Source organism: Pelecanus crispus, chromosome 9, assembly GCF_030463565.1.
Source record: "Pelecanus crispus isolate bPelCri1 chromosome 9, bPelCri1.pri, whole genome shotgun sequence".
NCBI lineage: Eukaryota > Metazoa > Chordata > Aves > Pelecaniformes > Pelecanidae > Pelecanus > Pelecanus crispus.
This window is the reverse complement of record NC_134651.1, coordinates 33,513,751-33,584,372: the sequence shown is the minus strand read 5'-3', so window position 1 is coordinate 33,584,372 and position 70,622 is coordinate 33,513,751. Positions and strand designations below refer to the sequence as shown.

Below are 70,622 nucleotides of genomic sequence, written 5' to 3'. Positions count from 1 at the left end.
TAATGGGCCTGCTGTGCAGTCTTTGGGCACCACTATTATCTCCACTCACCTCAATTTGCTCAGTTCCCCAGTTCTCTGATGTTGGTTTTGAATGCGGTAGCCACAGCAAGCTCGTAACCATCTTCTGGGTCATATACCAGCCTAGCTGACCCAAGAAACTACAGTCACTTTGATTATTTTTAACCCTGTGTGCATAATTTTACATTTCCCTGTAACAAATGGGATAAGTCACTTATTTGGCTTTATTTTGAGTTTATCCATGTCAGCTCAGTTATCTTGTTCCGTATTTACCTCCTCCCCAGCTGCTCTACCTGCAAATTTCCTCCCTCACCCATGTACTGTCTCTGCAGGATGATTAGATGTATGTAAACAGAAGTGGACCTGAATTTTCTGCTCTACCAGTCCATCCCACTCACCATCTCCCTGTCCTAAACTAACACTGCTCACCACTGCCTCTGAGAGCTCTCCCTTGAGAAGGAGATATGACACTGAAAAGGATGGATTTAATATTTAATAGCCCACCTCCACCCCCAAGCCAGTCCCTTGTACACACAAGTAGCTCAGCCCTACACCGCGTTGGCTCACCTTGCTCAGCAGCTGTCTGCAGTTTATGTCAGGCAGCATGTTTGAACAGTCACTCCTCCATGGAGCCAAACTATCTTAAATGTAAACTCAGGCAAAACGAGCTGGTATGGAGGCAGACGGCATGACAATGGTGAGGATCAGGCTGGGCATTAAGGAAACAAAAATCCTCTTGGAAGAACATTTCCTACTTGAAAAGAAGATACGCTGGATGTCCTTGATACTTTGCCTATGATAGAAATTTTTAATTAAAAGCAGGAAAGCCTTTCTATTTTAGATGCATCGATACCAGCATCAAGCGCTTTTATAAGTACAGTTTATTCTGGGTTTATATGCATTTCACAGAGCCTGGCAGCCAAGCTAAGCCAGCAGGGCTACAGCAAACTCTTCCACTCCCCGTCAGACTTACTTTACCACTTCAACCAGTCACCAAACATCACCAACAGGACGTGCCTGCCCACGCACTGAGGGAGGACGGACTCACACAACTTCTCCCTGATCCACCTGAGACACAGACAGCTAGGTGAGCCTTTCAGTGGCAACCTTTGGCTTCCACGACAGTCAAGGGGGAAATCTCCAGCAAAATGGGTCTTGAAGCACTCGAACAGACCTCTTGAACCTTTCACAGTCCCGCACAAAACATAACCCCCTTTCACCTCCTCCTTTTCTGGGACCCAGTGACCCAAACCACAGGCACCAGCTGTGCTCTGCACCAAGCACTTTGCTAGGGAAAAGCAAGAGGAATACAGCCTGCTGTCATCCCCTCCACAGCCCCACTTCTGGAGCAGAAAGACCATGTAGGTGGCATTGCCCCAGCTTCAGGAGGGGAAGAGACAGATCACAAAATGCCAGGCAAGCTGATAAAGAGCAAGGCCCCAGACTAGCATTTCAGGTCAGTGGCAACGCCACAGTATCAGTCCCTAAGCATTTTGATATCAGCTGCTCTCATGCACATTTGGAAGCGTGATACCCCAGGGTACCGGTACATCACTCTCTGCTAGCAGCAACGAACCGCTAAGGTATGCTAATGCCTCCATCAGCTGGCACAGCTGTTTGCAAGGTGAGTGCCCACCCAGCTCTATCTGCCAGCACAGCTCGAATCAGTTCCCTCCACAAAAGAGCTGTTTGTTTGGTTTTCTTGTTGTTGTTGGGCTTTTTGCTGGCAATTGCATCTCTACCAGGACTTCTGACACAGCTGTAGTGGAGGGGAGAGCAATTTCTTTGCATTTGTGGACAGATAACTAAGTCGGCAAAACTTCTCAAATGTAGACCAAGCCACTGCTTTGGAAAGCAAAAAATAAGCTACCCTGGTCTAAAATCACCTCTAAACTAATACAGCTACATCCACAGCAAGGACTTTTATTAGTATGACTATTTCAGCAAGGAAAAATGAAAAATCATCCTCTCCAGCCAGCATAATTATATTGGAAGAGCTTTTTTTATATAAACCAGGCCTTTGATTCTGCCTTGACTGACAAAATGTTCTTCAGATGCTTTCTTCAGCCACGCTGGCTCAGCCACGTTAACTTAACACAACTGAAGGGTATTTTTAAGGCTTTCTTAAAACTTCAGAAGTCATATTTGCCCATTCTGTTATTATTTAAAGTTTGTCTACATGGAAGAAAAGGGTGATTTCCCAAACAGCCTTTGCTAGCCCATAGCTTGCTCAGCGTGAGAGAGTTCATGTTAGGAAAGTAAATGTTAGCATCCATTTGACACAGGGTAAAATTTTGTCACGGGCAAGGCAGTGTGCAATTTTAACAAGTTAATAAAGTAACCTTTGTGAGAAAGCCCCTAATTGATAAAGTTAGAAACTCTCCTTACTAGGTGTTTAGTATCAGAGAGGGAAAAAAAACTCCTTTCTATTTACAAAGATGCAGCTAAAATGTTGCAAACTATGTTAAGCCTGGTACCCCAAGAGATCTAACACAACAACTGGAAACATATCTTTTTCCTGTGTTCATGTCAACATAGTATCAACATACCTCACTGCAATAAGGAGACTGAGGAAAACAGCTGTCCTGCAGCCATCAAAACATGCAGGCTTCCAGACAGCTCACAAAGGAGGAAAGATGATGGGGTTTAAAATGCACCAACTTTTCCTCATGTAGCTTGCTGAAACAGACTCCATATTAAAAGCAACGGCCCTGGGAAAGCAAAGCCCTCTCCTCACTTGTGATACCAGCTGGCAGTAAATGAGAGAGGAGGAAGGGCAGGGCAGGCCTGAAAGAAGCACTGGATTTCACGTCACCTGCAAAACAGAAAGTGGGAAACTGAAGAAATCATCTACGTACTCACTGCTCAAAGGCACTGCTCATTAGGTCCTGGCTTTTCCTATTATCGCTCCTGCACTCGGTGGCCTATTACAGCAACCTCCTTCCAGCCAGGGACCCGTGAAGAGGAAGCACTTTGACATGAGTGAATGTTGCCCCTTAATCCAGTAGGGAGTTCATTGAACAGGCGGAGGGCTGCCTACAGAGCTCCCGGCACCAGCTGGCTGAGGGGATGAGAGCAAGGATCAAAGCCAGGGCAAAGCCGCAAGCCTGATTTGCGAAACTGCTCAGCCTGTTGAGTCCTCGCCTCTAAAACGCGGGGAGCTGCTGGGTGCTGAACTCATTGGAGATCTGGCCTCAGCTGAGGGTGCTGAGCAGTGGGGAAATCAGTCCTCTATGTGGCTTGCACGCCGTCTCTTCACTTTAAAGATCAAAGCTGCATCTCCAGAAAAAAAGATGTTACAGATCAGAACAGATAAGAGGAAAAAAAATGATGAAAAATGCTGTGTGACTTCTGAAGAGAACCACTTCATTCAAAGCCACACACATACCTTACTTCCTGCTTAGCATGCAGGCACCAGCCTTCCTAAGGTCAGCACGAGCCTGAGGAAAAACATCGTGGCTTGAAACCTCCCTTTTCAAGCTCACACCAAAAGATCATTTTAGGAAACACACAAACACAAGGTCAGCTGATTCTCTTCACTAAACTGATACAAACTGGAGTAGCAGCGTCAAATTCAATGAATCTGCACTATCATAAAACTGGCTGAGCAAGACACACTCAATTCCTTTAAAGTTTAATCTTTAGCGCTGCATTCATAGCAGGCCTGAAATAACTAAAAGCACCAAACCAGACTGGAAGAAACCTGCTAAAGAAAACCAACAGCAAAACCAGGCTTCTCTGCAGCAACGTGGTTATTGCACCTAAAGACTGCAGCACGGCTACTTACCTGGCAGCTCAAACGTTTCCCAAAGCACAACGTTTACTTGGGGCAGCCTCCAAATAAGGGCAGCCAAAAGAGAAGAACCACTGAAGTTTACAGCTCGGAAACATGAAGATCTTGCTGCTAAATATTCTCCCTCACCCATCAACACTAAGATTTGGCAAGGAGCTATTCTATACTGGAAACTTTTGTCTTGAGTTTGACTGCCAACAACTTTGCCTGCAGAGGCAGTGTGGACACTTCCCGGAGACACACAGACAGCACTCTTCCAACCCGCCCACTCCCACCCAGCTCTTTGCTTGGAGCAAGTGTCTCCTCCCAGAAACACACCTCTGCACCTCTCTTGACCAAGTGAAATAATCCCTCATTTCTGCTCCATCTTGCACGTGGCAGAACACCATGATTGTAGGTGTTAGTCCTTGCTCTCCCCCACAAGCACTGGGGAAGCAAAGAGCATCTCCTCTGGTCTCTAAATTGCAGACTGATTTATACCAACTTCCTCCCCTCTGGCCTCAGAGGGGTATAAGCAAAGGCAGATCTGGCCTCAAATTTAACTGAGTTTATGGGGGAAGGGAGGAATTAAACTCCAAACGAGCCACCCTTCCCTCCCCACAATCCACGGCAACATCTGTGGATATTAAGCCTGATTCTAAGAGCAATGTTTCTTAATGCTCTGCATAGAGAGCAGACCCAGCCAGGACTCCTGGTAGATGCTTCCCAAAATAAAAGGTGTGCATCTGTAGTGTTAAGACTAACCTGTGCATTAAGAGCTGATGAGTTACAAGCCAACTCCTGCCCAGGCTACAGCCATGCCGTTCTCCTGAAAGCAATCACACCGAGGTAGCCAAAGGCGAAACCAGACCATGGAGTCACAGAACCACCGAGGGCTGATTCTTCCATCACATGGCAAGATTAACACCTGATCCTCTTCAAAAGCACAAAGGAAGGGCAGTAGGATCAGGCTTTGCGATGCAGTTGTGATGGAACAGAAAGCATAAGGAAAGCCTTGGACAAAACTCAACACCAAAGATGACGGGAATCTTGCCTGAGTAATAAATTCAAGCTGTCTTTGCAGCACTTCACTAGGAACTGCTGTTGCCACCTGCATGGCCATGCCACAAACTACATCCCACACAGGGCAGAAATTCCTGGCTGCAGCACAACCCTCTGAAGACAGTATTTCAGACAGAAAGCTTGGAAAGGCTGCAGCACAGCCTGTCACACCTGAACAGCACGGTGTAACCCGGCTGTCGGGAGATGCTGATCAGTAACTGCATCTGGCTACAGTTATGGAGCATCCACTCACCTTCAGCTCTTATTTCTGTAGTTTGTGTATGAATGTACGCTGTACTATTATCTCGTTGCTCTCTTTGTGCATGTGAAGGCTCAGCAGCCAGCGTGCTGCAATCTAGTGTTTACCTGAGGGCAAACGGACTTATAAAAAGAGTTTATATTATCTAACAAAACTGGGGGAAAAGTTTCAGTCTGGCATAAAGGAACACAGCAAGTGTGATAGGTACTTCAGCTCCCTGTGCCACTCACATAATTTATGGGGTAGTTGAGCTGTGTGTGGTACTCTTTGGGGGCGTTTACAAATCTGGCTAATTTTGGCTAATTGTCATTGCACACCAAACTTCATTTTCTTTGGGGATTTTGAAGGCGATTCTGGTATTTTCTCAAACCTTGTGCTCAGTGCATTTCAAGCTGTTGTAGCGGGAATAAAACCTCTGTGGAGGCTGGCACCTTCGCAGCCCAGGCTCAGCTGGCTGCTGAGAAGCTGCTGCACGCCTGCACGCCCCGGAGCACAGCGCTGCCTCCGCTCCAACACCCCCTCGGCTCTGCAACAAGGGCGACTTCTGCTCGACTTTGGACGGCAGGGCAGCTTCTGGGCCTACTTCAGCCCGCCGCCCCGAGGGGAAGCCAGAGGAGAGCCAGCCCGGGCGCAGCGAAGGGGAACTGAGCTGCCGTCCCGGGCCGCTCGGCCTCTGAGAGAACTCGCAGAGTTTTCTGAGGAAAAACTCGGAGTTCTCCTCTCCAAAGGCAACGCCTCCGCCTCCCCGCAGCCCCCCCGCGCCCCCCGTTTCCTAGAAAGCCGGAGGCCGCGGCCGCCCCCCGGGAGGTGGCCGTAGGCACAGCTCGCCCGAGGGCACGCTCCCGCGCTTCCCGCCCGCCGGGCCGCCAGGCCAGCGCCGCGGGGGCGCAGGGCACCGGCCGCCCCTCCGGGCGGCGGGCGGCGGGGCCGGGCGGGGCGGCCGCCGGCTCCTCCCGCCGCGCCGGGGCCAGGCTGCCGGGGGCGGGCCGGGGGCCGGGCCGGGGCCGCCCCGCCGCCGCCGCGCGGGCCCGGGGCCCTGCATGCCTCATGCCTGCCCCCGCACGGGCGCGTGCCCGCCGCCCGGGACCCTGCATGGCTCATAGCGGCGGCCCGGCCGCCGCCGCCGCGCCCGGCCGGCCCTGGACTCTGGATGGATCCGCGCCAGCGCCGCCCGGCGCCCCGCCGCACGCGGGGCCCCGAAACATGGATGGCGCCCTCGGCGCTCCCCCCGCCTCCGCCACACGCACTCGCTCCCATTGGGGGGGAACCCCGGAACCTGTATGGTCCATACCACTGACTCACCGCGGAGGGGTGTTACTTATACAGAGTCCCGGGCCCCCCTACACACAATGGCAGCAGCTCCCACATTCTTCCCCTCAGAGGAGTTGGACTGAACCATGGGGCGGCGGGGGCACGGCCCCCCTCCCGGCCTCCGACAGAACCCGCCTGGCCCTGGGCGATACCACTCCACGCTCCCCCATCTTCCTTCCCCCCGCCCGGGTAGATGGACGCCGCCGCTCTCACTCACCTCGGCATCCACTGTGGCCATGGCCGGAGCCCCGGAGCGTAGCCCCGCCCCCTCGGCGGCTCCTCACGCCTTGGCTCCGCCCCTTTCCCCTCATTCTTCTCAATGGAGACGCTCCGCCGGCCACCGCGCATGCGTGCGGCAGCATGGCGGCCCCCACGGGGCTCGTCTGGGCCGTACGGCGTCATGGCGGCGCCCAGCAGGAGGCTGCCGTACAGCTGGAGCGGAGCTGGGGGTGGGATGAGGATGGGGTGAGACGGGGACAAGGGAGGGATGAGAGTGGGGACGGGGTCCCTCGCTCGCCACGCACAGCCTCACCGGCACCCCCCAAACCACAAACTCTTCACTATTTGTACCGAGAGCCCCCGAGGCGGCGGCGCGGGCCCCTCACACCGTGGGTTTTATCCCACTGCCCAGGGCAGCAGCCCGGCACCCCGTCTGGTGCTGTGCGAGGGCAAGGGCAGCAGCCGTTCCTAACTGAGTAGATCATGAGTTTCCCAAACTTTCAGGAATACCCCGCCATCGCAGTACCCAGCGACAGCACTTGCCCAAAAACCTAAACAAAATCTGTGCAAGAAGATCCCAGAAAGAGTCAGAGTCCCTCCATCCTTCTGCCAAAAAATTACCCTTTGAAAACCTCCTCCTGGTGTAACTTCTCCCACTTTTGTGTTATTTTTATGCATGCAAGCTTATTAGGAGTCCATCTTAGCTACTAAGACAGGGATGGACGTGCCAGGGAGGAGCTCGCCCCGGTCCTGCCCCAGGGGGTCCCGCGGCGGTGTCCTTTCCAGCCGCGTCGCTCCCTTTCCCACCCCCCCAGCACCCACAATAGCTGCTTTCACCCTCCCCAATCCCACAGGGCCTCTCCTAATGCCCAGGCCTGTAAACCCATGATTGCAAAACAATTAGCTCTTTTACAGCTCTCCAGTAAAGCGGAAGATACCGCAAGGGGGGAGATAAACACCTCCAAGGGCTCCCTGACCCCACAACTGCTTCAGCTGCTACCCAGGGAAATCACGCTAGCACCGGGCAGACACCGCTGCACCAGCCTCCCCAGACAGCTTGCTTCTCGAAGGGAAATGGGAGCCTTTGAGCACCCTGACATCAACGTACACGTTTATTATCAGCTATCCCAAGGGACAACGTTCCCTCCCTTTGCCCACGGGCTGATTTCCTGCAGCCCCACGCCAACACCTCGCTCCTCTCGGCGGGCAGGCGGAACGCGCGGTTCCGTTTGCTTCGCGGGGAGACGCTCGCCCTCCCGTGCTGCCAGTCACGGGCAGCGGCGGCGAGGGGCCATGGCCACCACCTGCTTCTGGAGACCTTCTCCAGAAACCCAGCTCTGGTGCCAGGGTTTCATCAGGAGCTACCGCCGCTCTCGTCCTGACACCTTTGCGGCACGGGGGCTTCTCCTCGTCCAGCACAGCTTTGTTAGCACCCACGGGGCGGGAGGCCATCACTGCATCAAAAGATGCGTTTAGTGAAACCAGGAGGATTTGGGATGGCGGAGCACAAGAGGAAGCAGCGGTGCCCACTGGTGCCCGCACAAACCTGCATCGCTCGGGATTCGGCACAAGTTTGGACAATAAAGTGACCTTGGCACTGCCAGACAACCCACAGCGGGGAGGCCACGCGCTCCCCTAACTCCTCCATGGAGCCTTCAGCCGCCCCGCCGGGCTGACCCCAGAGCCCCAGCCCGCGGCCGATCCCTGCTGCCACGGCCACTCCTGCCCCGCAGCCAACCACGGGTGTCGGGGTGTGGAGGTTTTCAGGGAGTGGGGACCCCAAAAGACCCCTCGGTGCCTCAGGCGAGGCCCCAAAACACAGCAAGAGGCGAAAGCCGGCGGCCCCGCTCCGCGCGGCGCGGCGGGACACGCCGAGGCCGGCCCGCGGCCTGGCGGAACCCGGGCGCTGCCGCCCTCGGGCGGGGAAGGGGCAGGGGAAAGGGAAGGGGCAGGGGAAAGGGAAGGGGCCGGCGGTGGCCGGAGGGGCCGGCGGCCCCCGCGGCCTCCCGGTGGCCCCGCCCAGCCGGGGCGGCCCCGCCCGGCCCCAGAGCGCGGCCCGGCGGCGGCGGCTGCTGCCCCCGCCCGGCCGCGCCGCGGTCAAAATAAGAGTCCCCGGGCCTGAGGCGGGACCCGGCGGGGGAGCGCTCTGCCCCGCCCCGCCCCCCGCTTCGCCCCCCCCGCCCCGCTGCATCCCATCAGAGCAGCCCCTACCCCAATTTAGCGTCAGCTAATTCATTAAGTCCCCAGAGAAACCCCCGTGGACTGGCAGCTCTGGCAGGGCCAAGGCCACCTCCCCCCGGAGCCCCCATCATGGCCCCTGCGGGACCTCCTGCTGTCTGGGGACCCAGAGGGGCCCCCGGGGGTCCCCTCGCTCCCTGCCTCAGGCAGCGGGAAGGAGCTGAGCCGGCTGAGGACGGTGGTGGCGGGGTGGGTGTCCTTCCCCCTCCACTCCCCCCAGGACGGAGTGACGGTTCCCCACACAAAGAAAAACCACCGGCACCTCAAAACGGCACGTCAGGAAAGCCTGGGCTCCAGCGAGGGCCGGCATCACCTGGAACATCAGCACCATCCTGCGCTGGGGATGCTCAGCTTGACATGGGAGGTGGCCATGGAGGGAATCACCCCCCTTCAGCCCTGCTCCTACAAACCAACACGCACGCAGGACCCAGCACCCGCAGGGGCCCTCATGCCTTCGGGACGGGGGCGAGAGGGAGGTCCGTGAGGCAGGATGGCCGATCAGGCCAGGGGTCCGGTGGCACCTCTCCCCTGGCATTTGCTGGGGCTCCGTCTTCCTGAGCTGGAGCCAGGGATGCTGCAATCACCGGGACAAACCTCCCTGGGCCATCCGGAAGGGAAGAGGCTCCCACAAGAAGCAGAAATAACTGGGAAAGCACAGACCCCTTGCAGCCCACTGCTGCTTGCCACGGCTCTCGTTCCTCCTCGAGCCCTGCAGCTCCACCATGCTTAGCCTCATGTGCTAATTAATGCAAGCAGAGCGAGGATGAGGTCTGTTTTGCCAACAACTCCCCATTTTCCTGAAGCAGCTGCTGCGAGCCCCGAGAGGAGACGCAGAGCCCAGGGCAGGGGCTCAGCCCCAGGCAGCATGGAGCCAGCGCACAGCTTCGCCATGGCGGCCCCGGCCCTCCAGCCAGGCTGACATCGCCCTCTCCCGCACCAAGCAGGGCGAGCAGGGACGGACCTCCACATCCTGGGATTCCTGCCAGCAGGAAGGGAACAACCCAAGCGCCCCAGTGCTTCCTCCGGCTGGGAGCCCGGCTCCTTCCAGCTGGACCTGTCTCCATCGTGGGAGCAAGGGGCCGCTTAGATCACCCCACCGGTGTCTTCCCACCCCAGCGGTTCCCCCACTAAGTTGGAGGAGACGTAGCTTTGCTTTAGCGTTGGCTATAAATTGGCTTTTGAGCCTCAGCTGCAGGCGTGGATGCCTCCTCTGAAGGCCAGGAGCCACTTCTCGCCTGCTGTGCCAGGCCCTCCCGGCGCGTCTCAGCATACAGGCAGTGTTCATCACACATCTACCCCGAGCAAAAGCACCCATGGTCTTAAAAAAGGAGATATTTATTTACATTTTTTCAGTTCTTTACATTTGGTGGTTTAAAACCCAGGACAAAAATACTCCCCAGAAGCCGTGGTAAACATGTAAAACTGCTAGTTTACTTTTTAAAACCCAGTAATAAATTGCGCAGAAGTCTTAGGTTGTACAGAGCCATCACAAATACTGTTGTATAAAACCCCCAAAACCTGTAAAGAGAACCACAGGAATAAAGAATTACAGCCACGAGTACTGGTACAAGAAAGGGCACGAGTTTTGAGGGTTTTACCCCACCAGTCTCTCTTGGGGAGGAGGGATGGGACATTCCTGTTGCAGATAGTTGGAAATATTTAAAAATACTGAATAAAAACAAAACATACCCCAGAACACCCTTTATCTCCTCTCTTGTACTGGCTCAACAGGAAAACTTCCTAGCAGAAAATACTTGCTTTTACAAAACTACTGAAAGTTCAGTGGAAAGCTAAAAAAGAATCACTGTTCAACAAACAGAAGAGCCTTCGTGTCCCTCGTCTCCCCGTTCCCCATCTCCTGCAGGCAATGGGATGACAGGTGCCAAAGTGGAGTTTAGGACACTGAAAAAGCCAAAAATATGGAGGTGGCACATGTGGAGAGCAGGACAAGAACAAAACCATGAAGGACAAAAAAGAAGCAGCAGAACAAAAAAGGACAGAAGATATTTTCGGTATTTTCCATTGAATGCTGAGTTTGGAAACAATTAGTTCACAAGCTTCACTCACGCCCCACCACTTCCCCACCCCATTTGAAACAAAACCAAAAAACAATTGCTTAAAAGATTTGAGCCAGGAATTTGAATGAATTCCTGTGCGCTGAAGTTTTTTACCCAGAGCTGGGTTTGGAAAAATGGACATTTTTCCTCCTTATTCCAGAGTTCAGAAAGAGGAGAGAGAGATGACCTGGGGTCTACAGGAGCTCCCCAGGACTTAGAGGTTGAAGCCAGAGAGGCTGCAGAGAAGAGAGGCGGCAGCGAGGCAGAGGACAGAGGGATTGCCCACTTGCCCTCTCCAGAGAGGATCATACTCAACCCAAACATTGGTTTTAGCCCCATCGTGCTCATCCAAAGTATTCATATACCCCAAGGACCTGGCTGCCGTAGCACCCTGAGGCCACAACTGTGGGTAGGCTTAAGGAGAGCTGGACTAACTCCTCCATCCTGCAGTCCTGGACTGTTTCAAAGGGGTCTGTGAAACATGAACAAGGCTCTTTGTATCAGGCTTCGATTCCCTGCCACAGTGGTGGAGGACAGGCAAGGCTGGGCAGGAACGTTGAAAACCACAGCGCTTTGGCAGTTATTTCTGTCTGCTTGCACAACAGCGAAGTTGCTCAGAGACAAACTTAAGGTGATAACCTGCTGCATCCTGGCCAGAGCCGTCTCGCAGGTCTGAGAGAGGCCTCTCTCTGCAGGAGCTGTGCGTGCCCAGTCCTAGCATCCAAAATAACGAGGACCAGCAAAAGGTCTAGCTCCAACTCCTTCCTGCTCCCTCCACAGCAGCCAGCAGAGATGGACACTCCTCACCAGTGAAGAGAGTGCCCACTTGCTCTTTGCTTTGCAAAGGGGACTCCATATACAGCAAGAGGTGCTGAAGGACCAATTTGTAGCAAATATAATTTGGGAGAAAAAGCTCAGGTGCACAGGAGCACTGCAGAGACACAGGGAACAACACAAGAGCTGTGTGAGATACAGCTGGCCTTTCCTCTCCTCAGTCTCCACCATGAACGGTGCATTCCCAACTGTAAAGGTTAAACAAGGATGACAGACACTGGCTGGGGGTCTAGAAGGGCATCCCAGTGGCTCTGGCCACAGTAACCAAACAGCATTCAAGTTTTCCAGCCAAGGAAATTGGGCTGGACACATCACCAGCAGCTCAGCTTCAGGGATGGAGAACGAGGAACCAGGAATCCAGTCCCAACCCAGGCTGCCTCTCACAGACCCCGACTGGGTCAGGAGCCTGTAGCCCAACCCAACCCAGCACATCCAGAAGCATTGACAGCTCATAGAAATTTTTCCAGAGGTGTGGAAGGGATTTTGGGTTGAGGCCTGAAAGGAGGGATACATACTGCTGACAGCAAGGAAGGCCACAGGAGCTATGGGCTAAGCCAGGTAAAACAGGTTCAACTAACTGGGAGGAAGAACACTGGGGAAGAGATGTACCATTACGAACAAACAAGCACCTGCCTTTGGCCCTCTGTGTATCAAGAATGCTTTTCATGGCAGGCACAGACCACCAGACAAAGGAGAGAGTCTTAAATGATAAAAGCTGGGCAGAAGCACAAGTTGAGCAGAGGGTGAAGAAGGATCCTCATGTCTGAGACACAGATCACACCTCAGGCTACTTGCAATGACAACATTTAGGCAACAGTTACATGCTTCAGACATGGTATCACCAAACTGTGGGTGCAGGGAGGAGCATTATTCCATTTGTAATGTTTATTCCAGATGGCTCTTTAAGAGAGGGCATGGGCTGGTGGTCTCCAGCCCTTCCAGCCAGACCTTGGCTGTTCCATCTCCACCCTCCTGAAGGTAGGGTCCATTCTCCCCTTCCTTCCCACCAGCCCACCTCTCCAGTCAGACAGCAGAAAGCACTGCCCAAAACCCGTGGGCCACTTGGATAAACCATGGGTTTGGGACACAAGGCCAGGGAAGCAGCAGTGCAGTGGCTGCTCTCTCCAGAGCCGAGCCCATATGGTGCCAAAGTCTCTCCAACTATCTGGAACTATGAGCCCAGCACTGCGGTCAGGCTGCACCGTGCTTATTTTCCCCAGGCTGCCTTGGCAGAAGTCATCATCCTTACTGGTGAGAGCAAAAAAAGTTGCTTCATTTCGTAAGAAATCAGCAACACACATTCCTGGATTTGGCAAGAACAGGCACATGGATAAGCATCAGAAATGGATGAAAAAGCACAGCATTTCTCTTAGAATAATTTATTAAATACAGCATTAAAATTTATATTTATGAATTCAATCATTAAAAACAAAACTTCATCTTATATATATATATATATATTCAGGGACAATGACAATCATTCTATGAACATTGGTGCATGTTGTGCCAGCACTGCCCAGAACAGCACCTTCTCTACACTAGCCTTAAAGCAGTTCAACGCTTAAAAAAAAAAAAAAAAATAAAATAAAAAGCATTTGCAAAGAAAGAGTGCAAAGCAGGGCTTGTCCCCAGCTGCCTGCCAGGGGTGTGCAGAGGCGGGCTAAAATGAGGAGGCAGAGGCTGCAGTGCTCCTAACAGGTCTGTTAGATATTGCCCGCCCAGCGTGAGGCCGTGTGGAGACCAATTCTCAAAGGTGCCAAAGGTCTGCAGTCCACAATTTTAGCCGTGGCTGGATGCCTGTGGCTCTTAAGGATCTGGTTTGAAAGCTTGGGCAGTCAATACTAAAAAAGCTAAACAAGGGGCGGGGGGCAAAGCGCAAAAGAAAAATGTTGGTTTACATCCACCAGCTTCTTCCCCTGACCTGCCAGGTCCAGCGGAGGCTGTAAATGAGATGTAGCAGTTTGTGCTCCCACTCACTCATTTTCACATCCTGCTGTGGCTTGAGAGGCGGCTCAGGAGACAAGCGGTAAACCAGTACCGGCTCGCAGAGAGAACAGTCCCCAGGCCAAGCACCCTCGTGCACTGGCTTGGCAGCGTTGACCGCTCCTGCAAGACGCCAGGCTGAGCCTTGAGGGAGGGTCGTCCCAGAGGCAAGGGCTTCCACGGACAGGGCCCTTGGGCAGACTCAGAGGTAGCATCAGACAGACTTTTGTAACTTGATTGTCATGTAATTCTGGCCTGCCAAAGGCAGCGGGGATGGAGAGGGCACCCTGCAGGGGTGGGAGATGGGACATGGGGGATCTGGTCCCCCTGCTTCCAGACTGCCTAGAGCTGTTCATCCTGGTGCTGTGGTCTAGCAGCGAGCAAGGATGGACTGTATCCTACAGGGCTTTTCAGAGGAAAGCTGCCCTTGCCGAAAAAGGCCAGAAGCTGGCTGGTGGGCCCCCCATGGTAACAACAGGCTCTCCCTCCACAGCTCACCAGGGCCTCTTGAGTTATGAGCAAGTGCCCCAGCAAGCTCCTCGCTGCCAGAGCCTGCTCTCCTCTCACTGCATGCAGGCAGTGGCGCAGCCCACCGTGAGAGGACCAAAGGCTGCTGGTCACTCACCCCACAACACGGGTAAAGCGAGGGCTTGTGCTTTTGGCTTTTTAAGAGTCCCTGACCTTCTGAACCTGCTTACTCCAAGAAACCTCCTGTTTCAGCTACCCTTAGGACCTACGAGGACAAGGAGGAAGGGCTGTCAAAACCATTGACTCATGGCCCCTAAAAGAGAAGAGAAAGTCCACACAGCCCAGCCTTCACCTACAGTGGAGACATGCCAAGTCATGAGCATTTCAGATAAGGCATCGCAGGTGCTTTGATAGTAAAGCAGTTAGTGTTGACTACAGTACTTTAAACACAGGCTGCTGCAGAGGGCATCCCTAGGGCAAAACCAGTTCTCCAGCACTTGGTGCAGCAGAAGGAGATGGTTCAGTTTCCCAGACCTCTCCTATACACACACGCAGGCTGCTCTGGCTGCCCTTTTTGGTTTTTTTTCCCCCTTGCTAGAAAGAGACTTAAAAAGCCCAGGCCGGGATGTGCCATTTACCCCACCAAACAGCCAGAGAGCCAAAAAGACGCCTTGTGCTGTACCGGACTTTGCAGTAGGCAGGTCAACCGTGGCGCCTGGGGGTGGGCAGCGCCAGCGGGACTCAAAGCAGGGGAGGCTAGTTGCCGTTGCTGATGCTGGAGTTGGCACTGCTGCAGCTCTGCTCATAGGATGGAGGTGCCTCTGCGGTGGAAAGAAAGAATAAGAGCGGTTATGGTGGGTGTTCGGGAGGTTGCCTTTACCCCAGTCTATGTAACTCGGTGCCAAGTAAAGCAACTTGCTAACATGTACATGTGTCATGCATGCAGGCACTCTCTCTCCAGGACCCTACATCCTGCCCCACTGAAATACACGGGGTTTGTGTGTGCACACGCAGAATTTTAGCCAGCTAGTCCCATCCCTGTCCTGATGCCTATAGGGGTTAAAATCAGCACCTCGAAGTCCTGTTCTGTTCCTCCCCTTCTTTCACAAGCATCCTCATGTATTCCAACACCTCCGGATCACAGATGACCCGTGGTCCATGTCCCCCAAGCCAAGGCCAAAGTGACACATTGAGTGTCTTGTTACCTCGGTGCTAAGACAGGTTTAGTTGGGTACGACTGTGTTAACAGTCTGTCTGTGCTAACAGGCACTGCTGATCCCTGCCACCCCAGCCACCTGGGACGAGCATGGCTCCAGGAATCCAGCATGCTGGGATTTCCCCAAGCTTTTCCAGCCTGGACAGTCTCTCAGCTCCCGCCCCCACAGCTTGTATCTTCAGACCAGCTGCAGGCCTACTCCAAGTCAGACAGAAGATTTCAGTTACATCATTTTCCTGGCTCTGCTCCCACCAGCCTCACCACAAGCCAAGAAGTTTTTCTATCAGTGGGAGGCTGAAAGCTCATTTAAGAACAGGGAGATCCTCTCACGACAAGCCTAGGGCAGGCATGGGTGTAGACGTGGGAACCGACAGCCGGCTTTTACAGCTGTAAGAGGGGACTCCTCCAAAGGCTAAAGCAGGCAGAGAGATCTCATGAACCCCTCTGACATCAGCCCCGAGTGGGCTGACATCCCTATATTCCCACCCAGTTCGCAGATATCAAAGAGACTCTTGAGGTAGAAGATGTTTACTATCACACTGCCAGCCCATTTAGGTCTCAGGAGCAGCCTGCTCACCATATGGGTAGCCCCACGTGCTGTACTCTGGAGGCAAAATGAGAGAGCTGGCTGTGGGGACAGGCACCACATTCCCCTCAGCATAGTAAGGGACCGTGGCTCCCGTCGACAGGCAGAGAGTGGGATGGTTTGGGGAGCCCGTCTGCTCCGAGTCCACCCTTATCTCCTGGAAGCTCAGTCCTGGGGCATAGCTAAACGGCTGCTGCTGGGAATGGCTTTTGGTAGGGATCGAAACGTTGTCCATTGGGTGATAACCGCTGGCAGCCTCCTCTTCCTCCGGGGGGGCACTGGGTACCACTGCAGATGGTATGTGTTGGATGGACCGGGAGGGGCTCAGAGGCACCCTGTTCACAGCAATGTTACCAATATAAATGGGGAGAGTGACTGAAACCTCTGGTGACTTGAGGGAAACCTGGAAGAGAAGGAAAAACAGTGGCATCCTCTTCATTATACATTGCACTGGGAAGGTTCACCTGATGCAAGGGCCACCCACACCACACAGCTATGGAGTTCAGCGATTGAGCTCAACCCAGAAGGGAGCACAGAAGTTGCAGCACAGCCCACTGGAGCTCTCCAAGAGCACTGATGTACTCACTTGGATGTAGTAGTCGATATGTATGAGGCTACAGCCCTGCAGAATGGACTGGGGCAGTGCCGGAACGAGTATCTGCTCCTTCCATTCTGCATGTTTCCAGGCTTTCACTCCTGAGCCTTCCACCTCCGCGATGGTCCTCAGGTCGTAAATCCAGCGCTTGGATTTATAAGCCACCTTCTGTACGGACAGGAGAAAATACAGCTAGCAGAAAGATTGCAGATGGTCTTCTGTCTCCCACAAACGTTAAGTCAGGACACAAAACCACCTGACTGCTTTGTCAAATAAGCACGAGCACAAACCTAATGTGCATATTACAGAGCAGAAATACCCATCATTATACGATAGACTGAGTTGGTACAAACAAGACAAGTTCTACCATTTATTTCCCCAGGAAGGCAGAGAGAAACAGAGTTAGCCAGAGGCCTGGACTCCTTGCTGCCACCTCTCAGCCACTCGCAGCAGAGATGCACGCCGGTGAGAACTGCCCCAGTTTCATAGAGGCCTCAGGAGTGTGGAGTACCAGCACAAGCCAAAGAACCACCCTTTCAGATGCTTACCTGGAGCAGACTGGCTACCACAGCCCCGGTGTCCCGGCCCGATTTGTTCTCTATGTCCGTGCGGAGCTGGATTGCTTGCCCCACAATGTACCCTTTCAGATCCGAGGTGGCGGTCAAGATAATGTTGCCACTTTTCACAAGCTTGTAGTTGAACTTCTTGGTGATTGACATAGTGTTGGGCTGCTGCAGGACAGCAGAGAGACAGAGATGTTGGCTCAAGAGAGTCAGAGAGTCTCCAGGAAAACACTCAGAGATTCAAAACAAGCAAGCAGAAATATCTGGTCTAAGAGGACACAAAGAACGAGCAACACAGCACGGCCACAGACAACAGGTCTCACTTCTCCATCTCCCCAGTTTTGCTGTCCTATTAGTCACTCTTCCCTCCAAAGCAAGTTCCCCAAACCCAAGTCTCTAGAAGCACCTGATGCTATTGGCCATATTGGCCAACACCTCTCTCTGTGTGCTGAAAATTCACCCAAATCTTTCAAAGCAACATGCAGAACAGTCAAAAATCACTGGGAGCACAGACTGATGGCAAGGCAGGACAGATCAGGAGTCTTGCACAGTCAGGGCATGCAGTCAGAGAGTTGTCCAACCACACAATTATTCCTCAGACAGCACGCAGGACAAGTGCTGAAGCCTTGGCACTTCCCAGACACACTCCTCCTTGTTCTTACCTCAATGTCAGGGATGTCGTTCAAGTTGAGAGGGCAGAGAACGTAGAAGATCTTGTTGCACTTGTAGTCCTTGGAGAAGCGAGGTGTGTCTATCACAGCTTTCACCTGATGGAGGACCTTGCCAAAAGGGCCTTCAAATGATGTAGGAGCAGAGGCTGGAGTCAAGAGAGAAATAAAAGGATCATAAGGCTGAGTCAGGCCAAGCATTTCTGAACTGGAAGTACAGTCCCTTTAAACAGCTTTACTCTTCACCTGAGGAGTTCTGCAAGTACCTGAGAGACAGAGCACACGGGGATTCCCCCAAAAAAGAGCCGGGGCTGAACACTTCAGTCACTCAGAGACTTTGCTGCAACCTCCTTACAGAAGGGATCCTCTACAACCACAGGTGCAAGAGCAGAGATCCTCTCTCTGAGCACACTGTGTGCAGGATGGTTGGCTAGCCACAGGCCAGGACCCCTGCGCACACCCAGAGAGCTCACAGGGTCACGCCTGGAGAGGCATCAGTGACAGCTCAGACCCAGCTTTACACCATCGCAGAAGGTACCCGCTTGTCTAAGCACCTCGACTGTCTGTGGCTGACCTTATGCTCCCTCTAGCGTCTCCAGGCCAAGCTGCCAGCCTGCCTCTGCCATCCAGCCCAAGTCCTGCTCAGCACAGCTCACGAGGCTGCAAAAACCAAGGCTTACATGGAAATGCCTTCAGCCATTTATCTGCGTCATACCTGGCAGCAGAAACTGGAAGGGAAAGTTGTGCTCTCCAGCTGTCAGGACCCCTGTGGGAAACAAGAGTAAACGGTAAGTGGGACAGGCTGTTGCCTTGGAATGGTGTGATCTTCTGGAGAGCGTGATCTTCTGGAGAGAGAGAGAGGCCACCACCTGGGGAAAAACACACAACTTGTTCAGCTGCTTACAGCCCACTGGACAACTCCAGATCCAATAAGCAGTGCTTGAGTCAACAGGAGCATCTGCTGCCACCCACGTCTCCTTGGGACAGGACATGTCTCCATTCCCAATGACTGGTTCTGCGTTAAGATATCCTGGAAATAAGGTAGTTTGGGGCAGGATTTAAGGGATCCCAGTGCCATAGCAAGTGGTCAGCCCCAGACTACTGACATAGGGCATGGAGAAGGGATGCTATGTGTTTATCTTCCCTCAAGTAGGCTACAGCCAGTCAGGGGGAAGGCGAGAAAGCGCAGGCACTGCCTGAGGGCAGTAAGGAGGTCTGGTGGGCCTCAAACTGCTGTAGCCTTAGCCGCACACCAAGCCCCACGCGGACTGCACAGTGTTCAGGAGCTGGAACGAGAGGTCCATCTTCCAGGCCTAAATCCACCCCTGGTCCCAAGAAGGAACCTGCAGTATCTCAGCGTGGCTGCTTAGACAACAGGAGCCAAGGAAAAGATTTCCACATTAAAATCTCAACACTGGTTTTCTTCAACCATATCCCACTCTGCAACGGTGGCCTTGAGGGTACAGATCAGAGCCAAGACTCAGTGCACGGCTAAAACAACAGCTACAGACTCAGACTGCCCAACCCCATCCACCCTCTGGCACTCCCATCCAGATTCCCTCCCAGGGCAGTGTGACAGCTGAACTGGACCCGCAGTGTGATCCGGTAACATCAGGCAGCTCCCAAAGTTGCCTTCAGTAAGAAAAGCACTAAGGTTTATCCACATTTGTTAAATACGTGTAAACATGAGAAGTTTTGTTTTTAAAGTGGCAGTGCTAAGAGAAGACCTGGATACCTATTAAATCAAGCTGCATTTATTCTGCTTTGTAGGATCACTGCTGGAGGTACCAAGACTAGATTTGGCTAGCTCTTTCGTTGATGCAAGACAGAGGAGACAGCTTGCCCGTTAGCAATATTGGCTCCGCAGAGCTGACAGTAATAGAGTCCTATCGTCAGGGATTAAGTGGATTACATGACAGGGGGAGGTGGGGAAGAGAGAAGCGTAAATCTGCCCCACTGACACTGCGATCCAGGTAGGAGGCAGGGGAGGTGGTATTTGACTCCGTGCGTCCTTCACGTTATGAAAAGCTGCACCTCTGCCCCTCTACTCACTGTCCTGGTTTCGGCTGGGATAGAGTTAATTTTCTTCCTAGTAGCTGGCATAGTGCTGTGTTTTGGATTTAGTAGGAGAAGAATGTTGATAACACGCTGATGTTTTTAGTTGTTGCTGAGTACTGCTTATGCTAGTCAAGGACTTTTCAGCTTCCCATGCTCTGCCAGGTACACAAGAAACTGGGAGGGGGCACAGCCAGAATAGTTGATCCAAACTGACCAAAGGGCTATTCCATACCATATGACGTCATGCTCAGTATATAAACTGGGGGTTTGGCCTGGGGGCAGCGATCGCTGCTCAGGAACTGTCTGGGTATCGGTCGGCGGGTGGTGAGCAATTGCATTGTGCATCACTTGCTTTGTATATTGTTATTATTACTATCATTATTATATTATTATCATTTTACCTTATTTCAATTATTAAATTGTTCTTATCTCAACCCAGGAGTGGGTTTTTTTCCACTCTTACTCCTCCGATTCTCTCCCCCATCCCATCGGGGTAGGGGGAGTGAGCGAGCGGCTACGTGGTGCTTAGTTGCTGGCTGAGGCTAAACCACGACACTCACTCAGCCACTCCACGGGGACCTAAGGACACCCCAGTTGGTGTGCATCCTGCCTGCAGCGCAAAGGCATGCAGAATAAATAATATGACAAGCATCCCATCGTGTATCACTACAAAGGCACGTCAGGAGAAAACTAAGAGATGCCTCTTTATACACTTTGTCCTTCCAGAGAGGAGCAAGATTTGCTCATTCCCATCACCTCACCTAGAACACCTCCCTGGTGATTCCCCTCCCCATCCCCCAGATAAAACCTAATTATGTGGGCTACAATGCAACACCCGGTCTTGTCACCAGGTGGAGGCAAAAAGCCAGTCACTGCCTTCGCTGCCAGGCCTGATGCCTTGCAGAGCTGGGACAGGCACAGATGTGTGGGGCATCTTCTCCTATTCCCTTCTGGGGAAGCCTCGCCCAGTTAAAGGCAGGAGCTTGAGATGTAGCAGGTGTGTAGCAGGTGCTTGTTGGTTATGGGGTAAAGCCTGGCTAATATTAATGACTCAACTAACCCAGTGCTTGTTTGCTGCTCCATGGGTTTCTGCCTTTTATTGGGCACCATTCAACATTGATCTTCTACCCGTTATCCTTACTTTTGGAAAACAAATTGATAAACTGGAATACATCAACTCTCTCGTGCAGCTTCTGCATTGCAGTAAGGGGACTTGCTCCATCTGAAAGGGAGAGGGAGCAAGCCCTATTCCTGCAATGAAAAGGAAGGGAGATGGGAGTCCCAGAGGGTAGTGACCACTGAGTGGCCACCAAGACCTGGAGACTTTCCAGCTGTCTGACCTGCAGAGCCCCAGACAAACATGCAGGCAGTGATTTCAAGTCTCCTGCTAGGAGCATGAAACTTCACAGCCTTTCCAGGACCCTTAGGAAGAGCTCACAGACGCCACAAGGTGAAAGTCCCCCTTCTACATTACAGGCAGCATGACCTAACAAGTCATTTCAGTCAAGCTCCTGCCCAGCTCATGTGCACCAACAGAACACCAGGCTGGAAGTGAACCTGCGAGTACTTCATGTTCACAGTTTCCAACCCCCTGCAGAAAACCAGGGGTCCTGAAGGTTGCCCCCAATGGCAGCACCGAGCAAGGCAATATGCTCTCCCAGCAATGCACATCGCCAGCATCACTTGCAGAGGATGCAGTCGAGCTCTCGGAGCCTATGTGTGACTTGGTAGCACTGATACAGTTTCCACATGGTTAGCCTGGCCTCCAAGTAAGTCACCAGACAAGAACTGCCCATAGGTCAGGGCTGACCACCCCGATAGCTCAGACCAAGCCCGAGCGCCCAGAGACCTGTTGGTTCACAGCATACTCAGACTTGCTGTGACCCCCTGGGGCAAGGGAGCAGCCTACAAATCCTTCCTGCAGTTCCTGCCTGCAACAAGTTGCCCACGACAGCTGGAAAAGGCCGTTCCTGCTCTTCACGGCCAGTGATGAGTTCCAAGACCAGCTACCCCAGACTGAAGTCATGCCCCGTCGCAGCTCACACAGACTGAGGCCATCACAGCAGTGCTTGGCTCACGGCCATGAGAGCCCAGACCTCAGCCCCACACCAAGCAGGGAGCCAGGGAAACGCAGTGAGCTCTATTCTCCACTCCATTAAGCAGAGAGATGCTGCAGGCAATTAGCAGTAGCTCTTGTTTTCAGACCTGCTCCTTCCAGCCCACACTCTCCTCCCCCCAAAGAGAGAGAAGCATCTTTATGCCAGCTCTGAGACCCTCCACATACAGGGAATTTTCCAGCAGGCTGGACCAAACACCCAGGTCATACCCACAGGAGCAGATGCCACCACACGCACCTTCATTTGCTAGCATGGCTAACAAACAACTGGGTGCTTGCAGAGTGCCAACTTCCAGCTGAATGCCTGCATTTCTTGGCCTTATTGCAAGCATGGAGGCTCTTTGGGCAGGTCACTGGTGGAGGGGCTACGAGGGGCAGCAGCACCCTCAGCCCTCATCCTGTCTCTCTGGCTAAGAACCCCCAATCCCAGCTGTAGGAGCCCTCAGCAGCCTGGAGCAGGCATTCCAAGAAGCCCACTGGCAAGGAAAGTGGAAGGCGTGTGGGAGTTCAGTGCCAGAGCTATTTTAGAGACAAAGAGTTAATAAAAATAGATGAAGAAAAACAGACGATCCTGACCAAGACAGGAGACTCCCATGAAGGCATGGGCACAATCCAGAGTGCCTGGCAGAGTGACAAGGCAGCAGAGACCACAGGCAAGCTCAGGTCCTGCCTGCCTCCTGCTGCAAGTGGGAGGAGAGGCAAATGTTTAGCAGTAACCCCACACTGAGTTGCTCCCTGGGCTCCTGCTTGCCCCTTCTTGGCAGGAGCTCCTCCGGCACGGACACAGTAGAGGCTCCATGTCCAACCTGCCTAGGATTACAAAGCCATGTCAGTCTTTTGCCACGTGTCTGACGCCTTTGGCAGGTGGAAATTTAGCAAGTCCCGAGCCGAGTCCCCCCCTTACAGTGGGAAGGGAGGTGGCAACTACTTTTAAACTCTCCAGCTGGCAACTCTGCTCCTAAAGGCTGAGCTTCCATTTCCGAATGCTGACTAGTCTTGACATAGTCAGGAAAACCTACAATTTCCCTTGTCCCAGCCATCCCATGAGCATGGGCAGGGCACAGGCTGACCTTGCCCCAACACCCAGGTACCTCTCACATGGAAAACAGCAGCAAAAGCCACCTCCGGCACCCTGCGAGGGACACTTGCAGTGCTTGCCCATCCCATGCAGCCATCGCGACAGCAGGACAGGGCAACACACGTCCTGCTAGCCACACACATGCCTTGGAGAGATCCCTGGACCATGGGAGGGGAGATGCGGCATCGTGCACAGCACGCAGAGACATTCTGCCTGCCTGGCTGCATCTGCTGTAGAACACCAGCATCCAAGCAGTGAGGGGGGCACAAAGCACTCACTGCCCCTGTCCCTCCAGCCCCGAGAGCTTCAAGTAAAGATCCAGGACATCTAAGGTGCTAATTCCACCTGCAAGTTGACTTTGCAAGAGAGACAGTTGTTGGCAGCAGGCAGAGGTGAGAAGGTTTCCTCTGATGGCCACCGTGACATGCAGATACGCAGGAGAAGCAGCCTTTTCTGAAAGCTCCTTTCTGAGCTGCTCCTGAACCAGAAGCTTTGCCAAAGCAAGCCGCAGACTGTGCACAGGCGAGAGCAGGTCAGCAGGAGTTCAGCATCGCTCGAGGGGTCTCCGACAGCCCCACACAGCAGGCTGCAATGCTCCCGAGCAGCTTGCAAATGCACTGCGAGGGGAAAGGGCTGTGCAAGCCACCGCAGCTGCACTGAGCCGTTACCTCCCCATTCCCAGAAGCCAGAACAAAGGCCACAGTGTGCTCAGCCACAAGAAAGCTTTTCCTGAAGTTTACATGCAGCTAAAAATACCTTGAGAAAGTCATTAGGCAGCAGAGGCAGCTGGATTAGCAGGGTTCTGCTATGGGGCTATACCTGCAGCAGCCTTTCCCCCTGATAGGAGACGAGCCAGCAGAGATAGGCCACCCCCGCATGGCTTTTGGAAACATCCTCCCTAAAAATTCCTGGAGGGAAAGGAACCGCTGCCCCAGACAGCCTGGAAAAAACCAAACCCAGACAGCAGGAGCAGGAACAACAAGCTAACAGTGCGGAAGAGCTGTCTTACAGTGCAGAGAGTGACCTTGGAAGTTTCCCTGAATCCAGCAGAGATTTGGTTGGAAGCAAACAGATGCTCCCATTGACAGCTCAGCCGCTCCCCTCTGCTCCATGTTGGGACAGGGGCGTGTTTGCTTGTACCGGCGGACGTGGAAGAGGCCTGGGAGGACTCATCATGTGCAGAAAGGAAACGCCTTGATCCAGAGGGCTGACACCAAGTCCTCTGCCGGGTCCCAGGAGGTAATCTGGTGACGCAGCCAGGCCCAGCTTGGGCTCCCCTGAGCGATCAGAGCCTGCAAAACATCACCAGCGACAGGGAGCGCAACCCTGAGCCCAGCCCTGCATGACACAACAGATCTCTGTGCTGCAGCACCATCCCACAGCACTCAGGGCATCTGCAGTCACACTGATGTGCAGTGGAAGGACAGAAATTAATGGGTTTCCCATGCAAAGCTCAAGCTGACCATGCCCCTGAGCCCACCCAGCCGCTGCACGCACCATTCTCTCCCCGCAGACAGCTCTGCTTTGATCCATGGTTTCCCCACACTCACCGCAAACCAGCACGCCACTGCACAACCACATGGGAAAACACAACACCGTTGTAACCATGTGTGGGTGAAATGACAACACGTCTGTATTTACACTGCTAAACAAATGATCCAAGTCAAGCTTACTCCACCACAGCACAGGTGTTGAAAGGGTCTGGACTCTTTTCTGAGCAATCCAGCTTCCCTGGCCGGTGCTGCCAGGCCCCTGTCCAGGCAGAGCCAGCAGCCAGAGGAAGTCACCAGCCCTTCAAAGCCATCATCCCTCCGAGACTGAGGGGAAGCTGCCTGCCCACACCCTGCCTGCCGACAGCCAGCCGAGGGCTGGGAAAGGTCCTTTAGCAGCCTCTGCCCCAGCACGAGGGCAGGGCAAGGCTGGGCTGGGGTTCAGGAAGCACCAACCGCACACAAACAAGGACACTGAGCCCTACCTGCTGCATCCCACCTGGGCTTCCCAGTGCTGTTCTGCAACTTCTCGGTTAGTGGCCCATGCAAACAGGCCAGTCTTACAGTACTGGTGGGGCCAGATCTGCCTGAGCTGCATGTTCAAACCAGTTCAAACTGCAGGGACATCTGCCAAACGCCTCCTCCCACATTGGCTCCCCCAGCCCCAGCATCTCCATCCCTGGGGAGCTGGAAGCCACAGGCAGTCACAGCCGTCTCTCCGCGAGGCTGACTGCCACCACGACAAAGCCAGGACCTCCACGTTGGTGCCAGTGGGGGAAATCATTGGAGAGAAGCCAGAAGAGGGTTGGGGGATGCCTTGGTCACTGATGTGGTCACCGATGCACAAACATGACAGACTCAGACGAGCCTTATTACTCACCCCTGTGATATCTCACGCTCTGGTGTGCTGGGAGAGACAGCCCAGACATCTGAGCACACAGCAAGCTGCAGGGCCAGGCAACTGCAGTGCACGGTATGACACACACCTCTGCCTCACCAGGTTTCATCCATGGCTAGACTAGGGTGAAAAAGATGAATATTCTGTGTATCGTTCCCTCCATCCCCTGAAGAGAAGGATGCTATTTGCTCCACAGCCACAACTAGGAGCCTGGAAGGTGTCCCTGCACCCCAGGCACAGGAGCCAGGGAGCAGCCGAAATGGGGCTCCTGCTCCAACCTCCAGCTCTCCCAGCTGGTACCTGCCAAGCAGACAGCAGTGGCTCTGCTCCCTCCTGCTGCACATGCGGATGCTAGAGCGGGAACAAGCTGCGCCTTTGGAGTACACATATTTTTTTTAGTTCTTTTAGTAGAGGAACAGCAGGCCAGGCCATATGGCAATTTCCCTCTGGCTACTTAGCGAGTGATGCATTAACTGTGCTGGCCAAATCATGTACTACGGAAAGGTACCTGGTGCCTGCTGGTGCCCCAGCCATCACTTGTAGCAATATAGTCTTCCTGCTGCCTAAAATCAGCCCTCCCATTTCCCTGGGGAAGGCAAGCTCCTCCGAAGGTGCTGAGTTAGAATGATACCAGTGTTGCTGATGTATAGCTCAGGTATACTCTCCTCTCGAGGCTCTCCAGGCAGAGAGCAGGAAAGCAGCAGGTTTGTGTTTTCCACTTCTGGGTGGAGAAATAGGCAGCCCTGCCTCTGTGCTGTGCTACAGGATACCGATTCCCCAGCTACTGGAAGAACCGTCACTCTCGCTGCAGTACTGACGGCCAGCACCCTGCTCACCCCTGCCCTCCTGTCTCTCCCCCATCCACGTTTGCAGCCCAGAAAATTGAATATTAGACATAAGTGAGAAGGTCAGAGCTCTTCTAGCTCGCAGGAGGCTGCATCAGAGATGTCAGATAGGAAGCATTAATTTTGTCTGTACCAGGGCACTTCAGGTGATGCTGGGCCATTGCAGCTTTAGTGTGAAGACTCCAACTCAGTCTCTGGTGGATTAAGCTAATACACAGGATTACAAACGGCAACAAATGAGGGTAAACACACACATTTGCTCATGCCATCCCTGCAGCAGACACAGGTGCCTCAGGGGGAGCAGCTGACAGCCAGAAGAGCAACCTGCCAGCAAGCATAGCCAGACCTGCTGGGGAAAGACTCGGCGTTTAGCTCAGCTTAGTTTTGCTCAAATGAGAGCTCTCCTGCTACCGACAGCACTTCAGCCAAGCAGAGCTGCCATACCAGCAGGATAGGAGCGCAGTCCCCAGCAGGCTCCAAGCTCCCGTTCAAAGCAGCAACTCGCCCACGTCAGATCTGCATGCATGCAAACACACAGTAGGAACAACCTCCAGCACCCCAATATGGTTAACGCTGCCGAGATAAACCTTTCTTTAACACAGGAGGCACAGACTGAGGAAGAAAACACACCAGAAAGCTCAGCACTGAGGCTAGGGCTCCACTGCTTACAAATCTCTGGGTCAGCAGTTCTCGGTGACATTTTCAATGAATTAGCAGGATCTGGCGGTATGGTAATGCTGAAAAAGAACTCCAAGGATTAACAGTGATCTATTGAGGCAAGAAACTGGGAAGTGCTGAGGAAGCTTTGTGACCCAAGGCAATTGTAGCTCCTTCCACATGGTTTTCCTGGGCTGAACCTGCAGTTACTGCTCCAGAACCTGGCAGCACAGTGTGGCCAGGAGCTGGCACCAGCACATCCTTAAAGGCTCACTGCTGCCCACAGGCACCCTTCTGCTCTCACCTGGCCAGGGGCTGTCCAGGAGCATCGCCCACTGCTTTGCTACCCCCTGCTCAGAGAGTGATTCCTGAGCACAGAACAAGAGACCTAAGTCTCTCAATGCCTGCTTAGTCAGGTCACTAAGCTTTTTAAATTCAGATGGAAGACAGAATTGTCGCCCTGTGCTGACTGTTGGCTATGAAGGTGTTGTGCCAGGCCGGCAGAGAACCACCCCAGGGAAGAGGCAATTCACAGCTGCCCCTTTTTAGCTCTTTGTGCAAGAAATCTGCCAGCAAAGGAAGCACATGGGGCAGCCAGGAATTCCCTGCAGCGCCTTCTAGCTAACTAACAAGCTGCCAAATGTAAGGTCAGCTGGAAATTACAGCCAGCTCCCTGCACGGGTTCAACTCAGGTACAAGTAGGATTTAAAGGGAATTAAAAGAGGAAAAAAAAAAAGTCTACCTTCGCATGCACAACCCATCCACAGGGCAAGAGCTCTGTGTGCAGTCAGAGATACAGGGTGTCCAAAGATAACAGCCCTGTGTGGGTACAGGCGCACGATGGACCGGCTCCTCTCTGGCTGAATACGGCCAGAGCTGCAGCAGGGGAGGGGGAGTGGAGTGGGAGGCCTCCGCAGAGCTGAATTACTCCATTATATTGGATCAAGAGAAGCATCTCTCTGTCCGAGAGCAGTGGGTACAAGCAGTGCTATTTTGTACCCACTGCAACTGGTGTACTTGATCTGACACCTACAGAAACCCAACACCCCTCACTCCTATTGCATTTCTTCGCAAAAAGAGGACCCAAGAAAAAACAGTACCAGGGAGCAGTCAAAGTCCAAGACAAACTCAGGCCAACTGGGAAACGCAAATCCCCACTCGGCCTCCCCTCCAGGAGGCAAATAATGAGCCTCCCCCCGAGAGCCACCCATGGCTGAGCGACCTCCTCGGCGCTGCACTGTGTCCTCCAGCAAACAGCAGCGAGGCAGCGAGCAGCTCTAGACCACCTGGTATGCTCAAGCGCTTTCTAGTGACTTTTATGTAATGAGCCCAAGTTCATTAAACCGCTGGCCTGGGCGTTACTGCCAAAGCCACAGCACAGACCCTGTGCAATCCCCCAGCTCCCCCGGCACCTTGCAGATGCCCGCTGCCTCCAGCTCTTGCTCAGCCCTGGCCAGCCCCAGCAATAGGCTTTCCTGGCACACTGCTTGAAGCGGGACAAGCACCATGCCAGCACAGACGTTAGCAGGGTCCTCTGCAGCAAAAACACCGGTGACCAACCTGCAGATGCTCCAGTGGCATGACTGAGCCATCCACACCCTGGATGCTGCTCCAAGGAGGGGGTGAGAAGGGAAATTAAGGATGAGGCCAGTGCCTTAAATAAGTGCTTGCATTGCAAAGTAGGCATCTGGGTTATTTCAGGGCCTGCCTCCTTTCTCATACAATGTACACCCTCAAGAAAAAAAAAAAAAACAAACCCACAACTGTGTAATACAAGCAACAGCTGATGCTACAGAGGATGAGCTGCCCCCTCACTTACTTCACTGCGAAGGTGTGTGGGTAGAGAAGTGCAGAGTTGCTCTTAGATACTTAAAGAGCAATCCAAGCCTCCATAGTTTTGCAAACCTCCTCTCCCCTTCCCCCTATGTGTCCTCAAAGAGCACAGATCACTGTTTTGTAAAGTTACTGCTCAGGATGTGGGAACGGAGAGAGCGAGGCGGTTTGTTTTTCAGGCTGAGCGTGCCGCCCTGCACAGTCCTCCCAGGTGCCAGCACTGCTGTGGCCCTGCTGGAGCACGAGCCACTTGCCAGGGACAGGCAAGATGGAGATGCACTGGCTGCATGGCCTTGGGGACACCTGGGATCCTCCCTCAACCAGAGCTGACGCTACCAGGCTGGATGAGCCCTCTGCAAGAGAGCTGGGGATGGTGCCAGCGGGGAGCCTGGCATCACCCTCTGCCCCAGGGCACAGCCTGGCTGCCAGCTCCCCCCCGAGCAGGAACATACTGCTCCTCCTTGCTTTTGTTCAAAAATGAGAGTTAACAGCATTGCTGTGTAAGGTGGGGGAACACAGGAACAGGAGAGTCCTCTGAGGCAGAAGCAAATTCCCCCCATTCTTCTACTCATTTTCCATTTGTGCTGCTGGAAGGTAACATCCCCCTTTGTGGACAAGATGCTCTTGCAGCACTGCAGAAAGGCAGCCCCTCCACCTGACACACAGGCCTCCCGCGGTCTCTGCCATCCCTCCTGCTGTTTGCTTTTCAGGGCATGAGAAAGACGGGTGGACACAGCTAGCCCTCACCTGAGGGAATTGGCGTGTATTCACCCTGGGGGGTTTCTGCATGTTTTTATGCACGTGGCAGGACCATCCCATACGCCACTGCAGTATTTGTCCACAACCGCAGTAACCTCTGCTCGTGGTGCTTGCTGCTCTTTGCCTGCAGCTGTCCCGTGCTGGCCAGGGAAGGAGTTGCACACTAGCGGTGTGGGCCATCGGCCGGGCTGGCACCGTGTTCCTTTGGGGGTCCTTGCTTGGGAATGCTTCCAACTCCCTTAACTCACCCATACCCTGGGCTCCTGCCATCACCCATCAGAGAGCACGGCCCCAGCTCAGCACCCCATGCCCCAAGAGTACATGACTGCCTCAGTTTCCCCTCCCAGCTGGGTGTCAGACCCGCATGGAGGCACTCCGAGGAGCACCCACAAGTGCTGAGTGTGCCTCCCCAGCAGCAGCTGCACCTCAGACTGCTTTGCTGCCAGACACTGGAGCAGCCTGTCCCTGCCAAATGCTCTTGTCCAGAGTCACAGGGAAAGGGACAGCTCTGCTTTGACAGTCCATCTGTCTGTCTGAAGCTCCTTCACACTCTGTTCAGGAAAGGCCAGGGCAGCTGAGAGCTATTCCTGGGGAGCCTAAAAATGCTGTGGCTGAGTCAGCGCCAAGGCCCTGCCCTGCTGCTCATGCCCACGAGGCCAATGCATTGACTCCCCTAGCAAACTCCTGCCACTGCCTCACTGCAGGGCTGTGCCGTGCCAGGATGCTGTGCTGCCAGCAGCCCCCTCGGAGGAGGCAGGCAGGCAGACAGACAGACAGGCACACACGGAGGCAGAGTCACAGAGAAGCAGCCAGGCTTCCCTGCTGCTCCGCTGGCCTGGACATGCATCAATGTCACGGTGAGGGCTATGACAGCAGACAGTTATCTTGCTTCCCAGCACCACAGGCTGGAGCGGTGCCAGCCCCCAGGGCTTTTGTTTCCGTATCTTCACAGGCCAGCGCCACAATTGCAAGTGACAGTTTCAAAGCTGTCTCTGGTGGAGGACTCAGGTCCAAAGGCAGCATCAACACTGCCCTCTCCCACACACATCCCATCGCTCGCTCCCTTGCGTCCTTGGGGTATGGGAAGAAGGGCATGGGACAAACATGGCAAGTCCAGGACAATAACTCCTGAGCTTGTACCAGTTGCACAAAGAGCAAATGCCCCATAAGCGCTGCCCTTGGCTGCGATCCCATGCACAGGGACTGCCTGCCCTCTCCGTGTCTGCTTCCCTGCAGCTGGGAGCCAGAGGCTGAGAGCTGCCAGTGGTTGCATCCACTTTGACACAAAAAGCAGAAGATCACAGGTCAGTGACTAAGTACCTGGCATGCTGCTCCAGATTGATTGCTGGTAGCTGGGACCAGGCTTTTCCCTGTAATTGCACTGTAGCTTTGCAAGACAGGACAGTAATGACACTACAACGCACCTCAGCTTTCCAGTGCAGGACTCTACAGTCCTACGGAACAGATTTTCCCTTCAATTCATTACATCTCTCATAAGTCATGCACTACAATTTCTTGCCTCACTTGCCTGGAGCTGCAGTAGTTCTGGAAGACTTCAGCTGGCCGGTTTTGTCCTGATCACACCCCAGGCACGCAGGTGGGCAGCTGCCCGCTCCACAATCGGCTCCAGTGCAGACCGAGCAGCCCAGCCCTGCCACCCCAGCCCCAAGCACCCACTCAAAGTCTCAGGCTGGCAGAGTCTACAATACTAGCAGTTGACAGATAGCAGCACTGCACTGGGCGATACACAAGAGTCTGGGTCCCAGAAAATTAAGAGCCAAAAGACTAGGGCTTTCCATGAATGGTTTAAGAGCTGGGAATACCAAATTTTGGCCATCTTTGGAATTCAGACCTTCAAAGAGGACACTTCAGAGCCATGAAAGCGTGTATCCATCAATGCATTTTCCTTCCATCCTTCCCAGTCCACACTGGTCCTAGTTGTCAAGGGGATGGCTCCCAAGGGGAACCTCACAAGAACCGACCACCGAAGCGGCTATAAAAATCTCCCAGGGGCTGTAAAACCAACAAACAGCACACCCACGTCTTCCCACTCCTACCTCCTGGTTGGCTTTTGCCACTGCTCAGATTTACCAGGACAGAACTGACCACAATATCGCAGCTCTCCCTTGCATCATTAAATATTAGAAAGAAAAGCTGGAAGGTGCATTTTTCAGTGCAGTTGCAGGTTTAAACCTCTCCAGAAGTCCACAAATGTTCACAGCCTTCAGCTCCCAAATCTTCTAAGCTCAATGGCCTGCAGCACCTTATAAATCCTCTAGGATTTTGCTACCCCAACATTCACAGCTAGGCTCTCTGGCTGTGCTCAGCACCGCATCCAAAATCAAGCAGGAACATTTCTCATCACCCTCCCAGGCAGTTTACCTCCAACTGCAGCCCCTGGCCTATGAGCCAAACCAAGGGGCAAACCAGCCAGCTGTCTCCCATCTCCAGGACCTGAGAGCAAGCAGCACCCACTCCAGTTGCTACGGGGATGAGGTCAGTCTCCCCTTGATGCTAAAAGCTCTGCTTGAAAAATTGCTGAGCTAGCAGAAACTGCCACTTCAGTTTTACCCATTTCCTGTTATTAGATAAAACAGCACCAGAGAGCTGAGCTCCTGCTAGCCTGGGCTTTTGCCACATTACAGTTACCACTACAGCCACTGCCTTCAGCAGGTGAATACTGGCACGTCTTGATTTCAACAGGAGCCAGGGCACAGCATAAATTATTTGTGGTAAGGCTGACCTATTTAAGAGCAGAAAGACAGCATTCATTCGAGCCCAGAGTCCCCAGAGGCTGCTGGTGTCACTTTACCCCACAGGATAATACAACCCTGTCGCTATCTCTGGGCATCTCTGCTTGCAGGGTGGGGTGTGGTGGTAACTGCATGGCTGTTCCTGCCATGCTCTCTACGTTTCTCTTGGAGTACAAGTGACACCTCCACATCCCTTTCAATGCAAACTACTCCTGGCCTGCAACTCACTTCTGTTGATCAGCTTTGATCAGTGTTTTGTGACCACCACAGACAACACACACAGGAAGCGGAGCAGGGTGAACCCAAAGGGCCTTGAAATAGCAGAGAAGTCACTGCTGGCAGCCCTGTTTCAGGCAGACCAAGGCCAGAGGGTGCAAGTAGTGTTTGCAGAGTGGCTGTCAAGTTCTGCAGCTATTCAGGATGCCTCTCTGCACAGCTCCTTCTAAGCTCTTGTAGTCTCTAACATTGGTTCCCATCCTCTGTGCACAGAACAAAGCAGCCTGTGAAGGGATATTTCACAATGAGAAGATGCTGCAGTCTTGGTGATACATTTGTGCAGACCATCTCAGAATCACAGATCTCCACTATGTCTTTGTGGACCTTACCTTTGTCTGCCAGAGACAGCGTGCTGTTAAAGTACTGCTCCTCCACGGTCCATGCTGTGTCATTGATCTTATTGGACACTCCACAGGATCCAACGCAGCTCACCTTGATGGCTGTTGAGAGAAAGCATACACATAAGCACTGGGAGAAAGCAAAAACTCAGGTTCAGACTTGCTTCTGGTACTGTACAGAATCACAGAATCATTTAGGTTGGAAAAGACCTTCAAGATCATCTAGTTCAACCATCAACCTACCACTACCAAGTCCACCAATAAACTAATTAAGGGTCAAGCAATAATTGATTTCACGTTCCTGGCTTGGTGGCTGGATTATTTTTTAACGAAGTAAAACTAGGAATCATTAAGATTGGAAAGGACCTCTATGATCATCAGTCCAACCATCAACCCGACACCACCATGCCTACTAAACCGTGTCCCCAAGTGCCACGTCTACCCGGTTTTTGAACACTTCCAGGGATGGTGACTCCACCGCCTCTCTGGGCAGCCTGTTCCAGCGCTTGACTACCCTTTCCGGGAAGAAATTTTTCCTAATAGCCAATCTAAACCTCCCCTGGCGCAGCTTGAGCCCATTTCCTCTCGTCCTATCACTAACTACTTGGGAGAAGAGACCAACACCCACTTCACTACCACCTCCTTTCAGGGAGTTGTAGAGAGCGATAAGGTCTCCCCTCAGCCTCCTCTTCTCCAGGCTAAACAACCCCAGCTCCCTCAGCCGCTCCTCGTAAGACCTGTGCTCCAGACCCTTCACCAGCTTCGTTGCCCTTCTCTGGACACGCTCCACCACCTCAATGTCCTTGTTCTAGTGAGGGGCCCAAAACTGGACACAGTATTCCAGGTGGGGCCTCACCAGCGCCGAGTACAGGGGCACAATCGCCTCCCTGCTCCTGCTGGCCACACTATTCCTGATACAAGCCAGGATGCTGTTGGCCGCCTTGGCCACCTGGGCACACTGCCGGCTCATGTTCAGCCCGCTGTCAGCCAACACCCCCAGGACCTTTTCGGCTAGGCAGCTTTCCAGCCCCTCTTCCCCAAGCCTGTAGCGTTGCATGGGGTTGTTGTGACTCAGGTGCAGGACCCGGCACTTGGCCTTGTTGAACCTCATACAGCTGGCCTCGGCCCATCGGTCCAGCCTGTCCAGGTCCCTCCCTCGGCAGGGCCATCCTACCCTCCAGCAGATCGACACTCCCACCCAGCTTGGTGTCGTCTGCAAACTTACTGAGGGCGCACTCAATCCCCTCGTCCAGATCGTTGATAAAGATATTAAACAAGACCGGCCCCAAAACGGAGCCCTGGGGAACACTGCTCGTGACCGGCCGCCAACTGGACTTATCTCCATTCACCACAACTCTCTGGGCTTGGCCATCCAGCCTGTTTTTTACCCAGCAAAGAGTACGCCTGCCTAGGCCATGAGCCGCCAGCTTCCTTAGGAGAATGCTGTGGGAGATGGTGTCAAAGGCTTTACTAAAGTCCAGGTAGATGACATCCACAGCCTTTCCCTCATCCACAAGTACGTGGACTTGTGCAGGAGCAGTGCCTCAGGAAAACACACACACGGTGGAAAAATGGAGCAAAGGAGTCGGGTTACATTTTGATTTCAGAAGCACATTTTCCCATTACTCTCAGCACTGTCGCACAGTCCCTGCTATCCCAATGCTATTCCCAGCTGTTATCACCATTGAAGTCCTCGTGCTGGCCTCCTTGGACTGTGAAAGCCCTTAACAGCAGTGATTTCAGCACCCCGAGAGGTAACCCTCTCTCTAGTTTTCTCCCAAATGAACCAACATCCCCTCCCAATACGTGCATCAGCCCCTGCACTCAGGCTGACAGCAGAGACCTTTGTGGCAGCAATGCTCTCCTATATACTTGGGTGTCCCTGTCCGGACAGGTATGAGCAGCAGAAAGCTCTGTTGCCTCCCACCCCACAAGGAGACAGGCATCCCACCAGCCATCCCACCAGCCCTGGGAGGAGAGAAATGTTCAGCAGGAAATGTGTTTGGCATGAGCCCATTAGCCAGCTAAACAAGGTGTATAGCCCTGTCTGCAGCACCCTCCAGTGCAGTATGAACAAGCCCAGCTGCTGCTCGAGTTCACAGCCCACCTACCCTCACGGACATCCCCAGTCCCTTGGAGCCTGCCTCTGTGTCCCGGGGTTGGTCTCTACTTCAACAGAGTACAGCAGAAGCACTTTGCCCATTAACACTGGTCCTGCATCAGGACTTCTGATCACATTTGATAAGTACGCTGCTTCTCAGCAGCCAGAGACCACTTTGAATGGCTTCTGACTCTTGTTAGAGACACAGCAAACCCAGACAGAAAAGTCTGGAAGCATTTGAGATGCTGCTTGACCTTCCCAAAGCAAGAAGGGGAATTTGAGCCATGTTTGTGCCTTGCCTTGGGAAAGTCACCCCAGAGCTTGCCCTGCACCATGGATTTCAGAAGCGCTACCTACAAGACATTTTCAGTTAGTCTTGGCCAATTCACAAGCAGGTTGAAACCAAGCTCTGATGTCAACACTGGACCACGGAGACAGACAAATGTGACAGACTGGCCTTGTCACACAGCAGGAGATGATCTGTGGTGCTACCGCCACACAGGGAGGATGCAGGCAGACCCATCATGGCACAAACTGGGCCTTCAGGGCTGTCCCAGCCTGAACATCTCCTGTCCTATCACCAGGTTTTGCAACAGCTTTAATGGATCCCATAGAACTCCCTCACAGAATTCATCAGGTGAATAGTTCTACCGGCAAGAAGGTGGCAGGAACTACCAGACAGACTCTTTTCCCATTTCACCCATCCGCTCCCCTGTATTCAAGCTGTGTCTCACAGGAAGCATCTCCCTAGGAGGCAGGTGGCCAATTTGCGTTGGCTTAAGAGCTCTCCCCCTCCCCGCTCCACAAGCCTTCTCAGCCATGCTGATCTCACCACCTCCACCCACCTACCCAAACACTGAGGGGTGCAAATGATGCTGTTTGCAACCACCTCAAACACCTCTCCTCAAACACCTCTCCAGAGCACCTGCCTGGCCAGTGTGACCATGTCCTCTACGCTGACTCAAGACAGGGTGGAAAGAAACCCCAAACCTAGCCCTCTCTGCAGGTGGAATGCATAGTTCTTACCCCAGCTGTGCTTTGCTACATGCATTCAGGTGGAATGGGCTCCTCAGGGCTTAAAGTCTCTAATCCCACAACAAAGAACAGCATCTCCCCATCAGATCTGCTGCAATACCTTCACAGACCAATCATGACTTTGAACACCAGGGCCCATCCAAGTGCTGTTTTATACTCAAGGGCAAGGGATAAGCAGCTCCAGATGACAACTCTCATTAACCAAACATCAATATAGCAGCAATGTGCATCAGCACTTCCAAGGCAGCGGATGAACAGGAGAGCATGGCCTGCAATGGGAGCTGCCTGCACCATGGCACACAGCACACCTGGTCTGAGCTGACACAGGTCCCCTCCTGAAGCAAACCATGACACTGAACCCCGCTGCACACCCCCGGATGACATCCAGTCCTCTCTTTCACCAGATAGAGAGCTAAATCCACATAGGGGTTTCGGCATCAGAAGAAGCAGGGAGCTGTTTTAGCAGGGTGGCATCCTGTGTTACCCAGGCATTGGTACCAGCTCTCATGCTCCCACCTTGGACATACTGCCATGTCTCTGGGTCCACAACAAGCCTGCCCTGCTCCAAGTTAGCCCAGATAACTCGGATGGATCAAGTCAAATCAAGCCTAGGCTCAAATGCTCCACTCCCACATTTTCCCATGGGAGATGCAAGCAAGAAAAGCCCAACCAAGAACTGGAGAACATTCACATCCTTCAGGAGCAACAGCCCCTGAACAGGCTCCCCCTCAGCCTCCCTTCGCCACAGAAGTTTATAGATCACCACCATCTGTTGCAACGCCTCGATAAGGGGATGATGGTCTTTAATTCAAGCCCGCTTGCTGCATTGCAGTGCTGAGGCACTCCTGTTCCTGGGAGGCAGGTGGGTGGGCACGTTCAAGCTATGGCCCATCTCCCTTCCCACAGGAGACAGAGACACAGCAACCAAAGGCAGTGGGTTTGCAGCCTGACACTCAGAGCCAACCCTTGGCTGGTGGTCCCTGCTGTGATGGTGGACCCCCCTGTAACCCACCATTATGGCTAAAGTCAGACCATGTCTAAAAGTCTCACTGCAGCTAGCTAACAAGTTCTCTATCGCAGGCACAGGAGCTATCAGCTCCAAGGCTTCTCAATTAACCACCAACATCCCAAGCTGGTGTGACTGCAGCCAGCCTGTGCCTACAGAGGAGGGACGGTTCCTGGAGGGAGAGCTCTGGGGCTCTTGGGCATCCCAGTCCTGCGTCCCCACTGAGGGCAGGCCTCTCCAGCCATGTTCCTGACCGTCATGCACCCTGGGGCTGCCATTCCAGGTGTGTGAGGGCAACCAAAGGGGCAGAAAGCAACATCTCAAGCTGAAAAGCTTGAGGGCAATTTCACAGCAATGGAGAAACTCTCCCCTTTCCCCTACACTCTCCAAAGTTGCCAGTATTACCAGGCACACCAAGTCGCTAGAAGTAGGACAAGCCTCAGAGCAGTTCAGGTGGCAGAGGATTCGTTATGGAGCATCTTCTCCAACCTAGTCCAGAAACATGAGCTCCCCCTGCCTCACTGGGGCAGAAATGGGGTGGATGACAGCTCTGAGCATATGCATTGCCCCGTGGCTGAGAGTGGGGCTGTGGCTGGATATGGGGATCACATGTCCCAGCTTGCTCACCAGGCTCCTGGAGGAGCCAGCAGATCCCCAGGCCCCCACAGGGTGGGCAACGCTGGGGGCAGCAGGTCCAAGGCAGCCAGAGAGCCCCCCCATTTCATCCCCACAGCCACAGAGCAAGCTCAAACAGGAAAGCCTGGTGGCTGCAGGGCTCTTATTCCCCCCAGGTTATCCAGGAGGTTTCAGAGGCGCCCGGTTCAACAGGTCAAACCATTTATGTTACTCCTAAACAGGTTTTAGAGCAGCAACCATGAAATCAGCCTCTCCATGAGCACCCCATGGGCAGAGGAAGATACTGGGGTCTTGCCTGGCTATTGCGTCCAGGCTCCTGCCCACAAGTAGGAGGAGGGACATGGGGCAGCTGACAGGCACAATTTGGGCACATGGCGCTGGGGGCAGCTGCAAGCTAAAAACGGCATCGGCGGGACAGGTCTGGCAAACCGGCACCATCAGAGCTGCTGCAACTGGAGCCACCTGAGGTGCAAAGCTTGTCAGCCTGACTGTCAGGAAGCAAAATGCACAGTCTGAGCCTTTCCAAGGAAATCTCTGTGCCAAGCTGCAGATAGAGCAAATAAGAAAAGTTTCTACATCAGAACAGGCCAGTTCCGGTTATTAGAAATCCATTAAAAATGCCTCTGGAATCCAGTGCTACCAGTGGTCCCAGTTACCACGCTCCTGCTCCCTGTTTACTGAGGCTGCTTTGAATAAATACAGGAAAAAAAAAAAGTCCAAAAACTGTAAGGGAAGTGGAAGGGGGAGGCAAAGAGCAGCAAGCAGAGAAGAAATGAATTATGAAGCCATGCAGAAGACAAGAGCCCTTCACCCCTGCAGTCCCCCAGGGCTTCAGGGAAGCAGGCAGCTTTGCATCCAGCCAGACACATCTTCAGCAATGCGCTACAGCACGCGCCAAATGCTGGAAATAAAAGGAGACAGCTCAGCCATATCCATCTCTGCACAAAGTAAAAATAGAGATGCCAGGAGCTGGGTGCGTCTGCCTTCTTCCAAGGTGATTTAAGGAGAGCAGCCGTAGACTTCAAATTACTTTTTCTGGTGACCTAGTGAGATGCTCTCCTCAGGGGAGCTGGCATTGCACCTCGGGCAACAGGAAAGCAGAGGACACTGATCCCCCTCCCCTGCCAGCAGCAGGTTGTACGTGCACATCCCTGCTTCCAAAATCCAGTCATGTCCTGAGCGAGCAGAGAATCACCAGCCACCCTGCACTTAGCAACAGGGCCAGCCCCAGTCCAAAGTGAGCCCCTCTGGCTTCAAGTCCCATCTATGTCGCACACCCACTGCAGCAGGTATGGGCAACAGACAGCGGTGGGGGGCAGGAGATGCCAACAGCTTGCTTGGTTTAGGTTTTCTGAGGTGGGGAGGAGAAGCAGCAAAACGCTACAACAGTCTGGGGTAGTGGCTGTTGCATTTGGCAGCAGCTTATGCAGGACAAATGGACTGCCCCATCATTCCCCTTCCTCCTCAAGGACAGCCAAAGAGTTGGCGACTGAGGTCTGAACTGTCACTTATGAACAGCCCTGGGTTTTTGCCAGCTGAAGCCTACTCGAGTCAGCACATGGGCTCGGCCATGTCTGTTGGACCCGGAGGCTCCGGCCATCCCTGCTGTAGGAAAGGAGGTGCCCGGCCCTGTGAGCAGGATGAGATGGATGGCAAAGGCACCCCATGTGTCTGCACTAACCGCACACAGCGCAAGAGACCTGGGCATGCATTTGTAACAGGCTCAGAGGGTACCCAGGGACTGCAATACCCTTTGGAAGACTTGTGCACACCTGGATGCAGACAACAGGGGAGCAGAGGGGGAGAAAGTGCTGTGGGACGTGAGCGAGTCTGCATCAGATAAGTCTTCATTTCATGGAAACCAGCCATGGGAAGGCAGAGACCCCTTTCCTCATCCCTCTCCATCACAGCTGCAGCAGGCAGCTATCACCATGTTTTAATTAGATTCCCTCAAGTTGCCATCTGTATGCACAGAGCTGCAGGAACCAAGAGCCTCCCATGAGCTGGGAACAAGCCACCTTTCCCCCAAAGCCCCACAAGCCACAGGGGCCAGAAACAGCCCCAGGAGAAGGGGGCGATGGATCACCCTGAGCCCCAGCCAATTGCCAACTGATGGCAGCAGGGAGCTGCTCTTGGCTGTTGCAGCAGCAGCAGAAGGCCACCTCGACACACAGCACCACAGCTGTGGAGTGAAACCTCTGGGTTCAAGAGACAAAGATCACAAGTTCTGGTATGTCCTGAGATCTTCTGGCCCTGTAAAGCCCCTGCCCTGGATCTGCATGAAGAAGATGGGTTTGGGGTTACCCACACTCCCAGCAAAGCAGGACCAGATGGTGCTGGGAAGATGGAAAACCTAGGAGTCAGCAAGACCTGCAGACAGAGCAAGTTACTCTTAACCAGTTTGTAGAGACTGGGTAATTCCTAGAAAAGATCCATGAAAAGTGGACACCAAGAAAGGTGAGATGCCAAAGAGGAGCAGGACAAGGCCTTCGTACTTCTTTACGTAGAAATGCACCAGTACAACCTCAGACACAAAGGGCTTGTCCTCTAAGCAGGAAGGCTGGAAGCTCCTAAGATATGCTACTTCCCTGGCACCCAGCCCTCATGCACGAATATACTGACATGCTGCTAATTAAACCAACAGCTCCTAATTAATTCTCAGCTGTCCCCATCCTTCTGGGTCCATCCTGTCAGTTCTTGAGACACAAATAGTCCTGGGCATTTCATAAGCCAGTGAGGCAAGAGCAGAGCTTACACTGAATGCTGGAGGCAGCGGTGGGTTTGGCACGAGGTTAAGGATTGTCTTTTAGGTTTTTATCTTCTTCCTTCCCAAGAGCCCAGCACAGGGGCAGGACCGGGATTTGGCCTCTAATGTGGAAGGAGAGAAGTTGTTTACAAGAGTAGTTCATGCTTTCCATCTCAACCCAAACCCAAGCTGGTAGCCAGGCCCCAGAAGGTGACTTGTCTGGAGCTGACACATGTCAAGCAGCATCTCCCACACCACCAGCAGCCTCCAGCACACAGAGGACTCGGCTGCTGCTCCCCGTGACCCAGGGGGACTTCCCACCTCCTGCAGCCTGCCAGCCTATCACACAAGTCACACCCAATACAGCTCTTTTCTCTGAGACTGCGGACAGGCTCCCAGCAAAATATTGAGTCGTTGCTACAGTTTGACCTGTCTTTGTCCCTGCCTGCAATGCTCCTGCCACACGCAAGCCCAGCTGGGGCTCAGAACCATCCTGCAGCCCCCTCTGCAGTGGTATGAGCTTTAGCACCATTTAGCCTCCGGAAGCAAGATCTGCTGCTCAGCCATTCCTCCCCCAGGTTGGCACTTGCCCTCTGTGCCCTGCAAGAGACTGACCCAGCCAAATCACTCACAACAGTGGAAGGGACAGTCCCTCCCTTCCTGGCTCTGACCTTTCAGTGAGCTGATTTCCAGGGCAGCAGAGACAGCCCTGCAAGCCCAAGCTCAGCAAAACCCATCCTAAGGGCCAGAAGTGCCTGTTCCCCCCAGCTGTAGCAACAGGGCTGTATTTACCTCCTGTCAGGCTGTGGCAGGAGGGCCCAGCTAGGTCTCCCACACAACCTGCAGGAAGCCCAGACCAACCCAACACAGCCCCATGCTGCAGGAAGGCAGGACCAGCTCCCAAACACAGCCTGTAAAGGCTCCACCTGTAGCAACAAAAGGGGAGTGACAGCTCTGCTACACGGGCAAAGCGACCCAGAGCCATTATTTTGGCTACACATGAGCTAATTTAGCCAGAGTCCAGCCCAGCACGAGGAGGGGCACGTCTGTGCAGGTAGTATTGACATACAGAGGATGTCCTCATTCCAGCAAATGCAGAAGTCTCCAAAGGGAGACTGGGCAGGTGTGTGCCTGTAGAAAAGCAGAGCAGCAAATCTTCTCTGAGTCCTCTCCCAGGCAGGTCAATCCTCTCCCCTCTGCAGGCACTTTCTTCCATCAGGTTGAGAGCAACAGGGAAACCTACACTTTCCAGCTCCTCCCCAAAATCAGGGGTCACCATACATCCTAAGGGAAGAAAGCAAACTCTTGGGCTCCTGTTTAGAACAAAGTCCTGTTCAAACCGAAGGCTTTTGTCCCTTGCAGAGCTGACAGGTTTATTTATAGCATCACAGTATTTTATCAGCACGCCGTCTGCCCTCAGAGGAAGGGGGTCATCTTGAACATCTGGAACAAAATCCCTGGCTGAGCACATTTAACAAACCTATCTTTGCACACATTGGGCTGCGGGTGGAAAACTCACTGGCAAACAAGGCCACACAGGCTGTGGGAGGGGGACAGCCACATGCCACAAAGTTCGTGTGTTGGATCTGCCAGTCTTGCTGTCAGGCAACCGCAGCTCCCTAACAACAGGCATGAAACGCCGCAGCATCAGCATGCGGGGCCCAACGGATGGGCTGCACCCTGTCCAGCTCTCAACCCCAAAACAAACCCTGCCATGCTGCTGCTGCCACAACCACCTCACTGCTCACCAAGCACGCTCCAGAAAGGATTCCCCCAGTATCCCCTTCCTCCAAAACTGCCTCTTGCAAAAAAAGGACAAGTGGTTTTGTTTTGAAGCTTCAGACTGATGTAGGTCCCAGTGCTGTGTCACCCAAACAGCTTCGGAAGAGAGGTGGGGAGGAATGGGGTTACTCTGCCTTGAGAGCCCACAAGGGCAGAGGTGGTTGCACCATAGCAGCCAGGCAGCACAGTCTGTGCATGCAGTCTGGCAGGGGTGTACAGCCGCACAACTATCACTCCCCTCACCATGCCACCTACCCCAGCCTCCCCGCTGGAGGCACCCAAGCCAGGCTGCCAACCAACACACACACACAGGCTTCCTGCAGGAACAGCCCAGGCTGGGCCTGGGACAGGCAATACCCCCTCGATGGTGGCTACAGAGGAAGTGGAGAAGGAGAAAGTTGTACCTCGGACCAGGTTTTGGGAGCCCAAACTCGTGCCCTATCCTAAACAGCTGGCCTGACCCAGCGAACTGCTCCACGCAACGGCTGCTGCCACACACAGGGCAGGGGTCTGCAATGCCAGCCGTCAGGTGCTCGTGGCAAGGAGAGTGACCGAGCACCACCATAGCATGCTGAGGGACCGGCCTCTTCCTCCCAAGCCAGGATGGCAGATGCAGACACCCCTGAGCGCTGGGAACAGCGAGATCAGACAGCAGTACAGGAGGCACTGAGGGAAACTAAGTATTTGGCAGGGAAAGGCAGATCTCACAGCTCACTATGACAATCCCCATGCCACCCACCCACCTCAGCTGCACTGCCAGCATTCACAGCCTCCTCTCCTAATATCCATCTCTCTGAGTATCAGAGGGGAAATGCAAAGAGGCTGCAGAGGAGCAGAAGGCTGGAGGAGACAGTGGCAGCGTTTCATATGGATCTTCAACCGCTCTGGTGTGTGAAGCCAACTTTCAGTCTCAAGAAACTTCCTTTCCAATTCTCTGGACAGAAATTCAGAGAGGGACAGACTGATCTGTTTGGAGACTAGCGTGCCTGCCCTCCTTCTAGAGCTATGCTCAAGACTCGCTTCTGTTCATCCCATCCACAGGAGAGCAGGCTACGCTTTTACAGGATGGAACTGAGCTCCAGGCAGGGCTTGCAGCAAATCTTGTGCTGGCTAAGAGCAGCTCAGCTTGTTACCCAGCAGGTCTTAGCAAATAACACAGCCTCTGTCACCGCCTGTGCTCCCTCTTCCTCATCCTCCTTTCTGCACAGAGCTCACTACGGCCTGGTATAGCCCAGCTCCTCACCTCACCCTTGTCCCACTGCCCAGAGCAGTTACACCCAGCTCTGCAGGGCTGCAGGATGCCTGCGAGCACCAGCACCTCCGAGCAGCAGACGCTGCCAGCTTGGTGCAGAAACAGCTCATATTTAGGATCTCGGTGAGGTCCAGGCAAGGCTTACTTATGATCCTCTGAACAAGGTAGGTCCTAATTTACTGTCATCCTTCTCAGGGGACCTGGGCAACTTAAACTTGCTTTTGCAAGCCTTGGACAACCTCAATTAAAGCAAGCTATGCTCTTCAAAGCAAAACAAGGCTGTACATACATAAGCAGTCAGAGCATCTTCATCTTCAGTGTTTGGCCCCTAGAACAGCCCTATGGGAGGGGAATGCAAGTCCCCGATGCCCAACATGCAGCCAGACAAGTGGAACAGAGCCAGCAGCTCACCCTGGCTCGCAGGAATGCTGACGGATGCCAGGACCTGCCAGCTCTCAGCACTTCAGCCAGCCAGGGACCACAGCCACCCTTCCTCAGGCTGAGCAGCACTGAAACAGAAGAGAGGAACCTCTTTTTTAATAGCTTGCCCAAACTGAAATAGGTTTCCACCCAGCACTTAGCACTACTTTAGGCCAAAGCAGTTAAGATATTCTGGTACACTTGACTTGGCTGTCTAAAAAAGGAAGAACCAGGCAAGAAACCCCACCTCAGTCTACCACACAGCACTGCAGGTCCCAGGAGGCATTTGCTGGGTGCTTTAAGACCAGTCAGGTCCACGCTGTAACAAACTGCCCCTTTAAATTCATTAACAAACTCAATTGTTCTTCCCCAGCAAGTGTGAAGCCAGGCACCTTCTCCATCTCTGGCAGAACAAGATGGCGATTCACCTGACACAAGGAGCAGCCAGGGAAGCTGAGCTCTCTGATGTCCTGAGAACACACACTTCTGCTTGCGACCACTGCCAGCTCCGCTCTGTTCTTCCCACGCCCAGGAGCAGGTTTAACAAGCTCTCCCCCCCAAGACAGCCCCTCTGCCCCCACCACAGGAGCATCACCCCTCTGCGCTGGGTGCAAAAGCCACTGCAGGCAGATAAACAGCTGACTGATCAGGTTTCTCTACTTACCACAAAGAGGTTGATTCACCAGAGCCTACTCCCTTTTCAGGCTCTGTCTAAATAAAGGCTTCAAAGAGTTCTGGAAATTCATGCTTAACAGGCTTACTGTAATGCCAGAGCACAAGGGCTCCTGTGGACCAGACTCTGCTGTGGGACTGAGTCACGCTCATTTTCTTCCGAGACTCTCACATACACTCATCTAAGAGTTAAGGCTAGGCTAAGTCCTGTTGGCTAATGTTCATTTTGGCAAATCCTCACTGCCATCCAAAACATGGCCTAACACAGGTCGCCTGGTCTTCTCAGCAACAGCCAGTGCTGCAGATGCAATGCAAATGCTCAGCAGAGGAGGTGACACTCCTCCATCCCCTCCTGGGGCTCCAGGGATGCTCCTGGGCACGAACTCCCCAGCACTTGCTCCCTCAGAGAGGGGCACTCGCAAAGTCAGCTCAGCACCTAGGCGGCCAGAATAAAGTCTGTTTCAGGCTGGACACCCCCCACCACACGCACCTTATTGCCAAAACCAGGTGTCCTGAGCAAGCCTCTGTCTCCAAGGCACTGAGAAGGACTAAAGCAGCAAGTTCAGGACTGCTCAGCCATCCTGGAAACAACAGTTTTGGCGTGAGGGGTTGAAGCCTGCATACCAGGAGAGAAGAGCACGGGGGACAAGCAACCATGCGTAACTCTGCACTAAGGCTCATCCACCCTGCCACTCTGCTCCAGGTGCTGAACTTGCAAGTCAGCAGCTAGAATTTGCTGAGACACCTCAAAGTGATTTAGCACTGCTGCAGCTCCCAGGCACAAGCCCCGAGCCAGCTCACCTCCTCCTAGCAGGGGAGGTTTCAGCACCTTTTCCTCAAAAGTCTTATTTATAAGCAGTAAAGCAGCCCTGTGCTTAGTGGCTCCTCGTTCTGCCAGGGTACCGGCACAGGCAGGTTCTCTGGTGGGGAGGGAAGAAGGCGCAGCGTGGGACGCTGTGATGGGAGATCCCAGCCCCCTCGCCCTCACCTGCTCCCTGCTGAAGATTTCACACACCACAGCGAGCTGTCGAGCATTGCTTTTGCACGTCTTGGTTGTCAAGAAATCCCCCTCCCCCAGCCCCAGTGTCTTCGGAGAAAGCAGCCAGAATCCACTTCATTCTGCATAAGAGCTGCTCCTATGATTTTCTTTGATGCCATTCAATGCAAGCAGCTGGATTCTCTATTTATAGCAAGACCATCAGTTTGGAAAAACTACTCATGTTCTTGTTATTATCAGAGCATAAGATACATAACAAATCCCCGCTATGCTAGGAGTGCTACAAGTTGGTAAGACAGTCCTCACAGTCAGGATGGACACCTGCAGGGGTCCAAGCAGACAGAAAATGGAGCATTCAGGACCGAGAGCAAAATCCCTGTACCTGACATTCAGTCCCACACTGACACTCCCTGTCAAGAAGGCACCAACTCATACCCGCACATTAAGCTTTCCTCCCTGGAGATGTTGCCTTCCGAGCCAGTTCCATTCAAGTCTTATTGCAGGGAGCATTTGGGATTAAGGTGGGTGCATTTGGGAGGCATGGACAGCAAGCTGCTACAACAGAGTTACCTCTGGCCTGAGCTGCTGGAGCCAGAACAACAGAGAGCAGGGTTCCATCATGTGCTGGTTTTGACTAGGGTAGAGTTAATTTTCTTCACAGTAGCTAGTATGGGGCTATGTTTTGGATTTGTGCTGGAAACAGTGTTGATAATTCAGGGATGTTTTAGTTAATGCTGAGCAGAGCTTACACAGAGTCAAGGCCTCTGCTCCTTGCACCACCCCACCAGTGAGAAGGCTGGGGGTGCACAAGAAGTTGGGAGGGGGCACAGCTGGGACAACTGACCAAAGGGATATCCCATACCATACAACATCATGCTCAGCAAGTAAAGCTGGGGGAAGAAGGAAGGGGGTACATTTGAGTTAAGGCATTTTGTCTTCCCAAGTAACCATTACGCGTGATGGAGCCCTGCTTTCCTGGAGATGGCTGAACACCTGCCTGCTAATGGGAAGTAGTGAATGAATTCCTTGTTTTGCTTTGCTCATGGGTGGGGCTTTTGCTTTACATATTAAACTGTCTTTATCTCAACTCAAAAGTTTTCTCACTTTTACTCTTCTGATTCTCCCCCCCATTCCTGTGGGATGGGGGGGAAAGGGAGGGTGAGTGAGCGGATGTGTGGTGCTTAGTTGCTAGCTGGGTTAAACCACGACACATCAGCAAGAACAAAGGGTTGGAAGTTATAAGCATTAGTGCTCCAGAAATGATTCATGCTTCTTGAAAACAGCCTTTTTGCTACGGATATCTGATAAGCTCCGGTTTTCAACCAAGATTAAGGTGCTCAAAGGTCAGGGTGTTTTTTACACTAGGTCTCTGAATAATTCCAGACTGGCACTAGCTTGCCACCCTCACCTTGTGGAGGGGGTCAAAAGCAGCATCCATCCTTACCTCAGGACACCCCATATCCTCTCCACTGCTATCATCCAGCATCTCAGGGTCCCCATACACCTGCGGGAGTTTGCTGAAGCCATTCAATTTAACCACATGGCATTGCCACCCTTCTGAATGCAGTACCTGATGCTGGACAAAGCAGCACCCAGCCACAGCTAAGCACTTTCTGGTGAAAAGCCTCTGTCCACAAGCTTATTCACAGCAAAACACCCAGCTCATACTTGACACTGGCACCCCAACAGCTAGCTTTAATTGGCCAAAGAGAGTTGGGAGATGTGGAGTTGCTGTTTAAAAGCCATCACAAGGAGGCAGAAGCCTGCACATCTTTGTGGTCTGAAGCCATTTCACCTCCCATTACAGACCCTAAACGTGACCCAGGGACTTGGAGCACAGGCAGGCACAACTGTGCACAAGACAAAAATCCGCTGACTGGCAGCAGCCTGGTCCTTTGCTCAATTTCTCCTCTCCTAAGCACTCTGTGCTTCCACACGAGAGATTTGAAGAGTGACAGATTTTAAGAGCAGCACAAAGAGGTAATTAACTTCCACAGCAATCCCTGTTGCCAGACTTCAGAGGTCACAACAGTAGCCTAAAGGCTGTACATTGGATACCTCGGCATCAGCCCTCAAGAGGCACCAAACAAAACCCAGCCCCTGCTGTGCTTGCCAGGCCATTTCAGGAGCATCAGCCCTAAGCAGGAGGAGGAAAGACTTGCCCCAACGCCCGGCAGAGCACCCTTCTCCATGCTTTTGCACAGGTCAAGTCTGCAGCAGCCTTGCAGCACAACCCAACCACCCCATTACCCTTCTTCTCATGGAAGAGCCCGAGTATCCCCTTCTCCAGATGGCAGAGGATGGTCTGCATGTTCATCCTACTCTTCCTGGCCATGACAGCCTCTAGCAAGACTTCACCAAGTCAAGTGGTAGCTAGGTGGCTTCTACAGACGTACTTCCTCCTCAAGGATGACTTTCAGCAAAAGGTATTCCACAACACACTACGAGCGGAGCATACCCATCCATGCACCCACACCTCCCTTGGCAGAGGGGCTGGCCCAAGCCACTGCCCTCCCTGGCTGCTCCCCCTCGCCCGACCCTTCCTGTGGGGCCATGCTAGGGATGGGGAGCTGCCTCCAGAGGAGAGGGATGTAAACCCATGGACTCCTTCCTTCCAGCCAGGGAGCCTCCCTGCTGCCCACCTGACTCCAGCCCTGAAAGACAAGCTACATCTCTGCCAGCTCTGTGCTGCTCCAGGGAAGGAATAAGCACTCACACCCTGTTTGTCACACTTGGAAGCAAATCAGACAGACAGAACTCCACTCCACTTGTTCTCCCATTTTGTTAAACAAGAGAGGGGAGGCCACAGCATGTCTCCTCACCAAGGAAAGTGGCAGAGTTTTTCAGATGAGGTCAAGTGGTGTGCAGGCGGGGGGAGCAGCGGAGACTGCCACACACTGCAGCGACGAGACACAAAACAATCTCATGATTAGTTATTGACTCCAGAAGAGTTGGAGCTCTAGCAGCAAGCCAGCCAGGAGAGCAAAAATCCCTCTTTTGTTCCACAGCCTCAGACAGACTTGGCCACGCAGCTCCCTGCTGTCTCGCTCCAGACAATGAGAAAAGAAAGTTAATCCACTTCCCCTACAGCAGGAGCCATCCAGCCTGCCGGAGCGATGCTGCAGAACAATCTATGAGCATTCCTGCGCATCAGTGCCAGCCACGCCTTGTCCTGGCACCCACTGCTGCTAGCGGATGCCAGACGGCTCGAGGACACCTCACCAGGCACTGCTGGTATCGCCAGGGACAGTGACAGCTTTGGATCCACTCCTGCCTTCCAAACCCACCAGCCCCTTGCTCAGCTCTGCCCTGCAAGCACCACACTCCCTTGCCACACTGCATCCCAAACGAGAGACCAGCCGTGGGGTCTCTCCCACCCCAGCGATTTATAGGTGATGTATGCTGCCAAGCACAGAACTTTCAAATGCACCGTTACAGAAGACAGACCTCCATCTGAGGATAGAGCAAGCTTCAGACTGCTAACCAGGGACAGAATCCATCCTTTCAACATCACTTTCCTAAGCAGCCCACAGCCTTTCTGCAGGAACAACATTTTCCTCTGTTTCAGAGGTCAAGTGGTGCAGAGGATCAGGGCCAGCACAGTCCTTCAGTGTCACCTCTTTCCCACAGGAAGGGCACAGGCTGCACGCACATCAGAACCACTTTACGTGTTAACCAAACTCAAACTTCTTCCCACTGCCCTCCTAGGGAAACAGAAGTCATCTTTCAGTTTGGACACATGACTTAGGATTCGAATGACCTGCTTTTCAACCCCCTTCTTCACCACCAGCTTCCTCAGTTCTTCATATGAGAAGTAAGAATATCTACTACATTTAGATTAGAGAAGGAAATTATGATTCACAGGCTCTCTGCTCTGCAGAAACGGGATTATGTACCTGGGTACTTCTAGAGCATGAACAGACATAGGTACTTTTGTCTGGAGCTTTGTAGTTCAAGGGCATGATTTTAAAGTCAAGTCATCACTGCATAAACCTGGACAGCTAAATAATAGAGTGGAGAATAGCAAAGTGCTGAAATCTGCTCTGTAAAGCACTTGCAGTTTCTTTACTCTTAGTGACCTGGGAGAGAGGGCTGTTATTTTAACATTACACTTCTGTCCCCGAGAAGCCTCGCTAAATGTCAGGCAGCAGGACCCAAATAATCTGCATGGCCCCTGGAAGCCACCGAGTTGAGAGGAAAGTGCTCCAGCATCCCCCAGCAGCACAAGCCTTTGTTCCAGCATGCTCCTGCCAGCAACCAGGGCTGCCTGCCCTGCTCTGAACGAACTTATTTCCCTCCTCCCTCCCCCCAAATTAACTCCATCTCCAGCTGTCCCAGTGCCAGCTTCCTGTTAAGATTAATTATTCTTTGTACACCCGTGTTTGATGATTTACCCAGCAAGCCAGGCACAATGATTAGGAACTCTGCATTCCCATTAGTGCTCTCCCTCGAGGCTCAGAAGTTTTCAGGAAAGGACCTTCAGCCTCGCACTGCCACGGGGAGAAGTGTGCCTCCCCAGAAGGTCTGGATGGGTCACCAAAGGCCAGTCATCATTTATGACGCTGCCACATGGTCAGCTGAAGAAGATGTGCTGCTGAACAGCCATTAGTGCTAGTCAGCAGAGCTGGCACAGAAGACAGTGTAGGTGGGAGCATTTATGATCCCAAAAGGTGTGTCTCCAGTTACGCTTTCCTATGACCCAAGATTTCTGGCGTGTTTAGCAAGGCAGAACGAGCCTTGTTTGTTTGTATTGTCCACCTTTCAGAAGGTGCAATTTCCAAGAACCATAAAACAAGTTACCGTGTGAAGTAGTCATCTACAGGCTTGTTTGCATTTGTGATCTCCAAAACCACAACACTGAGAAAAGCCACCGCACCAGGCTGGTCCAGCTCAGGAAATGGAAAGCACCAAGCCTCTGTGCTGTGGGTCAGACTGCAATGGGCAAGGACTTCATGTCTTCTCCTGGGAGCTGTTTGTTAGTCTGAAAAGTCATCGCTGGTCACAGAAGGTGTAGCTGTATATACTATACAACACAAACTGATGCCACCCACCTCTCTCCACACCCCAGCAGAAAGCCACAGCATGTCAGAGGTTGTCTGATCCCTCTGCTGCTGAGACCATGGAGCTCAACAGGGTGGACTAGACCCTTTAAGACCTCTTTCCAGCAAGTAGTTGCCTGCTGTCATACCAAGAAGGATGTTTCAGCAGCTACACAAGCCTCCTCCTCTGAGGGTGAGACATTTCCTTCAGCCAGAAGGAAAGAGAGGGTGCCCGTCCAAGAGATCCCCGGCCCCAACACGGAAGGTTTAAACACCAGAGACCATAAGATACAGAGGAGCAGGGAGGACACACAGCAAAGAGTCACCATGCGCTCTGCAAATGTGCGTGTTATATCCCAACATGACTTATTTGGGCAGGTTCAGACAGCAGTTATGGAAAGTTTCCACCCCAGCTGGTGAAGCCAATTTGCAGGAACCTCAGCCCAAAACAGCTGCTCATGTCACCTTTGCATAGAAGCAGAAAGAACAGCCACACACAGCCCACCTCAGATTTTCGCTTGATGCTTCTGCCAGCTCTCCTAGAGCTCTGCTCAGCTGCCCTCTTCCCACAATAAGGAAGCAGAAAGAAGGTCCAGAACAAAGAGACACCTTCCTCCTTCCCCACAACAACCAGCTGCAGCACAGGGGGAAGCAGAGGAGATCTGGTGTAGAGGAGAGCCTAACAGTTCTTCTCCAAGATGGGAGTTGTACAGGTGACGGCAAGGTGTAACCATGGCCAGCCCCCAGACAGCTGGCAGCGTGAGGGGCCAGCACAACCGAGCTCTCCGAGGCCAAACGCTCTCACCTTGCCCAAGAGGCACCTTCAGGAAGAGGGGTGGAAGTCAATGGGATGGGCCGAGGATGGAAGTCAGCCACACTTCGTTAAGAATGTTTTTGCTGGAAGAAGTACGGCTGGGAGTACCCTCCAAAGAGATAAATGCTGGATGTGCAACTATTTTGCTTCAACAGGAGTTAAACAGGCTACAAGTCTGCACTTGTCCTAGATATTTTTTTCCTGAGGAAGCTTCCAAAAAGCTATTGCAGACAACTGGGAGAGGTGCTCGCAAAAGGAAGACATAGGCAAGCACAGGCACCATCATCCAGGCTGATGTCTCTGTTCATGAGACTTTGCATTTTGCATTCTTTGGTCTTTTTTTCCCCAATAATTTGTTATAAAAGAAGCAGCATGCACGTAGGCAAAGCAAGCAAGACAGCCTCAGGGAAAACACCAAATTAGTTTGCACTTCCATGGCACTGAGCACAAAACTAACTTGTAAACATGAATGACTTCTCTAAGGTGGGGGAGCAAGTTCCCAGTTTGGAAGATCTGAACTGAGCAGCTCACCTCCCCCTAGTCCATCCCTGTCCTTCCACCCTGATGGGACTGCACCAGCCACCAACAGGGCCTGGGTCTCACTCAGAGCAACAGCCACCCACGTACCCCTGATACCTCCTGCACCACAAACCCAGCGGAGACCACTGCTGCCTGCCTGCAGCTGCCTGCCCCGCAAGCAGGCACTCTCTCCCCTGCAACACACAGGACCACGTACTCAGCCTGGACGTCTCCCAGACTGGTACTTCCACAACTCAAAACGTTCAAGTTCGTTCAAGATGTTATGAAAGAAACAGTTGCTCGCCACAGACTGGGCTTGCAAACGGGCGGGCACCCCTCCTGCTGGGGCAGGGGCAGCCGCCAGCCGGGACATCACATCCCCTATCTCCTCCCGGCCTCCTCCCATCACCCCGCCATGAAAAACCGTGCATTTCGGCACTCCGTCAGACCCAGGAGCACAAGGGCCCGGTGTTCAGGGGCCGCCGCCACGGCGATGCCGGCAGCTCAGGGAGGCTGCAGGGCTCTGGGAAAGGCTGGACGCGGGGGCCAGGCTCCTCCGGCCACCTCCCGGTGCCACCGCCCTGGGCACCCGCCGGCTTCGGAGGCTCCTGTGAAAAAAACCCATTGCTGGGTTTGGTTTGGGTTTGGGTTTTGGGTTTTTTTTGTTTGGTTGTTGGGTTTTTTTTTTTTTTTTGGGGGGGGGGGTTGGTTTGCTTGGGTTTTTATGGGATAGGAGGAAAAAGTAAGAGAAAGCAGAGGAGGAAATAATTCAGCAGGTTGCTCCCATCAGCCCCGCTGCTCCCCTTCCCGGATCGCCTCATGGCAGGAGGGGAAGAAGCGAGGTGCAAGCCCCGAAGCATCCGGTCCCCAGCGCCGGCGGGGGGCACCCGGCTCCTCCCCGCGCCCCCCCCCCCCCCCGGCAGCAGCCCCACGGCGCCCCCCGGGCGAGGGAGCCCGCTCCCCCCACGGCCCCCGGGGCAGCCGCACCGCCCTTGGGCCCCGCGGGCTGCGGGCACGCTACCGCCGCGGCGGGGAGGCGGGCAGGGGGCAGCCCCAGCCCGGGAGGCGGCGGGCAGGCCGCGGGCTCACCTCGGTACTGCAGCGAGCCCGAGAGGCGCACGGTGACGGTGCCGGCCAGCGGCTCGCCGGGGCCGTAGACGACGCGGCTCTCGCCCAGTCGGATCTCGAACAGCTGCACCTTCCCCATGGCCGCGCCGTCCCGACCGGCCCGGCCCAGCCCGGCCCGCTCCGCCGGCAGCGCTACCTGCCGCGCCGCGCCGCGCCGGCCCGCGACGTCCCTGCCCCGGCGGGCCGGCTCCGCCCCGCCCCGCCTCCTCCCGCCCTGGCCCGGCCGCGCTGCGGGGCCGGGGCGGGCCCTGAGGCAACGCCGAGCGCTGGGGAAGGGCCGCGCTGCGGGGCCGGGGCGGGCCCTGAGGGACGGGGCAGCGTGGGGGGCCGGGCTGTGCTGCGAGGGCCGGGGCCGGGTCGTGAGGGAAGGAAGGAGCCGGGTCGTGGGCTGAGCTGTGAGCCAAGTGGCAGCCTGTGGGTCCCGGCTGTGCCTCGAGGGAAGGAGCCGGCTGCGGGGGCCGGGCTGTGAGGGAAGGGGCAGCTGGTGGGACCGGGCTGTGAGGGAAGGGGCTGGCTGCCCAGCATGGGGCCATCTTGCCTCCTGGTGCCCCCTCTAATCTGATCTCCTCCCTGTAATTCTCCCAGCCCAGCTGTCACCTCTTCCCCCTCCTATTTTTATAACCCAAATCGCTTTAAGTGTCCAGCGAGAGGCAAATACAGGGGTCCCGACGGCTGCCTGGGACCAGGGTTGAGGGGTGCATGACAGCCCCGTGCTCTCCGCAGATCAGCAGGGTGAAGGTGTCTGACCTGGCTGGGACATCCCAGGGAGCTGAGGGGCAAGCAGCCGGCTTCCCTCCATCACACTTGCCATGTTTCCCCTCAGCGCCGCGTGACTGAATAAAAAACATCTGTAAAACCCACACCAAATGCAGCGCTGGGGAAAGGCACCTCCCGGCAAGGCCTGCCGGCCACTGACAAGCAGGCTGCATACACGGGCAGAATGAATAAGTATAAAATCACTGTTTATCTGCAGAGCACACCCAGCCCGTACCCGGCCAGACAGACAGATACTCTGCCGTGGACCTGCAGTGACGCCAGCCTGGACACATAGGGCTGTGGGACCTTCCGTGCCGCCTTACAGTGGGCGTCACCGTGTAAAACCCTTCATAAAGCACCAAAGGAGTTTCTGTATTCCCAGGGCACAGGGCTCCTGCTGGGAAGCTCTTCCAGGCCCTCCCTCCTCCAGCGTTTAAAAGCTACCTTTTATTTTTCCAGCCTGCGTGTAGTCACAGGCAACGTACACCCCTACGGTCTTGTGCCAAGGCTTTCAGCAGCTCATCTCCTCCCGCGGGGCATACCCTGGGATGCATCCATACACCACTCTCCTTGCGCTGCCCTTAGCTTTTGTTTTGCCAGGCTACGCATGCCAATTTTCTCCAGCCTCTTTCATCAGTCTCTGCAGCCCCTGCTTAGCTCTGCAAGCAAAAACAAACAAATTGGGGGGTGGGGGGAAGCACCCTGTGCTACACTACAGCAGATTTTACTGAACCCCACTCCCCCATGGAAAGTGGTCAAAGACTCAAGGCTTTGTGCACTGTTGGGGCCACCCCATCGCCAGGGCAGCACTGGCACCCTCACCGCAGAAGGACACCACGCATGTGACAACTCAGGGTGAAAAAACCTCTTTGCCAAAACCAAGCCCCACGTGCTGCACCACAGCTCTCCTAACACAAAGAGATTTATGCGCCTTGTTTGCAGAAAAGTTAATTTTAAGCACGGCAAAGTTGCTCGCCCAAGGTCACAACGTGAATAAAAGGGATTCCTGCGCCAGGAGCTGAACAAAGGCGCCTGGGCTCTGGCCGCGGCTGTGCACGCTGTGGCACAGCTACAGTACTGCAAGACAGGCGCCGTGTGCTTAGACACAAATACAGGACCCTTCTTGTGACATGGCCGGCAGCAATGCCACGGCATTAATCCATCCCCTGGACTGAAGCACTGCTACACTGTGCTTCGCAGTTTGTAAGACTTAACGAGATAGGTATAATTTAATATATTTGACGCCTGCGGTGCCAGGGCACCTACCATTCCCCATACAGGGCCTGCTGGTGCTGGGTTCAGGAGGGTTTTACTCATTAGAGTCAAACATGTATTTGCATTCCTGCCTCCCTGCTCATCTGCATGTGCCCTGGAGTCACCCCTGTTATCTAATTGCACAGGGAGTCACCAGTACTGAAATTCAGTAAATCAGTTTAAAAAAAAAAGAAAAAGCTAAGGATGGTAAACTGCAAGATTCACTTTCCTGCTATTTTGGACAATTGTTTTGCTTTAAAAAAAAAAAATTGTTTTGAAGGGTTTGTTGTGATGGTGGGAAATCTCACTTCCTCTGGGTTCTGTCTGCTCTCCCTTCCTCCTTTTCCCTTATTAAAAGGGAAATTTAAAAAGAGAAAAGAAAAACAATTGTCAACCCCAGTTTTAAAGGAAAATTTTCCTTTCAGATGTCATCACATTCATCTAACTTCAGGGAACATGAAATTTCTTGACAAAGAACATAGTAGTTATTTAAAAATAATAATAAAAAAAATTTATCAACAAAACACCCCCATGGCACCCGAGCTGTGCTCTGCCCACAGCACAGATGAGCTTCGACCACGGGCCCCGGGAGAACGGCTGTGAGTGCTCTCACAGGTGGGCAAAGCATGCCCACAAAGGGATCAGCTGTGGCTGCAAGTTTTGTACTACCTATATAGGTATTGTTATATATATGCAAAAGGCTTCATGGTTAAGTCATAGGCATTGTGTTATAACTTCATTTGTTCCTCTTTTGGCCTTCCAGATGTTGTCCTGCAGCTGTGCCCAGTGACACAGATGAGGCACAGCCCCACCTGACTGTGCCTCAGTTTCCCCTGTGCTGGACGCAATCATCTCGCCTGGTGGGGCTGAGCTGAGCAAGGGACCTGGGAGTCCTCAGGGAGAGGCACTGCGGAAATGCCCAAGAATACCTGAGCTGTGACTGATACAGGGTTTAATGACGTGAACACTTCTGGATGAGGCAGCAGCACGTTACCCCTGGGGCAATTTGTAGTTTGAAAGGTCATTTCCATGCACTCTGTCACTTCAGGGTACATGGCTGTTGGGGAGACGGGCCAGCCTCTCTGGGGATGCTCCTAGCCTCTCTGTTACAAGGAATTGAGGAGTGTCTCCCTCAGCCTTTAAGTTTTCTCCCTTTTGCTCTTCCAGCCTCTCCCCGTCCTGCTGGGGCAAGCCAGCGAGCAACTGGGTGGGGTCTTCGCTGCTGGCCAGGTCAGCCCACCACACCCAGTAAGGTCAGCCACCGGAGCGGCTGTGGTGGAGGAAGAGACAAAGCAGCAGAGCAGCACAGCCAAGGAAGTTGGTTTCTTAAGCTTCACTTGGACTAAAATACATATGTGAACAGCAAGCCCACAGAGGGCTCACTGCTGTTATACTATGTAGACCACTGATAACTATTTTATATACCTATGTATGTATATAAAATCCATAATACCAATATATTTATATTACACTTGTATTTATTACCTTTCCAAATCACTTCCTTGCTTCACTCAGTACCTCACTGCTTCTCAGCTGATCAGTCAACAGCATTATCTGATACTAACAGCAACAACAATTACTCGTTTGTTTTGGGCTGATACCTTTCACCAGTTCACATGTAGCACTGTTCAGCCACACCTTCCTGCACACCCGCCCTCTCCTCGGCAGGAGGCCACAGCCAAGGTCCCCGATCTCTGTTCTGTGGGTTCACACGCTTGGCTGTGAGCCAGTGAGGCAGCTCTCAGGGAGCTTCCCCAAGGGCACATGGTGGCACTGGAGCTAAGCGTCCCACCTGTGGTGTACGAAGCTCTAAGATCTCAATGCCCTGGGGCTCTGCAGCACAGCAGCTCCTCTCTGCTCGTGGAACTGCATCTCCCCAATACAGCCCATGGCTGCACCAAGCCTCCCAGACGCAAGGGCCACCAGCCCCACTGCAGCCCTGCTGCTGGGGTCAATGAGAAGAGAGCAGTAAGTGATCAGGGGCTCTGTGAGGGGACCAGGTGGTAGCTTTGGGCTCCAACCTATGGATGCTTCATGACCCTGTACCCCAAGACAGCGTCCCAGGCCTCGTTCAAGGAGTGAGGGGGGGAAATCTAAGGGGCTGTAATAGCATAATAGATATCATCTGCTTACCCTCATAGTGTGTGCCTGATTAAAGAACATATTGGCAGAGGCATCTCTACCAGAGAGATGAGACTACCCTTCACGACAGGACAAAAAAAACCCTACCATGCCCCTTGGCAGTTTACTTCCGCTGCTCATCCCTTTTGCTGCTAATGTGCACACCTGCTTTTTAGTCTGACTTTGGCAGGCTTTAGCTTCAGCCGCTGGTTCTTGTTCTGTCTTTCTCTGACATTAGAGAGTCCTTTAGTGCAAAGTAATTTCTCCTTGTGATGGTACTTACACATCAAAATCAAGACACCTCTCAAATTCCTTGATAAACTGAGCAATTTGAGCTCTTCAAGTCCCTCCCTGTAAAGCATTTTCTCCAGCCTTTGTGTTACTGTGCTGGCTTGCGTCTACACAAGCCCACGTACTGGCATTTGTGTGTTGATGGAAGTCTGCGTGCAGGAGCAGCCTCCCACATACAGACACACGCACACACAGGAGTTGATGCATTAGAGTGTATTTATCCCCAAATGCACAGAGGCATGTGCAAGCCCTTTAGCTCACATCACCAGGGACCAGATGAGCATCCATGGGTAACATACAGGGTGCTCCTGACCTGTTCTTCTCCCCCATACATTAACCCTCATCCCTGGGAGAAGAGGGCTGATTCAGGGCCACCCCTCCTAAGCCAGCTCCTCCCTTTTGATCTTCACCCCAAGCCGTGGAGAAAGATAAGGACAGGGAGAGCAAGCCCCCAGCTGAGCTGCTGTGGTCCTGTGACCCAGCTGGCACCCATCCCCTTCACATGGGTGCTATTGCTTTAATTAGTTAATGCCCAGCCAGCACCTGGTGAGCCTCACTAGAAAATCCTTAGAGACAGGCAAGGCATTAATTACTATTATTATAATTCTAATCGCACTGCCTGGATTTCTGATCTCCTCCTTCGCTGGAAGAGCGTCTTGCTCAGCATGGGACTAGGGAGGAGGATTGGATGGTAGGATGCCTGTCCTCCCTTACCCACAGGGTTCAGCTTCCACACACAGGCAGAGTGGGAACAGCAGTTTGTTTGCACTCGCCTACAGGCTCTGGGAACAGGACGACTCACCCGCTCGCTCTCAGCGATCCCAGCAGGACCTCGTCTGAGAAAGGGGACAAATTAAAACCAAGGGCTGGACTCTCATACCCCCAGCACCATGCAGTATTTTTGCATTTCTCCCTCACTGTAAAACTACATGTACTTGGGCTCAGGTTCCCACAATGGCAGGGGAAGGCAGCAGTCACTGTTTAAGACATATGAATAGGCTAATGTCAAAGCTCATGGGGACCCCAGATGGGCTTCTTCAGGGAAAAACTGTGTTGTTGGAGAAGGGCAGCCCAATACCTGGGTATCTGCCATCCCAAGAGATGTCTTGAGCAGCCAGAGGGTCTAACAGCAGGGAGATCACTAACCCTGCCTGGTCACAACCTGAGGTGCAAGACATTTGGATCCTGTATTTGGCCTGGCTCTCATCTTCCTTCCCTTCACCGCCCAGTTCTTCTACTTCCTTTTTCCCCTGTAACAGCTTCATCTAACAACATCATAATGTATCTGGCCAGGAGAGCAATCCACTATGACCCCAGCCAACAGCTCTTCCCACACTGCTGATGTTTGGTACTATCCCCTCTGGTAGAGGGGATCCCCTCTGCCTCTACCACAGACTCACCATCAGGGGTGCAACATCTCATCAGCCACTCCCATGCAAGTCCACCATCTCACCTCCTGCAGGACTTTCACCTAAATCCATTGAATTCCCCCAAAGAAATGGCTGAGGAGTGTGCTCTCATTGCTGGCTGTGGTGGAGATAGCCTCCAGCAGACAGGCAGTGACAAATATCCAGGACAGAAGGCAGCAATAGTGATATCTGAGACCACCACAGCTGCCAACAAGAGGACTGGACCACAGTGTGGCTCAGCAGCCCCCTGCTAGGATTAATTTACTCAACCAGCCCAGAGGCCCCACTATGGCTGATAAAAAGCAGTGGGATGGACCCTGCCCTAGATGCCAGGAACAGAAGTGACCAAGAGTCCCCCAACCCTCCACACAGCCCAGGAGGTGGTGCCTCGGGGAGAGGAGATCATGCACCCAGGGTCATGTCAGTGACCCAGCTGGAGAGCCCTGGGGTGGGAGCAGCCCACAGCACCCACTCTCTTCTCCCACTCCTGGCTGCCTTTGCCGACTCATGGAGAATCCCACTCCCTCAGCACACATCTCCCCCCACTGCTGCTGCTGAGAGAAACACTTCATTTTCCTGCTCATCATCAGTCACTCCATGTGTCCAGAGCAAAAAATATCAATCCCCAGCATGGAGAAACGTGTCCGGGCAGCTGCTCCTGTAGTGTTCACAGAGAGCAACCTTCTTGGCACACACTGGAGCAGGACGTCTGAGCCAAACCATGGCTTGGTGCAGGGGCAGACGCATCCAGAGGACCAAGGCTCACGGTGACACTGACACCCCCCACCACCACCTGCTGCTGCTGCCCCCAACAGTGACATAGCTCAGGGTCCCCCTCTGAACAAAACCACACCTCCTTAGCATAAGGCTAGCCTACATGCAGAGCCCCTTCCTCATCACCCAGGGCATGGGTAAGGGACAGGACAGGAAGGCACACCAGCAGTGCTGACCCCCAGGACACCCCAGGACCAGAAAGCCACCCAGACCCAGGCATGCAGGGGAAGGAGTTAATCTCTCAGCCCAAGCTTCTGCTAAAGCAGAGCTCTGCCTGAGGGCACCATCAGCCACTGAACATTTTTCTTTGTGAAGTAATGCTTTCCAAAAGAGTTTGCTGACTGGCTGCATCATGAGTGGATGCTGGATGGAAAAGCAGGGGGGCAGGGGTGTCCCCCAACACTGCACCTTGCTGTTCTTACCCCTGGTCATCCTAGCTCCTCCGCCCCTGCCCACAGCAGGGCTGTCCAGGGATTGTCCCGGGATTGTCCCTTGTCAGATATTTCCCTTTCCCCAGTCATTGTTGATTTGGGTTTCCTTGAGCTAATATGCAAGGCTCAAAGGTCGCTGGTCTAAGGCCAGCCAGACTTGTCACGCGGCAGGTGAGTCACATCTGACAAACCTGCCTCGGCTGGAGCAGGAGGCATTATTAAAAAGTCCTCCACTGCCACGACATGATTGCTGTCTACCCCAGCCACATGTTGGTACAGTGCTGCTCACATGAGGACCTGATGGAGGCTCTGCCCATGCTAGAGCCATGTACTGGACATCTACCAGCCCATGACACTGTCAGCTGAGCTGGTAGCAAGTAAAGTGGTTGAAGGTGGGTCTACAACCTATTTTCACCAAGTGACCAGGCAACAATGATGCTTGTGCGGCCAGTTGCTTTGTGGCCCCTCTATTGGGCCAGCTGGGGGAAAAAAAACCCCAAAACCAAACAAAAAAATCAAATCCACTGTCCTCAAGGGGACACAAGCAGAGGACAGAGCAGCTCATGACAGGTTCTAGGAGCAGCTCCTGGACACTGTTCCTGCTAGCAACCCCCAGCTCTCTGCACAGAGGACAGCTGCTCAGCCCACCTACACAGGTCCGTTGGGGGTATAGGGTGGTGACAGAAAAAGAAAAAACAAACATGATTTTGGTGCGGCCCAGGGCTGGGCCTGGGTGTAAAACTTCCCTGGGGAAGCAGCCAGCACCTGCCACCACAGGGTAAATGAAGGCAAAAAGCTGTTGGCACCTGCTTGCTGTTCTGTCTTCCTCCACACCTCTCACGCTGGTGGGAGCTGAGCATGATGATCTTCTGCATGCCCATGTCTGCCCCCCTCTGCCATGGCCTCTGTAGAGGAAACCTACCAGGCCACCCGATTTACCCACTGGAACAGTGTGAGCTGAAGCCACTGTGCCACCCCAGGGACCTGTTCTGGCATAGGGCCACAAAGGGGCTGTGGGAAGCAGCACACCAAAGGCAGTGGCAAGAGCCTCCAGCATCCAGGGGAAGCACAAGAGTGCAGCCTGGCAGGAAAGAGGCAGAGAAACATCCAGCGGGTGCAGCCAGGAGGGTAGAGCACATGCCTTGGAGAGCCACACACAGGGATCCAAGAGTTTCACCCATTAAACTGAAAGCCAAGAACAGATCAGTGTGTTACAACAGCACAACTAGTCAGCACAGAAAGGCAGCTCAGGGCAAACCAAGTGAGCTATGTACAAGACCTGATGGCCTGTCCCTTCCCCAAACGTTGGGGAGATGGGAGAAAGACATGCTAGGCACTGAAGAGCTGGTATAACAAGCCATGGGACCCTTGTCTGAGAACAGGAGGAAAGAGATGATATGCCTGATTTAATACAGCCAGGATGACTGTTAACAGCATGCTTCAGTTCCTTGTGAACATGTGGGTGAGGTGGAAACATTGCAGGCACAGTGTGGGTCCCTGTCCTGGATTAAGTCCCACAGAGAAGGCAGAGTCACCCTGGCTAAATCTCCCCAGATTATCTTATTTCACCACTCTTCTTGAGACTGGAGTTTGCCTTACAGATCAGCTGCTGCCAAATCTGTCACAACTTCTTTTACTTTCCCTGAACTACAACATTACTATTGTATTTCCCCATCTTCCCTGTGAGCTTGAGATGGTTTAGGGCAAACTCAGTTCTTTCACTAGCAGCTCTGATTCCCAACAGCACCCATCACCTTTGCACGCTCCTCCCATGGGCAAATGTTCCAAGCTCAGCCCTACCTACAGGTGTTTTTACAGTCCTCCTAAAACCTGCCATACATTGACATTTCAGCCACTAGTATAGCTAAGCCAGCGCAAACACCTACTGTGATTTGAATCAAGGCCAACAAATGCATTTGATCTGTGTTATCACAGTTATCAGGCTAGACTGGTACCAGAATCAATTACTTCATTTGGGTTTGAATCGTCTCTCCACCAGACACCTGCCTGACTACAGCACAGCTACAGCTCAACCTGTCCCTCCTCTTAGCAAGCTCTGTTATAATTTCACCAACTGCCTTCCCTCCTGCAACCCAAACACCTGCATGAGCTGCAAAGAGCTTAAAAAAGTGGGCTTGTAAAAGAGAAAGAAATTACAGCAATTACATCTCATTGTCCTCTGCAGATACATTCCTGCTCATGGCATCCCATCATCAGCATTGCTTCTCAGCAGCTGCAGGAAGTAAGGTTTGAAGAAGAAATTGAATTGCCCAGACCCAGTTTGCCACTGGCTGCCTCCATGCACAGCCAGGGGACTTCTGTGGTGTGAACACCCTGTGGGGTCCAGTTTTCTGGTTTCCCAGCTCCTCAAAATGCTTGTGCCTGTGCGCAAGGTATCACCCCAGGGAGCTGACCCTGCGCTGGAAACGTGGCCATCTCTGTGTCCGCAACACAGCCCTGCAGGGACCGTCACTGTGGCAATGCAGAGCACACACCCTCCCACCCCAAGGGCAGCCAGAGGAAATTTAAGGCTATTGTCCCTCTCTCTTAAGCCTGGCAAATGCCAAGGCTGCATCCTAGCAGCCTTTAACCAAACAGATGAGCAGTGACATTTCAAAATGCAGCACAACAGAGACAAATACCAGTGAGGAATCTGGTCCTGCACTCACAAGGGCAAAGTCCGCATCCCCCCACCAGCGGTGCCTGAGAAATCAGCTACAGCTTCACAGCCTAACCACTCCTGCACAGCTTAACGTGTCACCTCCCTCCTCCACACCAGGCACCCCAGTTGTGGATGCCACCGGCCTCCAAGGACCTTGCACTGAAGAAGCATTGGGAAGCACTGCAAGGGGCACCACAGGGGAGATTGTCCTACCCCATCCCAGCAGCCACTGCCCTGTAACACCTATACCCCATAGCCCCCCTCTCCCAACACTATATTTTCTCCTGTAGCCCTTTGTACAACCCCACCCCACCCATCAGGGCACAGCAAGGGCCAGGGGCTCCCAAGGGTTCAGGAAGCCAGAAGGGATGACACAGCTACAGGGCAGAGTCTCACCAACAAGGGCCCCATCCCTCTACTCCCAAGCATGGCAGATCCTGAGATGGTAGAAGTGTTCAACCATGAGTCCAGATCATCAGGAAAGTTCTCCACAACGAGGCAGGTCTGAAAAGCCAGAAAATCAACCTGCAGTTCAGGATCAGTGAGGGCAATCAGGGTGAGACAGCCTGGTGATCTTCTGGCAGATCTACAGTAATAAGATAGGTCAAGCTGAGAAATCAGTCCATAGGTTAAGGTCTGAATAACCAACACTAGAGACCAACACTCCTCAATACAACTCATACAGGGACTGATGGCCCTGGCAGAGCTTAAATGGTCCCCCAGGGACCATGGGCAGGGGTCCCAGGTGAGACTGGTCAGGGCCATTAAAGATTATTAGTGCCCTGACACCCTGTGCAGCTCCTGCCCCCCACCCATCTCCCATGCAGCCCCCAGCCTGCAGCTGGTAGGGTGCTTTTGATAACTTATCTGGCCCTGCTCACCAGTCACTAGAACTGGGTGCTCAGGAGGGGTGCTGGGGTCAGCAGAGGTGGCTGCTGCAGGTTATTAAGGACTCGTTTGTGGAGGCTACTCTAGGGACACCTGGAGGAGCTGGATACTTTGCAGACCTTTCTCAAACGAACCATCAAACCACTGCTGTGGGCTTCACTGCACGCCTCTACAAAAAAGTCTTGTTCGTGCAAAGCAGCAGCACCTGCTGCAGCAGGGAGCACCAAGGCAGACCTTGCCCTGTCCTTGCCAGGGGACCAGGGACTCTCTGCCCATTCCAGCATGGCTGAGACAAGCAGGGATGGTCCAGCCCTGTGGGGGCTGATGGGGACATGGAGCTGATCTGCTCTGCATGGTTACGGCCTCTGCTGCCTTCTCTCCTAGGAGGAGGAGGGCAGACCCATTGGCTCCTGTTATACCCAGGTGCAAGCCCCAACTTACCCCCCAACCACTCACCATGGAGTCATCTGTCCCCAGTGTCTCTACAAAGAATCCCCCAAACTGTGGGTGCTGCCACAGGACATCGTTGCTTGTGATTGCACTGAGTTGCATCATCCAGATGCAAAGCAGGCGGGAGGTGTAATTGCAACTGCTAGGCCAGTGTAACCCCCCCAGACTAAATCCCCCTTGTTTTGTGGAGGAGGTAAATGACCGTCTGCTCCCGGTGCCTTGCCATGGTAACGAGCTTTCCTGGAAAGTCTAATTGCTGTATCTCCCCAGCAGTGAGCAAGCGGCAGGTCTCCAGCAGCCTGTGTGACCCCTTCCCTGCACAGCACCTGTGACTGACCCCTACGCTCGGATGTGGAGAGGGTTTTTAGCAGTGGTGATGCCATGTGGGTTGATCACGTACATGAGAAAACCCATTGTGCATTGCCAGGTTCTGGGCTGTATCACCTTCTCAGCAAGACACCACTATTACCTGGGGTGTACCTGGGGACTCCCTGAACAGCCCACCTGGAGCTAAGGTTGGGCTGCTGGGGCTCTTTCATCCCATACTTTTAGGGACCAAACTGAGCTGAAAGCAGCTGGTTGCAAACCCAGCACCAGCCTGGTGGAGGTTGACCTGCCAGCCGGGCTCCCTGGGAGCGAGGCTTGGTCCGGGAGGGTCACACAGGGATAGTGGGGAGCCAGGACCAAGCACCCACCAACCAAACCTCTCCCTAACTCTTCTCTTGGCACATTGGGTGCTGCTGCATGATGCTTGTCCACCTCCAGTTGTGACTGTATTTCAACAGCAGCGAATTGCTGGTAATGAGCCGTGCCTCTACGAGCTGCAAGCCTTTGAGATCAAAGATGCTCTTATGCAAACCCAAAATATTATCACTGGCTTTAAAGGCCACACTAAGCTTCTGAGGAAAAAGTATTCAATTTTCTGTAGATCTAATTTGAAACCATTCTAATGCTCATTAAGATAGAGAGACCCAAGCAGATAGTGCAGGCTGGAAGACAGGGAGGGGAAAAAATAAGTTATTATTGACATTTTAGTTTAGGTCTTTATTCTACCCAGAGCTCCCCACTTCTGACCAGCAGCTTTGAATAATGTTATTGTTAGCATCAGAATTGTAATTCTAATGACTTTTTATAACCGGCTTGGAAAAAAAAAAATCCTGAAGGCCTTGACTGAATTCAAAGTAATGGAATTTACAGTGACGAAAAGAGATCTGAAGATGGAGAAACCTGCAAGCCCCTGCGTTGTTGCTCCCTATCAGAGGGTGGCCACGATGCTCGCCCACCCTGGGCATCCCTCTCTGCAGAGCCTTCCTGGGGTGCTTGGGGGTGGGAGGCAAAGGAAGGAACCACAGCGGCCGCCTGGTCCTCATGTGTCCCAGCCTGCCAGAGCCGCTTCTCTGTCTGCTGGGTTGCAGCCCAGGAGATAACTGTCCCGCGCGGTAATGCACCCCTCGGCAGCACCCAGCTCCATGCCTCCAGCCAAGGGGTTGGATGGGGACAGGAAAGAACCCAAAGGGGTATTTGTTTGCCACTATCTGTGAGTGCTTGTGTGGAAATACAAGATTTGGTAAAGGCGGGTGCATCTGTCCAGCAGGCGGGGGTGTAGGGTAGTCCTGAGGGCAGGTAGGCACGGTCAGAGCCTAAAAAAAAAGAGCTTGCGTTGGAGAGCTGCCTGGCATCGCCCGCCCGGCGCTCCTTTAGAAACAAAACTTTTGTGAACCAGCTCCTCCGCAGTCTCCCACCAAAACCCCGGGGGAAGCGGGGCAGAGCCCGGGGCGGCGGGGCCGGCGCCGAGCGCCGCTCCGTGTTATTTGCGTCTTCGCCTGCGGAGGGCAGCAAACCCCCAGGAAGCGCCTCCAGACCCGAAATAACCCTCCCGCTCCCTAGCCCCAGCACCTGCCACCCCCGCAGGCTGCGCAGGATGCGGCCCGGCCCCGGCTGGGAGCCCCAGCGAGGGGTCGCGGTGGATCATTCCTCCCGGCACAGTCTCCTTGGGGTGCTCCATCGGGAAAGCCCTTGATAACGATTACCCAAATTGCAGCAGCCCGCACCCCCAGCATCCTGGTTCTGCGGTGGATTCCACCTGCGGGGCCAGCACAGCTTCCATCCATCGCCATCCAGCATGGAGCACTGGGCAATGCTGAGTGCGTCTCCTCCCGGCACTGTCCAACCCTTGGATGGGGATGGGGACGCTGTCCCCTCCCATGGCCTCAAGCCCTGGCCCAAGGGCTGGCTCCATCCCCAACACCTGCTCTGCCAGCTGAACCCAACAACCCACCTTCGACAGAAGCAGGGACACCAAAATTACAAGAAAAGCTCTTGTGGGAACTTGCTGGTGTCCTTGTTTCCCCTGTGCTGCAGGCCCTGTGGGTGGGAATCACTCCTGTTTTAGGAAAAAAAAACCCCTGACATATGGTTTCTGGCCCATTTTGACCTCAAAAAACACAAGCAAGAAGATCTGTGTTTTGGCAAAGGATAGCATGAAAGTGTCCAAGCACGCAGCGGCTCCAGTCACGTGGGGACTGGTAGGCGGTGTCCCCAGCAAACAGTGGCCAGGGCTGATCCCAGTTCAGGGAAAAGCCCTGGCTTTGGCTTTGGGCGAGTCCCTAAATCTTCCCTGGAGCTTCACCATCCTCTGATGAAGAGGAGGATCCTCTGTCAGAGTGGAATCACAGGGTGAGACGCAGGAACAGGTACAAAGTGTTTGGATGTACCACAGTACTGCGCCCGGCCAAAGATGTTTGCATGTTGGCAATGTGGATTCACACAATTCTCCAAATTTAGCAAGGGCTGTGCAGCACAGTATGATGAAAGCTGAAGTACTTAAAGCCACTGGTACAGTCAGGGAAGCAAACATTAGTCTTCCTGCTCCAGATTCAGTTCTTTTTTGATTTTCCAGCTGCATCCAGCAGTTGCTGTCCCAGGGTCTGGCCATTAGAGATGCTGTTGACACCCCATCTACATGGAAATGTCCCTACCTGGGGGTTTTGCTCCATGAATAAAATCTATGACCCCCCCACCCCATTGTAAAGAGACTCCAACCCAAGGAATTGCACCGCGTCCCTGTGGTTCAGCAGGGCATTGCCCTTGGGTTGCAGCAGGAGGATGTCCCCAGGCTCCCCTCCCTCAACCAGAGGTGTCCTTGGAGGGGGGTTGGCTGCTTACTGTGCCCAGCGCCAGGCCAACTCTGCTGAGTCAGCAGCGCACGCCCTGTGTAAACGCCTGCCAGCTGCTGCCCCAGCCACTGTTTGCTCAGGCTGTGTCTCTCTGTTTGCCTTTCGGGGATCACGATGGAGAAAGATGGCCTTTCGGCTGCCGGCAAATGGGGCAAGGCAGCTCCAGGCACCTGCCCCAAGGATCCTCCAGCACCTCTGCTCCTCCAGCCCCTGCCCAGAGCTGGTGCAGGCTGTTCAGTGGCTGCAACTCGTCAGCAAGACCCAAATTAAATCCTCAGTGGAGCTCTAGAAGCTATAGAAAAATACACCCGCCACAGCATAACACAGCTACCACGCAGCCAGGAAAATTATTTATTATAATTTCCTTGCAACAGAGATACAGAAAAAAAGCACCCACCCTCCCCAGGTGCAAACAGCAGCAGCTGTAGCTTCCATGTAGGGATCTATGTACATCACAGTGTAAAGTCCATCGGAAAAAAAAAATTCAATCCAAGTTTTAAAAAAAACCTCCCCACGTACAACTTAAAACCAGGAACCAGAAAAAAGTGGTTGAGAAAATAGGTTGGGCCCCTCTCTCTTACTATAAAATATATATATATTTCTAAGGCAACATTTCACAAAACCAAAAGCAAGGTTCCTAAAGAGTCTGAGCTTGCAGCTGAGAACACCACACAGGCAAAAATCCCATGTGAGAAGCTAGTGTAGAAACAAAAACCTCCACCCACCCCACAGCCTCAGTGGTCAGCATAGTCCTTGGTCTCCACCCCGGTCTCGTTGAGCACTGTCGTTCTCATGATGGCCTCGGTGACTGCGTAGGGGTCACAGTTGGCTGCTGGCCGCCGATCCTCGAAGTACCCATAGCCATCTTGGCCGACCTGGCGTGGGATGCGGATGCTGGCACCTCGGTTGGCCACACCGGCAGAGAACTCAAAGATGTTGGATGTCTCGTGGTGGCCGGTGAGCCGCCGGGAGTTGTCCCTGCCACCCCGCGGGTCATAGACGCAGATGTGGTAGTCGTGCCGCTTGCTCAGCTTCTCAATGGCAGCTTCGATGTGTCTGTGGGAGAGAATGGGCTTGGGTTTGTCAGTAGGTCCATTTGAGGGGTGTTCCCATGGCCAGGGAGGCTGCCACCCCCTCCTTCTGTGCAGGGATGAAGAAAGCCCAGGGGATACTCTCATATAACTAGCTGCTTTTAAAATAAAATGAGCTGTGACAGCCCCAGCCCTGCCTGGTGCAGCCACCCAGGCACTGAGACACACATGCTATGGGGAGCTACCACACGGCCAAAGACACCCCAAAGCTCCCAGGTACATCCCAGGGACCTCCCCAGGACTCACTTAAGACCCCCTTCTCTCCGCATCTCCTCGGTGCTGTAGTTGGTGTGACACCCAGCGCCATTCCAGTTGCCAGTCATCGGTTTGGGGTCCAGAGTAGCCACAACCCCAAAGTCCTCGCAGACGCGGTGGAGGATGAACCGAGCCATCCAGAGGTGATCCCCCATCTCGATGCCTTCGCATGGGCCCACCTGGAATTCCCACTGGAAGGGACGAGCGGATGCACTGGTGAGGACAGGCAGGTTTGTGCCTCCCCAGCCATCACATCCCTGCCTCCTTCCCTGGTGAGGGCTGCCAGCCTGCGGTATGGCTGAGCTTTACCCCTTGGGAATCAGCAATGAGGATGAGGAGCACTGAGTTAAGCAACAGGACAGCTTTGGCATGCAAAAAAATGGGAATAAACCGCTCATGACTAAATAGAGCAAATCAGAGGGTTTTTAATCAAAATGGAAGTAAATAAGCACCACATCTGCCTTTGAGGCTGGTGCTGGTGTGCAGGATCCCCCAGCCCACACTGCAAACAGGGCACAGGACTAAGGAGGAGCCTGTTAGTCCTTCCTGGGGCTGCTCACTCGCCAGCCGGAGCCGGGGTTGCGCCACCCACAGTGACTAATCAGGGGGTGACACATTTACGGCTGCCCACATGGCCTGGCCGAGACTGAGCCCAGGATGCAGAAAGCAGCTGAGAAGGATCCTGAAAAACTCAGGGCAAACAGCAGGGTCGTTAAAAGTCCTGCCTCAGCTGCACTGCAGATAAGCCCCCTGCTTATCACTGCCACATCAGCAGCGGGAGAGTCAGCGATTCGCAGCCTACAGGGCCAAATCACCATCGGTCAGTCTGGCCACCTGCCTAATGCAATCAGGGACTCCCTCCGGCCAACTCCTAAATAAACCCAAATCCCCCCGAGCCGCTCCCCAAGGCCATATCCCACCCAAGCGTCCCGACACCTGTCGCTCCACATGCCGCTCCCGCAGCCTGTCCCGCCATCCCCTGCATCCCTGCTCCACAGGGGAAAGAAAGCACAGGGGAACACCCAGCTCTGCACGGGCTGCCAGAGCTCAGGCTGAGCTGTGCGAGGAGCTCACTGCAGTTTGGCTCGGCTGTGATTTCGCTTGCCTGCCCCAAAAAGCAGGGATTTGCACACTGGCATGAGTTAGGAGAAAATCAAACGTGTACATTTTCATACTAGCAGTGCAACTGCTCCCATCTAGACAAAACCGATGTGGGGAGTCACTGGATTTGGCATCCCAGAGGAGTTGCTGGGTTATTCCAGCCTCATGATAACTCATATCCATCACTGGAAACAGGGGCTGCGTGGGGCCGTCCACACGTACCTGGGAGGGCATCACCTCTGCATTGGTGCCACAGATCTTCACCCCCGCATAGAGACATGCCTTGTAGTGGGACTCCACAATATCACGCCCATACACCTTATCTGCTCCAACCCCACAGTAATAGGGGCCTGGAAAGGAAAGAGGAGTCACCACCCAAGTAAAGATTTTGGGAGCAACAGCAGCACTGTAGCATAATCCCATCTATGGGCACTAAATGGTGTTGCCCTCCACAGCACATCAAGCCACTGACCCCTATTCCAGGGCCAGCAGCGTGAGGAATTCATCTGTGCAACCTCAGCCTTATCTAGGCAGTTAAACAGGACTTCTCATGCATCAGCTGGGAGGTGGCTAGGAGATAAGGAAAGTTTGGCTTGGTCTGCCCCGCGGCACCTCACTGACCCCCTGAGCACATCAAGCATCCGACATTGTTCTGACAACAGCTGACATTGTTCATGGCCAGAAAATTCAACTCCCTGAAGTTTTATATGGCTCTTCCTCATTCAAGCAGGTCAGACGAAGATCTTCTCCCCGCCTGGGGGAAGGGAGATGTTGAAAGTGGCCAGTCCCCACAAAAGGCTGATTAAGTCAGGTTGGGAAACCCCTGGCTCTCTCCCAGGAGGCAGCTGAGGTGCTGGGGCTCGCTT

At 53.5% G+C, this 70,622-nt stretch overlaps 2 protein-coding genes across 2 annotated transcripts in view; both read right to left on the bottom strand.

Annotated features, from left to right (window-relative positions):
- Positions 1-14,977: 14,977 nt before the first annotated feature.
- ARRDC1 (arrestin domain containing 1) lies at positions 14,978-53,176 on the bottom strand. Its single transcript, XM_075716965.1, has 8 exons — positions 53,059-53,176; positions 32,942-33,052; positions 18,565-18,615; positions 17,844-17,998; positions 17,167-17,349; positions 16,610-16,786; positions 16,015-16,426; positions 14,978-15,042 (listed from the first exon to the last, which is right to left on the bottom strand). The coding sequence occupies exons 1-8, from the start codon at positions 53,174-53,176 to the stop codon at positions 14,978-14,980; spliced, it is 1,272 nt and encodes a 423-aa protein (XP_075573080.1).
- Positions 53,177-67,637: 14,461 nt separating this feature from the next.
- LOC104032129 (glutamine synthetase) overlaps positions 67,638-70,622 on the bottom strand; it is a 6,143-nt gene continuing 3,158 nt past the window's right edge. Inside the window, exons 4-6 of the mRNA XM_009484371.2 lie at positions 69,979-70,106; positions 68,647-68,846; positions 67,638-68,365 (exon numbers count right to left, since the gene is read on the bottom strand). Of these exons, the coding sequence (XP_009482646.2) occupies positions 68,044-68,365; positions 68,647-68,846; positions 69,979-70,106 (650 nt within the window). The 3' untranslated portion in view covers positions 67,638-68,043. The remainder of the gene's footprint in view (positions 68,366-68,646; positions 68,847-69,978; positions 70,107-70,622) is intronic.

Bases quoted from the DNA above. Each gene is read 5' to 3' on its own strand.
- ARRDC1 (XM_075716965.1), bottom strand. From the start codon at position 53,176: ATGGGGAAGGTGCAGCTGTTCGAGATCCGACTGGGCGAGAGCCGCGTC. The intron at 18,616-32,941 runs GTAAGGTCCACA...TGTTTCCCACAG, and splicing joins GCTGTCTCTGGCAGACAAAG to GGGTCCTGACAGCTGGAGAG. The intron at 16,787-17,166 runs GTAAGCATCTGA...CTGTCCGTACAG, and splicing joins TGGTAGCCAGTCTGCTCCAG to AAGGTGGCTTATAAATCCAA.